At 32.5% G+C, this 72,089-nt stretch overlaps 1 protein-coding gene, 2 long non-coding RNA genes and 2 other non-coding genes across 5 annotated transcripts; all 5 read left to right on the forward strand.

Moving 5' to 3' along the window:
* The first annotated feature begins 5,432 nt into the window (after positions 1 to 5,432).
* LOC120069633 (uncharacterized) lies at positions 5,433 to 7,042 on the forward strand. The gene is made up of 3 exons (XR_005479612.2): positions 5,433 to 5,795; positions 5,890 to 5,943; positions 6,767 to 7,042. It is a non-coding gene; the product is annotated as an uncharacterized LOC120069633 (long non-coding RNA).
* Positions 7,043 to 14,226: 7,184 nt separating this feature from the next.
* On the forward strand, positions 14,227 to 16,524 carry LOC150035818 (uncharacterized). The gene is made up of 2 exons (XM_090313951.1): positions 14,227 to 14,522; positions 16,350 to 16,524. Exons 1-2 carry the CDS (start codon positions 14,227 to 14,229, stop codon positions 16,522 to 16,524), a joined length of 471 nt encoding a protein of 156 aa, XP_090170077.1.
* Positions 16,525 to 24,189: 7,665 nt separating this feature from the next.
* On the forward strand, positions 24,190 to 26,044 carry LOC120069634 (uncharacterized). The gene is made up of 2 exons (XR_016529462.1): positions 24,190 to 24,417; positions 25,788 to 26,044. It is a non-coding gene; the product is annotated as an uncharacterized LOC120069634 (long non-coding RNA).
* A 22,670-nt stretch (positions 26,045 to 48,714) lies between these two features.
* On the forward strand, positions 48,715 to 48,787 carry TRNAA-AGC (transfer RNA alanine (anticodon AGC)). Its single transcript has one exon. It is a non-coding gene; the product is annotated as a tRNA-Ala (tRNA).
* Positions 48,788 to 48,858: 71 nt separating this feature from the next.
* On the forward strand, positions 48,859 to 48,930 carry TRNAD-GUC (transfer RNA aspartic acid (anticodon GUC)). The gene has a single exon. It is a non-coding gene; the product is annotated as a tRNA-Asp (tRNA).
* The last annotated feature ends 23,159 nt before the right edge of the window (positions 48,931 to 72,089 follow it).

Here is a 72,089-nt window from a genome sequence, read left to right on the forward strand (position 1 = left end):
CAATATCAAGTAAACGTCAAGTAAATGGTATATCTGACGCTTATAAAAGCATAGCTTGATTCCGAAAAAACATCAAGACAAATGTTTCTTGATATAATTTTCGTGTCAAGAAAAATAATGCACTTGACATTGGTGGTATGTCAAGTTTATTAATTCTTGACATTGATTACGTATCATATATGATGACTCTTGAAATTTTTTATTTGTCAAGTATATGTCTTTTTTTTTCAAATTAAATGCCCCAATTGATTTTTTCATTTTCTGCCTTGTATTCCAACAATACAATTACATCAACTAAATAAACATTATACAGTTAAGATCAATCAACTCAATATATTCACTAAAAATTCCATATGTTCAACTATGACCTTTCATATGAACACTCCTCACAGATCACAACAATATTTCTTTTTCACATGTACATGCACAAAATAAAATCTCAACTATTGTTTTTATATGCAAAACTCAACTTTCAACAACCACAAAAGTGACAAATTGTTTAATAAGTAACCTCTCAACAAAATACATTATTTAATCTATACACTTTGAAGTCTAAAGATCGCGAACTAGGGTCAGGCAAGTCATATTTAAGCAAGTCAACCTCCAAAATAGAATAAAGGGCGATAACATCAAATTTCAAAAATATAGAAATAAGTGTTAAGATACAACAATAACAAAAAGTCACGCACAAGGAAAAATGTACATGATTGGCTTACTTTATACAATGGAAAAAAATCATACTCGGAACTTAAAAAATATCTACAACTTAAAGTTAGGGACTTACTCACATTTCATTCATTCTCTTTTGACCATATCTAGCCTCATGAGGAACAATTACCTTTCGCTGCAAAACAAAGGAAGATGGGAGAGATTTGAGAAAATATAATAAAGAGGAAGAAAATTATCAACAAATCAAGCATATGCTGAAATTTAAAATAGAAGAATGCAGATACCTTTTCCCCAACTTTCACAACTTTCAAGCAAAAGCGATTTGACACAGTTGTAATCCCTCTATAAAGGCAATCAAAGTGCATCTTTAATAGAAAACTAATACAGGAATCAATGAGTAGAAGAGAATATTGGAAGCCCAATCTTATTACAAGCAATAAAAAATTTCATTCACCAAAATAACCAATTAACTCCAAATAGATTATCCAAAGTGTGGCTTGATTCGAATGACACTTCAAAACTACAACAAAGTAATCCAACCTACAAAAAGTTTAATAATAATGGTTACAAAATGCAAATTCCAGTAACTATGTGTTAACTTTGCTGGACAGTGGCTCCAATCCCTTGAAAATTTTAAATTGAATATCAAAAATTGAAAATAACTCAATTATTATATCAATACATTAATGGGTAACAAAGAACTATTAATACTAACCTCCAAACTTACCAAAACCTTGCCAAGATCGGTTTCAAACCTATTGAATAGCAACTCAACTCCTTTCAACACATCAAAATCAATCTCGTCATGAAACATTCAAACAAGCAAATCATTATAGAAGATACTACAAATTATATTTTATTTCCATGGAAAATCTTTTTCTTTTCATTTTTCTTTCTTTTTAAACAAGTATAAGCATATCTACTACTACATTTTTCTTCTAAATTCTACTTCTTCTATAGTTGATTAATTTTATCCTTTTCCCATAAAAATGATTATAATAAAAATATTCTAATTCTCCCTTATTTATCTTTCTTAATTAAAATACATATTTCTTTTCTCCCTCCTCTTCACCTTCACCTTTCATGTTCTCTTTCATCCTCCTTTGTTTTCTTTTTCTTTCTTTTTTTTTCATTTTTTTTTCCTCAAACAACAACTCTATCTATTCTCAAGCATATTTCTACCTAATTTTAGATTAACATTTCCTCCTTATCTGGCTTTCTTTCAATTTCTTCAATTTATCCTCCATTTAAACCCAAAAAGTAAAAAATAGACTTTAATCCAACTTAATTACTCCAAAATCCTTTTCTCAAACTAAGCAAAAAATCAATAGCTAGTTCTTTACAAAACTTAAAAAAGGGAGAGTTCTAAACTAGTTTATAGTAAACGAGCAAAACTAGAATAGCAAAATATGTAATGATCCTACGAAAATGAATGTTAAGAGATAAATCCAATCGTCAGACTTGAAAAGATTCACGACAGCCATGTCTTCATCATCAACTTGAGCTCTCAGATCCCTAAAAATGGGTTAAATGGAGTAAGATTCACGACAGCCATGTCTTCATCACCAATTTTATTTTTTATATTTTACTTGACACGAAAAATATGTCGAGTAAGAATTTTTTATACTTGACACGAAAAACGTGTCAAGTAAGACCTTATATTACTTGACACGAAAAATGTGTAAGTAATTATTCGCCTAAAAATATCCAAAACATTTCACCAATCTCTGTTTTTTTAACCCTTTTACTTCACATTTTCTTTTCGAAAAGGTCATTACCTGATGTTTTCTCCAAAGAAATGTCAAGTAATTAAAAACTACAAGTGTCAAGTAATGTAGATTTTGTAGTAGTGAGTCCTTGAGTTTGAGTTGACTGTTTGTCGACTAACGAGAGCATGCAACTACTTGCCAATCAGTCTTGATGATTTAGAAAATTATATATATTTTATAGGAATTCTTGTGAGTAATTTAGGTGTAATATGAATAGAAAACCCCCACTTTACTATATTGTCTTTTGTCCATTTAAAAATTTACCCAACTCTAAATGAAGTCGGTTAGCTCAATCGATTCAATAAAAGACACTAATTTGTTGCTATGTAAATAAATAAATAAATAAAAAGATTCATGTTCAAAAATAAATAAATTAACAACAAAGATAAGTGGTAAAATTTGATCAAACCATAAATTAAATCGAAACTCCTAAAACCGATACCAAGCTAAAATTAAGTCTAACATGCAAGGTTCAAATAAAATTTTATGAGCTAAATTTATAATTTAATCAATACAAATACATAAATACATAAAATTTGATAAATGATTAAAAAAAACTTTTATTTCGTTTGAAATAAGAAAATTTTACATTGAAAAGACCTAAATTTTTTTGTTTAAATGTTTCGAGAGAATGAAAAGAAAATTATTGAAATGATGATGGTATTATTTCCTTTGATTCATGAAAACTAAATATGTCAATGCTTCTAAATAGGGGTTCGAATTGACTATTTATTGACTAACTAGACGATGCAGTTTGCTAGCGGTCTTGATGATTTACAAAATTATATGAATTTTATATGAATTTTTATAAGTCAGATCCCTTACTCATTTTTCTTACTTTTTACCTCAATTCAATGACTTTTAACTTAAAAATTATATGAATACACTTAAACTTTCAAAAGAGTTCAAAATTCCACTTATTCACTGTATGGAGATAGAGTTAAAAAAACAATACGTTGAAGTTTTCATCTTACAAAACTAATATCCTTTTTGAAAACTTGTTCAAATAGTTTATCTCAATCAATCTTGGATGAGATTGATCACTAAGATTTAGATTTTAAAAAATTAACTTTTTCTAACTTATTGATTGTTTTGGACTTCTAAGTACATCTCGAAACAAATTTCATTGAGATTCTATTACTTCTTCCAAATATTATCCAAAACTTATATATTCAAACTTTTTCCAAATTCGGTTACTTTTACCAAATACTAATATCAATTTTTTACGTAATTTTTCAAAATTTAGACCAGTTTCTATTTCCACATATTTATATATTCCTCTTTGTTTAAAGTTTGATTTTTTTGTATTGATTAATTTTTGAATTTTTAATATTTTTCTTTTAAAATTGTTATGATATTTGTATTTGTTTAGTTATTAGTTATATGTTATATATAAATTTACATATTTTTCATTAAAAAAAAAAGTTATAACCTGACCAGACAACCCAACCCGAAACTTTATTTAGGTCATTTGGGTTGTCAATCAAACCAACCCGGATTTTCGGGTTGGTCCAAAAAACACTCTCAACCCAACCCAACCCAACTCATCTCTTAGTTATAGAATGTCTATTTGTTTCTAGATATGGAATGAAAGCTCAAAGAGAGTATAGACATATGAATGTGTCAATAACCACAAAGGTAGTGGTTCAAATCTCCTCGTCTTCTATTGTATTCTAGTCTAATTTTTTTTAAATGACACATTTATGCCTAATTATTTATTTTTGTAGTTGAGATTCTAATTAATATTTGGTAAAAGTAATTTAAGATGCACCGAGAAGACCCAAAACAATCGATAATTTTTTTAAAAAAAAATAATTTTTTTAGCTAAATCTTGGTGACTATGGGAACAAGTTTTAGAAAAGGATGCTAGTTTTGTAAGATGAAATCAATAACGAGATTTTATATATTTCCCATATCTTATCTAAATTTTTTGAAAAAAATTTAATCTTCTCCAAAATTTAAAAATCAAAATATAATCATCATCTGAAAAAATCTAATTGGTAAATTCATTTGAAAATTTATAAATTCATATTATATATATACAAAATTTAGGTTAAGTTGGGTTAATCCAATTTTTTTTTAGCCAACCCACAACCCAACCCAACCCAATAAAAATCGAAAAATTCAACCCAATTAACTCAATAACAAAACTAACCCAACCCAATCCTTACATTTTGGGTTGGGTAGTCCGAGTTGTTCGGGTTGTCGGGTTATTTGAATACCCCTATCTATAACATTCATTTAGATGGATCATTTAGTGGTACTATCACTTCCATAATCAAGTCAGTAGAAAAATATTATAAAATTAAAATATTTTAAATTATATTTCACCTTTCTTGTGTATCCTCTATCTTATATGTATAATTATACATTGTTTAAAAAACACTCTTGAACTTTAAAAAGTTTTAAAAATATCCATAAACATCCAAAATGAGTTAAAAAATATCTTTATCATTAGTTTTGGATGGAAACCGTTAGTGTTTTGTATAAAAAAATACTCTTGAACTTTTAAAAGTTTTAAAAATAACATTTAAACTTTAAAAAATTTCTATAATAGAAATTGTTAATACCTTCTTACTTCTCTATTTTCTATCTTTTTTTCTCCCCTCTCTTCCGCAATACTCTCTTACACCCATTCTTGTGTTTAACATTTGTTTATCTCAAAAATAAAATATATAGAAAAAAAAAATAACACTAAACATGTAACATCATTTTATTTAATAATAATGTAATTTTCAATAACTTTATTATTTGAAAATTCAGTAATTGTCCTTAGTTGGAAGGCATTTTTGGAATTTTGGATTTCAAATATAAGTGCGGGAATTTAAGTTTGACGTGAAAATTATTCAATTTTTGAAATTCGATTTGAAAATTAATGGCAGGAATTAATTTTCTTTTGAAAAGGAAAGGAAATAAATAGTATAAAGTGGATTAAGTAAATGATTTAAATGTAATTATAAAATTTTCTTTTTAGTAATTATTATTATTATTATTATTATTATTATATAAAATAAAAAGAAGCCCATCCCTTCTCCCTCACGCACGAAACCTTTCTCCCCCAAACTTTCCTCCTGTCGGTCACGACCTCTCTCGTCGCCGCCTCCCTCACTACCCAAACCCTCTCTTGCTGCCGCCTCTCTCACTACCCAAACCCGACCTCGCACCGCTCGCCCAGCTAGAGAGCCGTCGTCGGAGTCGCGCCGCTCGCCCAGCCGAAGAGTCGTCTAAGTTGCCGCCGCTCCTAGCCACGAATGTCGCCGCCGCTCCAGCCCCCTGACCACCGCACGCCACCGCCGATCCAGCCTCCTGACCACCGCGTGCCGCGTCATCTTCCAGCAGTTGGACTCTTAGATTTTGGTAAGATCTATTTTGGTGGTTGGGTTTCTTGAAATATTTGGATGCCCACTAAGTTGGATTAAGGATTAAATTAGTCGCATTATTTTGATTTTAGATTTGAGCTTGGAAAATCACAACAGCGACTGTCCAGCGGATTCAAGATCGTTCGGTAAGAGTTATAATCCTTATTGTTGGTTTGTGGACACGCTTTGATTACTGAATTAAGTTTGACTTAACCCTTGTATCTTTAAGGTTCTAAGTCGTCATCCATTGGGATTTAAAATCTATTAGGAGGAGATTTTTGAGTCGAAATCTTGGGAGTGGTTGTTGATCAAGTTCTTTGGGTATTGTGGATTTGAATATGAGATTTCACAATTATTGTTAGACTGAAATTTAATGGTTGTATTCGTATATTAGGGTCGTTACTTCAAACCACGGTCATCGTTTGGTTGTCTAATTTTATCTGTGAAATTTTGATTAAGGTAAGTAATCATACTACTGGAATTGCCCATGGGCCAGACTTTAGTTGTATGCTAGTATGATAAGTGTATGTTATAGAAAATGTTAGCATGATAAATTATAGTGTGATCTGAATCAAAGTATGTTCTGGCACGAGATCTGAATTGTTTAAATATACACATAGATACTTGAATGCTAGTATGAGATGGTATGTGTTTCCATATGATTGTATATGATGTTGAGGCATACATGTATGTTGTAGAACTATGATGTTAAAGTATACATGAATATTATAGAACATGCTGTTGAGGTATATGTGTATGTGGTAGAGTCATGGTATTGAGGATTACATGTATGTCATAGATTCGTACGGTGATGATTTTGATGTTGAGACCGTGCGAATGTCCGTACTGATTAGTTAGATGCCCATAAGATTTTGTATTTCCTTCAGGATTCACCAGTTTGTGTTTCCTTCGGGATTCACCAGTTTGTGTCTTCTTCGGGATTACTCATTCTTTCTCATGTTGTTTCAGATAAGGGTAGAGATGCACCGGCGATGGACAAGCGAAATTCGTGATCGAGCCACTAGGACTAGTTTTTACACTTCCGCATAATGAGATTTAAAGTTCTTTTCATACTTCTCTTAATGTTAGTTTTGATGTTTGAAATTATTAGTAAGAATTGTTTTTTTCATATTTATTTATTAACCTTTATGATTTATGGGTACCCTATTCTTGTTTTAACGTTTACATTTAATAAATAACTTTTAAACTTCCTTATCTATCTAGCATTTATTTCAACATAAAGGAGTGTCGTTTTAAGTGTCATGCATGTATTTTAGTAACGGCCTAACTTAAGTCCTAGGGGATCGGGTCGTTACAAAACACTTCAATTAAGGTTTATGATCTATAAGAAGGATAAAGAGAATAATGAAAGCATCGGACATGTCAACCTGGTTAAGAATCTCTATTGGTTTTTGTAGTATGATGAAGGTATTATAGATGTGTCAACCTAATTGAGAGTTCTAGTGATTCTTCTAATTCTTCTAATTTCGTTTTTCACTATTGAAAAAATAGTAACAATAAAATATGAAGCATGCCCATATATTTAGTTTCCGAAGTTCAATAGAAATGACCGTAGAAACTGTGCAAAATATTTATATATATGCCAAACATGAACATATTTTAACTGACATATAGTATGTATTAATGATAAAAAAAAAAAGTCTATCATTCAAGCCATTTATTGTCTTAATTAGATTTTGGAAACTTTCAACCTCAAGATTAAAACGAAAGTTTAATACCAAGATGATATTTGAATCTTTTAAATCGTAGTAAAAAATTTCAAATTATAGAAAGATAAATTTCACATTTTTTTCGAATTATTTTAAAATTTGGCTGGATAGATATCAAATGTGATCTTAGATTGAAATTTTATGAGGTTATTGGTAAATGAACTATATATATATATATATATATATAATAAAATAGATTAAATCATCTTACTTTTAAAATTTTAAATTTGTTCCTTAGGGGACGTTTGGATTGAGGGAATTGAGATGTGAATAAGGGTGAGAATGGATAAGTGATATACATCTCATTGTTTGATACAAGTATTGAAGCTTTAGGCATGAGAATAAGCTATTCTCATGCATTTCTTATACCCATGGATGATATCCATCAAAAAGTGTCCATGATTAATTTTATAAATAAAATACAAAACTAATTTGCTACCATAAAATTATGATAACATTTCCATGTACAACCAAATACGATCATTCTTATTTAAAAGATTACCATCGGTGTGGTACTTTCATTGTAAAAAATTTTCTTATTCCAAACAAAATAAAAGTTTTCAAATCATTTAAAAAACTTTAAGTATTTTGGTATTTTTATTGATTAAATTATAAATTTAGTTCATAAAGTTTTATTTGAACCTTGCATATTAGACTTAATTTTAGCTTAGTAATCATTTTGAGGAGTTTCAATTTAGTTTATGATTTGATCAAATCTTACCACTTATCTTTGTTGTTCATTTATTTATTTTTGAACTAGGATCTCTTTTTTTCTTTTTTTTTTTTTTAAATTTATATAGCAACAAATTAGTGTCTTTTATTCAATTGATTGTGCTAATTGACTTGGACTAGAGATGGGTAAATTTTCAAATGGACAAAAGACAATATAGTAAAAGATTTTTTTTAACACATATAACCTAAATAAATAGACCTAATTATACAATTATCTAAACTATCTTTTTTTTTTTTTTTTTGCCTGAATAGCCTAATTATACAATGCATCGTCCTACGTCGTATATGGCATCAACATTATTGTCGAAATAGATCGATCAGGAGAGCATCTCCTAACACAAAAAAAAAACAGGTGTCAAGAAATCGACTTACTCCTAACAGCGTATGTCGATGTTGAGAGTATTAATGCTTCTGACGTTAGAATATACACATCAAGAAGTCGGTAGTAAGTTGTTCTCCCTTTGTATATTTTAAATACCTAGGTTGTTTTTATTATATATATACTTTAAAAGAAGATTTGAAATATGTGTAAGGGGGTGTAGCTCAGATGGTAGAACGCTCGCTTAGTATGGGAGAGGTATGGGACCCATACAATAGGGTCGTTGAGTGTAGGGAAGGTATTAGTACCTTACAACACCTATTTGAAAATATTTTATTTTTTTGTTATCCAATTTATTTTATTATAAATAGTCTTTATTTGTAAAAAAAAATGTAGAACTATTATTTATAATCAATTTCATTTAAAATTTGTTGTCATACTTTATTTATCTTAGAAATCCAATTTAAAAGCAAACAGTTAATTAATACGTAAATGTCAAACTTTAAGTTCAACAATGTCTCACTAAAGCTCACGCTTACTTCAAGAATAAAATAGAGTTGCATTTTATGAGTGGACAAATATCTATCAATTTATTCTCATGTTAATTATTGAAATCTCTAATTGGAGAAAACATTTACCTCAAGAATTTGGGACATTGTTGACAACCTCAACTTCGTTATAGGATTAACATGATATTTATAAGAAAATGTCTCATTCGGATGAGTGGTGCAATCCCTTAAGAAAGATTGAAATTTATTTTATAAATTAAGGTGAAATCAAATTAAAATTTTATTTAGAAAATTTAAATTTGAATGAAATTGAAATTCATTTAAAAACTTTGGTTATTAAAACCAAGTAAAAGAAATCATTTATGAAAATTTTGAATTTAGATTGAAATAGAAATTGTGATTGTTTTTAGAAATTTTGAATTTGGAATGATTTGAAATTCATTGATTTCAAATTAAATTTTATTTAGTGAATTCAAATGAAAACAAATTTAAAATATTTTGGAAATTAAACTTATGAAAATAAAACTCGATTAACAATTTGAATTAAAACAAAGTCAAAATTCGTTTATGAAAATATTAAATTTAGATTGAAACTGAGATGTTGTATTATAAATTCAAAATTAATTTAAATCCAAATGAATATTACTTAGAGAATTTAAATTCAAAAAATTGAAATATTGTAGAAATTAAATTTGGAATGAAATTGAAACTTGACTAACAATCTTGAATTCAAATCGATTTAAAATTCATTTATGAAAATTGTGAACTCTAGTCGAAATGATTTTTTTTTTTTATAGAAATTTCAAATTGAGAAAATTTGAAAAAAAAAATCATTAAAACAAAATAGGGGCTTGATACCACATTAATATTGGAATTCTCTTAGAACTCCCAATTAAAACGAAATGTAATTTGAAAAATCGAAAATTAAAAAAAAAAAAAATCAACTAAAGTGGAGTTTGTTTAACAAAATTCTCATCAACAAAAAGAAAAAAAAAGTTTAATGGGGAAAATCATTTTAAACATTATTAAAATTCAAATCCATTTGAGATTAAGTTTGACAGAAAAGTTTTGTTAAAAACTATTTGAAACCAAAAGTCAAATCCAATCTAATCATATTGAAATTTGGAGTGAAATAATAATTAAAATAAAAGAAAATAAAAGTGGGTGGGCCCAACCTTTACTTTTACCAATTTTCTTCTTCCTCACTATATATGAAACACATACATAAATACAGCTATACGATACTTATACGTTTGGATACAGTGATTTGTCAATTTTTTAAAAATTAAGATACGGATATGTCTAAGAATGCATCATTTTTTTATATATTTTTTTAATATATATATTTCTAAAAAAATGATGATACTGATACGTTGAAGATACATTTTTTTTCTTTAAAAAAATCTAGGATATAGATAAATTTATCATACAAGTTAATAACAATAGCACAAAATAGAATACAAACACTGAAATACAATACAAAAAAAAAGCAATATCTAAGATGTTGAAGTACAATAGTTAATAAAATGCAATAGAAAAGTGACTCATATTGCAAAGAAGAGAATAAGAATATTAGAGGGAGAAGTATGAAGATAAACGAAGAACTTATTATTGAAGATATCCAAATAGTTTATATTTTGATGGACTTTGTGGGCACTCAAACGTGAAGATGAAGATTAGATGATTCTAGTCTAGGGTTTGACCCGTTATTTTTTTTTTCTTTTAGTTGTGGACTCGAGTAGTGAGCTTTTTAAATAGATTACCTAATTTTAGATTGGGAAAAATTAGACGAGTTACTTGTCTTTTTCCTTAAAAAAAATACACATAGAAATAGATACATCAAATTGCGTATTAGATACGTATCTGAGAAGTATTTGGAAGTATAGATACGTCAAATCGCATGTCAGATACGTATCTGCGAAGTATCTGGAAGTATCGGTATCCGATACGTGTCTGATACTGATTCTTTGCCTCATATGAAGTATCTGTGCTTCATAGCTCACGATTTTCTCTCTTCTTCTCCTTCCTCTTCCCCTTCTTTTTCTTACATTTTTCTTTAGCTTGCTGCAATGGATGGTCACCGCTGGTGTTGGGTTTCGTTCATTGGAGGTCTGGTCATCAAAACCGTTCGTGGGTGTTGAAGACTCATGGGTTGTTGGGTTTTATGCCCTAAAACTCGTAGATAATAAATGTAATTAATTGACCTTCATCAATAAAGATTTATTTATGTTATTTCATCAATAAAGATTTATTTATGTTATTTCATCAATAAAGAGTTATCGATGTTATTTCAATAAATTTTATTAATTATGTTGTATTCTATTTTGTCTTAATAACCTTAAATCCAATAAACTAACATCCTATATTTTCTTATGAGTCTTTAACAATATGTGAAGACATACAGGGCTCAATGTTCAAGATACATTATAAAGGGTCTATAGTATAGGGATAAGAATGGGTACCTTATCCTGGTAACACTATGAATACAATCCACTTTGTATTTGATGCAAATGCAATGATCCAATGCGTTCGTGTAAATGACATGCGAAGGGGGTATCCTATGCAATGGATTTGCATAAGACCAGATTGTGAAATAGTAACTACTGGATGTAACACCATTGACTAGTTAGGTTTTTATTTCAATAGGAAGATCTAAGTAACTTAGTCTTAATCCTTATTATATTATGAGCTCCTGTTCACGAAGGATTGTCCTTTGATTTGTATAGGTGAGAGTTTCCAATTTGCTAACTCAATAAGCCTACCATTTTGGGGATAATACCGAGTGAGGAGCTGGGAATATAACAATATAAGATGGAATTCACTCATTCTCAACTTTAGGGTAAGTAGATGAGTGTTCCCTTAAGTGGTGTCGCTGGAACTTGAACAAAGGGCCCTACCCTCTCGTTGGCCTAAGAGAGGTTTCTGTTTAATGGTTGGACTATAAATAGATTGTTCATTAGAGGAGCACTGATACTTAAGGATACAAAGGAAACCCAAGGGTAAAACGGTAATTTGACCCAGTTGATGTTACGAATACTCATGAAGGACTAACTTACTATTATTGATCTATATCCATAGACATAGAAATATATCTACAGTGGAAGAATTCAGTTATAGGTCTTTAGTGAAATGTATCCACAGTTAACAAATATTGATTAATTTGGTTAATGAATTTAGCCAATTAATCTCATATCATTGGAAAAGTGTAGGTCCATAAGGTCCTGTTGTTAGCTCGCTAAAGGATATTAATGAGGAATGCTTTGAATCGTTTAAATCAATTGACGAAAATGTATATTAATGTGATTAATATATAGTTAATTATAGATGTGATCTATAATTCACATTATGTGAGGGAGAGATATTTGAACGAGATTCCGATATTGATATATGGGAATTAGATTTCTAATGAGATGTATACATATAAATATGTAATATTTATATGTTAATTAACTCTATATTAAATATGATTTAATATAGTTACTTATTGATTAATTAATGGTTAATTAATTGATTAAAATTTTTTATAGAGGGTTGGATGCATATAAGCATGGGATGCGTATATTTATTAATTAACTATATATATATATTAGATTTAATATATATGGTTATTTAATTGATGTGATTATTAATTAAATAAATATTATTTGATTAATTTGGCAAAAGAGTAGAAAAGGAAAGTATTGGAGAAGGAGTTAACCCTTCTCCATATAAATTCCTCCTCATGGCCCTTTTTAGGGTAAGAATTCAATTTGATGATTTAAACCTAGCCACTAAAAGGAAATTCTTTCTATACACTCTCATAAATCCCTCTACCTCTTCCTCTTCCAATTGTTGGATTCCACTTATCCAATTATTTGAACTCCTAAGAGAATAATAATGTTATTCTTATGGTCATGTCCGAGATTGATTAAGAAGACGTTCGTTTGAAAAGCTAGAGAAAATTTCAAGAGGGGTGGGAGTCTATAAAGGTAAGAATGATTCTTCCCCTTTGTTTCTCCTTCGTTAAAGCATGCTTTTATAATGTTCATCCTATTTACTATTCTGTTTTGTTGTTATTTTTGTTTCTTATAAAATGAAAAATCGAATGCAAGACGGTCCTAACACTTTCGCTCGGGATTCGATTCCCAAAATTGATATCAGAATCAATTTCTTGCATTTTGTTTTTTCACATTCTGGAAACAAAATTAGTTTAGAAAGGTGGGATGTAAATCTGCATTTTGAATGTGAGATTTGCGAAATTAGATGAAATTTTGGCAATTCGATTCCTAAAAATTGATATCAGAGTCAATTTCTTCTCAATCGTTGAAAGTGCCTCGACGCAGTGGGAGGATTGTATCATAACGTGACTGTTACTTGGGTTTAACTAAAACTCAGGTTGTCATACCAAATGATGGCATTGAGGATCCATTGTCCTACTTGAAGGGGTTAAACCCATAGGGTATAAATGGATCTATATAAGAAAGAGAGATGTTGCTGGGAAGGTACAAACCTTTAAAGCTAGACTATGAGGAAACTTTTTCCTCTGTTACTAATGAAGCGAGCAAGGACATACCAATCATATTGGGACGACCATTTTTATCCACTGGTTGCGCTCAAATTGATGTGTACAAGGGAGAGATCATGCTAAGTGTGAATGGAAACAAGCTCAGGTTTGACATTATTAAAGCCATGAAGTATTCAGAAGAAGAAGGCCTAATAGATTCCGACAATGAACCCAGTTGTAATAAAGAAGAAGAGTCCGGAGATGAAAATGAAGGAGAGGATGCGACCGCATCCGTAGCAACCTGCAATGCGATCGTGGAAACGAAAAACCAAGAAGAAAAATTGACTTTGAATGAAGAGAGAACAACATAACAACCTTCCTTAAAACAACCACCGACTATGGAATTAAAAAACTTGCCAAACCACCTGAAGTATGTTTTCTTGGGGCAAAACGAAACTCTGTCAGTAATAATTTCCTCTGCATTACAAGAAGATCAAGAGAATGTGCTGATTAGCATCTTGAAGAAGTACATAAAAGCAATAAGATGAACGCTAGCAGACATAAGAGGAATCAGCCCTGCGTATTGCATGCACAGGATACGTCTCGAGAAAAATAAAAAAGGGTCTATCGAACCTCAACGAAGACTAAATTCTGCGATGAAGGAGGTTGTGAAAAAGGAGATAATCAAATGGTTGGACACAGGCATTATCTATCCAATCATCGATAGTACGTGGGTCAACTCCGTGCAATGTATGCCAAAGAAAGGAGGAATGACGGTAGTTCCAAATGTAAACAACGAATTAATACCAATGAGGACCGTCACTGGTTGGCGGATCTGCATGGACTACCGTAAACTCAATGCGGCGACGAAGAAGGAACATTTCCCCTTGCCTTTCATGGACCAGATGCTAGACCGCCTAACAGGAAATGATTACTTCTGCTTTTTGGACGAGTATGCGGGCTATAACCAAATCATGATTGCTCCTGAACACCAAGAGAAAACCACATTCACCTGCCCCTACGAAAAGTTTGCTTTTCGCTGCATGCCGTTCGGATTATGCAATGCACCGAACATGTTCCAGAGGTGCATGATGGCCATCTTTTCTGAGTATCTTAAAGATTCAGTGGAAATTTTTATGGATGACTTCTCGGTGTACGGGTAAACATATGAAGTCTGTCTAAACAATTTGGAAAAGATACTGAGAAGATGTGAAGAGACGAACCTTTTACTGAACTGGGAGAAATGCCACTACATAGTGAATGAAGGTATTGTGCTCGGGCAAAAAGTCTCCAAGGAAGGGCTAGAGGGGGATAAGGCGAAGATTGAGGCCATTGAAAAGCTCCCACCTCCAAAAAAAATTGAAGGTTGTCAGGAGCTTCCTAAGGTATGCAGGATTTTATCGATGCTTTGTGAAGGACTTTTCGAAGATTTCTCGACCATTGAGTGCGTTGCTAGAGGCCGAGAGAACGTTTGACTTTGATGAACAATGTCTCAACGCATTCAAGATATTGAAGAATGCATTAATAACCGCACTTGACTAGACAAAGTCGTTTGAGCTGATGTGCGATGTGAGCGGTTATGCGATGGGGTCAGTGCTAACGCAAAAGAAGAAAACAATGCTACACCCCATCGTATATGCAAGTAGAACCTTGAACCCTACCCAAAAAAATTACACTACCACTGAAAAAAGAACTTCTTGCGGTGATCTTTGCAGTGGAGAAATTTAGAGCTTACTTGCTGGGATCAAAGGTGATCGTTCACACCGACCACTCTGCTATCAAATATTTAATGACAAAGAAAGATGCAAATCCGAGGTTAATTCGATGGGTCCTTCTCCTTCAAGAATTCAACATGGAAATCATTGATCGCAAGGGGACGGAGAACCAAGTTGCGGACCACCTATCAAGATTAGAAAATTTGGAAGTCGACTGCAACCAGTCGGAGGTGAATGCAACCTTCCCAAATGAGTAGCTATTCAAAATTGAAGAATTACCATGGTACGCAGATATGTTCAATTATTTGGTCGGTGAATAATTCCTAGAAAATTACATAGCCCACCAAAATAGGCGGCTTATACACAAATGTAAATCCTATTATTGGGATGAGCCAAATCTTTACAAGAGGGGGTCGGATTAAATCTTGCATCAATGTGTACCAGAGACTGCTTACCAGCGCATACTATCTCAATGCCATGACTCACCGTATGGTGGACATTTTGGAAGTCAATGCACAACAGCAAAGGTGTTACAAAGTGTGGCCAACTTTATTCAAGGATGCAAGAGACTATTCAATGAAATGTGATAGGTGTTAACACACGAGAAGCATTTCATGGAAGAATGTGATGCCAATGAACATTATCTTAGAATTGAAGCTATTCGACATATGAGGCATAGACTTCATGGGGCCATTTTCACCATTAAATGGTCACAAGTACATTCTATTGGCCGTCGATTATGCTTCTAAATGGGTTGAAGTGGTATCGTGTGTCGCAAGCGATGCGGCGATAGTCTCCAAATTCTTGCGAAAAAATATCTTCACTCGTTTTGGCACCCCACATGCCATAATAAGTGATGAAGGTTCCCACTTTGTTAATGGCGTCATCAACAAATTGTTGCTCAAGTATAATATCCACCATAAAGTCGCCACCGCATACCATCCACGGACAAACAGCCAAGCTGAGGTGTCCAATAGGGAAATCAAGTTGTTCCTAGAGAAGGTCGTGAACCCTTCACGCAAAGATTAGGCCATGAAGCTGGACGATGCCTTGTGGGCATACAGGACCACCTATAAAGCACCTATAGGCATGTCCCCGTTTGCGTTGGTGTTTGGGAAGGCATGCCACTTACCGCTTGAACTGGAGCATAAAGCACTGTGGGCAATGAAGAAGCTCAATTTTGATTTGAAGACCGCAAGGGAGGCAAGGAAAATTCAGTTGATCGAGCTAGAAAAATAGAGAATTCAAGCATACGAAAATGCCAAGATCTACAAGGAACACACAAAACACTGGCATGACAAACGACTATGCAAAAGGAATCTCCAGGTTGGACAGAAGGTCTTGTTATATAGTTCTCGGTTATGACTTTTTCCCAGTAAATTAAAGTCACACTTGTCCGGACCCGTTATAATCAAAGAAGTATTCCTGCATGGTGCGGTCAAATTGACTAATGAAGAAGGGACCCGTGCATTCAAGGTCAACGAGCAAAGAGTCAAAATGTATCACGGAGGCGACTTTCATCGCGAAAATACCCCAATGGACCTGGAGAATCCAGACTGAAGAAAAATTGAGCGATCCCTGCGTTGTTATGCGACAGAAACTCATTAGGGACGCAATTTTTTTGGAGTATCCTTTTTATAATTCTCTTTCATGAACTTACCTACTTACTTATCTTTCTTTCTTGAACTTACCTCATTACTTTTTGGAATTTTCAACTCTGTCTTTCATATTTTTTACCCTCTTAATATTCAGCAATGATCATAGTAAATGATTGTGATGGAGCTACATGATAAACGAAAAACGCGACCAGTTTGTTCAGCCCATCGCAATCGAAGAAATCAGCTCGCCGCAAAGGAGGATGCGATCACAGATGATGCTGGCAACAGAGCAAATTTGGGGGTTATATCTTTCTTTGACTTTTTTTATTCCAAACTTTGCAATCTCGCATTTCATTTTTAACATTGAAAATTTTATCATCGAATCCTCTTTAGTTGGCACAATCATTAAATTGATTACTCTAGTTAGTCACTGCAACTTTTTCGTACCAATTATGACTTCAATGATGAAACACATGCCTCTATTTCTCATCGCATGTACTAGAATCAACTTAATTTCAGGATAGTCAATTCATGAAACATTTCTAGAAGTTAGTGGTCCACTAGCTTTCAAACTGACTTTTTTTTTCCCGAAACTTCCTAAGAGCATCGCATGAATTATTTCAGTCTATCAGCAATGAGGACATTACTATGTTTAAATTTGGGGGTGCCGGTATTTATTTTCAACCTTCCTACTTTTAGACATTTAAAAAAAAAATCGTTGAGATCGAATCCTACTCGTGGTTGGATGTCCGCGACACCCATGGGGGCAAGTCAAAACGAAGGTAGGAATCGTGATCAACACATAAATTAAATGATCGCAACTCCACTGCCAAATGGGCATGAGTTTAGACTGAGAAAGAGTGTCTTGTTCGTAGTTGGATGCTTGCACGACACCTATAGGGTGCAAGTCAAAACGAAGGCTAGCACTTGGATCAACACAAGGTCACAAAAAGAATATCTAAACCACGCAAGGATAAAAATCACTTAGAAACACCCCGGTTGAAAAAAGTTTTGAAATAAATCATGCAATATCCTGGAAACAAGTAAAGTCTTTTTGAAGGATAAACTTGTGGTCCCTAAGTTTTAGAAATATTTTAGGAAGAGATCAGGATAGAAAGTAAGAATATTTTGGTTCATAAGATTTGAATAAGGAACCTCGAGAAATCTAGGTAAGGAAAAGGCGACTGACTCTCTAAAGAAAATCTTTAGTTTATGCTTGAGGACAAGCATTGTTTTAAATTTGGGGGTGTGATAACGAGCAGAAATACATGTTATTACAGTGCAAATAAGTAAAACAATGAGAAAATGTGACGGTAAAAATATACAAAATCATGTCCCAAAGCGTTAAACTAAGAATATTGCGATCGCATGCGTCCATCGCATAAAATCAGCTAAATTACTTGTTTTGTGCAGGAAAAATGTGTTGGTGCAAATGAAATTGCGATCGAGGGAATTCAGCGTCCGCACGCGTTGAAATATTGTGACCGCAAAGCCATGTAATCGTATGCGCTCGCGATAAGTAGCTCAAGAAGATGGGCGCATCAAGATGAAAACTTAATAAATTATGATGGGATGGAAAGCTGATGACAGTCGAATCCAAATTTAGTTGACAAGCTGTTAACGACACAGTGTAGCAAGTACACTCAACTTTTCGGTAACCATTAATCGGATCATCAGACATAAGATTTAATGATCTCTCATCATTGCAATCATTAGAGAGAAAAGCTTCTTCACTTTGATCTCTATAAATACCAAAGGCGACCATCGATAAACAAGCTTAGCCATATAGAGCGTTCACGATATATAGAAGATAGTTAGCCGTAGTTATTCATAGTTATTTTTACACTTAGAAAGCGAAGGCGAGCGAAAAGAAGAAGATGCCGAGAGATCATTCTCGGACAGCTCGGAAGACTGCCAAGAAGTGCTACAAAAGGAGAGGGGGCCAACACCTGCGGAAGCAAGGACATTCATCTGAGTAGAGTTTGAAAGAATAGACAGTGTAAAAGGCCAGGAGAAGCAAGACATTGCTACCGGGCTTTTTATCTCTGCATTCTATTGTTATTTTATATTTTGCATTTAATCTATAAACAATGGAAATCTTATTTCAACTTATGTTCAATCTCTCTACTTTTCACATGAGTAGTTAAATTTCTGAATTGGTTGAGAAGTACTTAGCTAGCATGACCTGAGATCTTCACTTTATGCGATCGTCTTGTCTTATGTATGCATCATTCATCCTTTAGAGATGCTCGGGAGGGTGGTCTAAAGATTGAATCTAGGCTTGGGAATGTCAGATTAGAATCTAGGCTCGGGAGAGTTAGATTAGAACCGCATAAGCAAAAGATAGAAACTTAGGAATAAGCTTTGTTTGCACATCGCATGCACCCTATAGATAGGATATGATAGTATGTGGTCACCTTGTGTATGTGCACATCATTCATCATCGCATAGACAAGAATAGAGGCTTAGGAATAAGTCCTATCAATATTATCGTATACATCGCATGCGTCCTAGAATAGGAACTATGGCTTTTGCATTGGAAGATGATTTGTTGTTGTGTGTGTGTAGCATGATCGCATAACTTGAACGCAATCTTAGGAAGTGTTAGCTAAATCCCTCGTCAATCCGTTCCCCGCATACTCATTGTAACCATCGCTGTTATCAACTTATTACTCAATTCCATCGCATAGGATTTATACTTAAACACATCAACCAACTTATTTGTTTTGTCACCACAAAGGAATCAAAATTTACTAATGCAAGTATCTCAGTAGTCCCTGTGTTTGACTCTGGACTTACCAAGAAACCTAGTACGATCTATACTTGGATTTTACTAAGAAAACTTGCATGTGCAACACATAATTCACCACCGCAATTTCATACCATTATTTCATCACATTTACAATGCATCACACGTCGATATAATGTCCAACTTTAAATGTAGCACGAGTGAAACTTTTTTATACAAGAGGTAGAATTCATTTATAATCATATATGAAATGAACATAGATACAAATGCATGATCCTTTTATTTTAGATATGAACTCCTAAATATTCCATAAATGCACGACCCTTATGTCTACACAAGGATACTAAGGACAATCTTATCGTAGAATGTGAAAGATGCTAAAAGATGTTTTGAGTGATTTGGTAACTTTTTATGAATGTCAAAACTAATATTAGGACAAATTCTAATCTTAGAAAGACCAATGTTTCAAATTAGTTTAATGTTCTAAAATGAATTAACTTAAATGAGGATCTCACACATCTGTAATTATGTTCCTTCCAGAACATTACAATACCCCCAAAAATTTTATGTGCGTCCTGATGTGAGTGAGGAACTCGGGATCAAATTGAGAAAAGTGCAAGCACAAAGGGTTTTTTTCAGAAAAAAAAATTGAAAATCCTTCTTTCTTGAATACTATCCTCTTTGGGGAAAAAAGTCTAAATTCAAAACTTTTTATAGAAAACAAATTTAGAACTTCCTGTTTGGGCGTTTTTAGATTTTTTTACAAGACCTTTTTTTTAAAAAAAAAATAAAAATAAATAAATAAACTCTTCTTTCGGTTTGTTTTATTTTTCATTTCAAAAGATCATTGAATTTCTTTTTCTAAATACTCTTGGAAAAAACCCCAAATTTAAAACCTTTTTGTGATTGATTCCTGATTTTTAAAAATACTCTGTATTTAATTTTTTTTTAAGACCATACAAAATCTTTCTTTAGAACAAAATTTACACTATTTTTTAAAAGTTTTTTCGGTTAAAAAATGGAAAATTCTTTTCTTTCTTTCTTTCTTTTTTTTTTCTTTAGCTCTTTTTTGAAAACCATAGAAAAAACTTCATTTTCTAAAGTTCCATCTTAAAAAGAATAAAAAACCTAATTTTAAAAACTTCGATAAAGATATACTTTTTCTTCAAATTTTTGGCTTTTGGAGACTTTTTTTTTTTAAAAAAAAAAACATTTTTTCAAGACCTTTTTCTTTGGAAGGAAAACTCTTCTTTTTGTGTTTTTTTTTTTTTTTTGTTCGTTCGTTTCGTTTTTTTTTTTTTTTTTTTTAATTCATAGGAAAGACTCTCTTCTAGGAAAAAAACAATCAATTTTAAAACCCTTTATGAAATATTTTAAGACTTTTGTTAAGAAGACTTAGGATTTCTTTTTAAATTTTGATTTTAAAATTCTTTTTTGGGGAAAAAAAAGTATATATTACCTTAAAAGAATTTTCTTTTCTGAGGATCCTCTTTTTAAGAAAATTCTAATTATAAAAATTCCTATAGTTTTTTTCTATTTTTTTTCAAAAACCTTAAAAATATCATTTTTTTTCTATAGACTTTATTTTTAATTTTTTTTAAAAAAAATTCTTTATGTGAAAATTTATTTATGATTTTTTGGCTTTTGAGCACGAGACCTTTTGAACACAAACTTTGAATATCACCATGAAAATGAGACTTTGGAAACTGATTCGTAAGAATAAAATAGTCTCCTTACTTAGCTTCACTCGTATGTGTTCCACTTTTTTAATGTTTAGATCAAGGCACCCATATTATGTACACTTTTTTCTCAAGAACAAATTTTGTTTTGTTTTGTTTTGTTTTTTTCTTCTTTTGAAGGTCATTGAACTTTTTTTTTCTAAAAAGAAAATTCCAAATTCAAAATAAATTTTTGGGGTTTTTTTCTTTAGTTTTAAAATTTTTTAAGACATTTCCTAAGGATTTTTTTTTAATCCTTTTGCTTTTTTATTTTTGTTTTTGTGTTTTTTTTAGTTGTTTTTTGAAATTATTTTTCTAAAGACTACTTCTTAGAAAGAAAATTCAATTTCAAAATCTTTACGAAGCAAATGTTACAATTTTTGTAAAAACAAATCCAAAAAACTCTTTTTAAAAAAATTGGAAGACGATAGAAACTCTTTTTCCTAAAGACTGTCATCTAAAAAAAGAAAATCAAAACTTTTTACAAGATAAACTGAATTTTTAAACCTCATTTTATTAGTCTTTTTTTTCGTAACTTACAATATCAAGGATGTTTATATTAAGCAAATCACGAAATAATTAAATGGAAAAAAATGCATGTAATATAAACAAATCTATGTTCTCTAAAATTTAAATTTTGGAAAATCATTTATTGACTCCCAAAATATATGATACTGTAGGTTTGGGCCCTAATAATTTTAGTGTTAAATGGTCCCCAAGTCTTCCAATTGCTTTCATAATATAGTTGACTTGAGTAGAGATTTTTATACACTTACACGAGAACCAAGTTCCATGAAGGTCACATTATTCAGCCTCCAAATCTAATCCTAGAGAATATAGTCCGGGTAGGAGGCTTGTGAATGTATGTGGAATGGATGAAAATGCATAGACTGAGAATAATAAATAAATGTATTCTCAAAATTATTTACAATTATATATATATATATATATATATATATATATATATATAAACGACAAACAAAATAAACCAATAGAAATATATAGATAACAGAAATAAAATATAAAATGGCTTTGACCCTCTAAAGATAGACTCTAGTGGAGTCGCCAAGCTGTCGCAATGTCATCGCGACGTAGAGCGGTCGGCGTTCTTCCCTAAAGGTCTCTTTCGGTGAAAGATTTGGAGTGGCACCAATTATTATGGTGTGATTGGTCACCTACTTTAAGAAAAGAGAAAAAAATGTGGTATACTTAACCGAAGTTAGGTTCGGGGGACATTGAGTGTAGGGAAGATATTAGCATCCTACAACACTCGTTTGAAAATAATTTTTTTTTTGTTATCCAATTTATTTTATTAAAAATGGTCTTTAGTTGTAAAAAAAATGTTGATCTTATTGCTATATGTTTATTAAAAAATGTTAATGAAATTAAATAAAATATGACTATTTAAACATAGAGGTGTTCCCTTACGGTCAATTTAAATATCCAGTCTAGACAAAACTATTATTATGGTTAATTTTATTTAAAATTCATTGTCAAACTTTATTTTATTTTATAAATCCAATTTAAAAACAAACAGTTAATTAATACTTAAATGTCAAAATTTAAGTTGAACAATGTCTCACTAAAGCTCACTCTTCCTTAATAAAATAAAGCTGCATTTTGTGGGCGGACAAATGTTCATCAATTTATTATCATGTTAATGTTTGAAATCTCTAATTGGAGAAAACATTTACCTCAAGAATTCGAGACATTATTGACATTGACAACCTCAACCCTATCATAGGATTTAACATAATATTTATAAGAAAATATCTCATTCGGATAAATCACATTTTAGAAATAAAATATAAACTAAATCCCTATGAGTGGTATAAACCCTTAAGAAATATTGAAATTTATATTATAAATCAAGGTGAAATCAAATTAAAATCTTATTTAGAAAATTCAAATTTGAATGAAATTGAAATACATTTGAAAACTTTGAATTAAAGCCAAGTAAAAAAATTCATTTATGAAAATTTTGAATTTAGATTGAAATAGAAATTGGGATTGTTTTTAGAAATTCTAAAATTGAAATTATTTGAAATTCATTGAAATGAAATGAAATTTTATTTAATAATTCAAATTAAAATAATTTTAAAACTTTTTGAAAATTAAACCTATGAAAATAAAATTCGATTAACAATTTGAATTAAAACAAAATCAAAATTCTTTTGTGAAAATATTAAATTAAGATTGAAATTGAGATGTATTATAAATTCAAAATTGATATGATTCGAATTTAATTTAAATCATGTTAAATGCTATTTAGAGAATTAAAATTAAAACAAAATTGAAATATTTTAGAAACTCAACTGAAATTGAAATTCGACTAACAATCTTGAATTAAAATCAATTTAAAATTATTTATGAAAATTGTGAACTAAAGTCGAAATGAAAATGTTTTTTTTTTTTAGAAATTTCAAATTGAGCAAATTTGAAAAAAAATTCATTAAAACAAAATAGGGTTTGACATTGCATTAATATTAGAATTATCTTAGAACTCTCAATTAAAGTCATATTAAAATGTAATTCAAAGAATCGGAAATTAAAGACAAATCAACTAAAGTGGAGTTTGTTTAACAAAATTCTCATCAACAAAAAGAAAAAAAAAGGTTTAATAGGGAAAATCATTTTAAACATTATTAAAATTCAAATCCATTTGAGATTTAATTTGGAAGAAGAGTTTAGTTAAAAACTATTTGAAATGAAAAGTAAAATCCAATCAAATCATATTGAAATTTGGAGTGAAATAATAATTAAAATAAAAAGAAAATAAAAGTGGGTGGGGCCCAACCTTTACTTTTACCAATTTTTTCTCTCTCTCTCTATTCTCCTTCCACTTCCCCTTCCTTTTCTTTCTTTTTTTTAGCTTGTTGCATATGGATGGTCGTCGTCGGAGTTAGTTCCGTTCGTCGGAGGTTTGGCCGTCAGAACCGTTCGTGGGTGTTGAAGGCTCGTGGGTTTCATCTGGAGTCAAGCTTTGTCGGCCGAAATGGTCGCACTTCGATGGAGATCTCATTGGAGGTTATACTGTGATGAACATCTCCAGAATGTTGGAAATTTAGTATGATTTTTCTTCTACTTTTTATCTAAAATGTCTCCACTTAATCTCTACTCTCTTCTCATCTTCAATTTCTTTCTTAAATCTCCTTATTAGAGAAGAAATTAGAAATGGAAAAGGCAAAGCTAAGGTGAGGACAAAGGAGATACTCACCAAGGTAGTTAAAGAATTTGTTTATCACTCACCAACATGTAGTGTCACTTGTAATATTCTTATTCTTTTGTATCATTACTATTGTAACAACTAGAACAAAACTTGTATAAAAAAATAGTGTTGTGGCATTTAATATTATCATTGGAAATACAATACAAAAAAGGAGAAAAAGGAAAGTCCAAATGACGTTGCAATTCCCAGCTAATATTCAATCTTCAACTTCCATCATGATCCCCTTCTATAAGCCATAATTATGGATTAAATTAGGTATAAGATGGTTGAGAATCAAAGGGAGTGACGTGGGGAAGAAGAAAACGGGAAAGGGGTTTAAGAAGAACGAAGGAAAGAGATGAAGAAGACCAAAAACTTTTTTTTTACACTTTATTGTCTTTCATTCTTTTTCTCTTTATATACTTTTATTTTACTTTTACTTTTTTAATACTAAAAAAATTCCCATTTTTTTCAAACTCCATTAAATTTAAATTTTCATTAATAAGTCAAAATTATCAAACAATATAAATAAAATAAAATATAATTGAACAAGAACAAATATGGTGTCTACAATTATATTTCTCATTTCTCATTTAATTGATAAATATACATTTTTGTAATATGGTGTCTACAATTATATTTATTTTATTTACACATAATTAGTGTTTTTTATTTAATTGATTGAACTAATTGACTTTGACTAGAGTTCTAGGATTTAATTTTATTATATATATACCTAAAGTATAGTTCTAGCTCTTTTTTTGTTTTATTATTAGTAGTAGTATATAATAATAGAAGATGAGAGATTCGAACCACAGACTTTATAGTCAATTACAGTTACAAATATCAATTGAGCGACACTCTCTTTGACATTCTAGCTTGAGTTAAGACTGAAAAAAAAAAAAAAAAGAAGATAGATTTTCAAATCGACAGCAGACAATATAGTAAAAATTTAAAAGATTTAACCATATCATACAAACTAAATTGAAATCGACTCCAAACTAATACCTTAAGATATTAAAATTTTAATTAACAAATTTGAAATTTAAAAACCTATAGCAGAAGCAAGATGATTTAACTTTTTTTATTCATATATAGATATATATAATAAGTTGATTTATCAATAACCTCCTAAAATTTCAAAAAAAATGTGAAATTTATCTTTCTAATTGAAAATTTTGACTACAGTTTGAATCTTGGTATTAATTTGAAAAAAAATATCAATGCAGGGGTTGCCTGTGGAGCCAGCCGCCAAATGATGCTTAAAGATTCATCTATGTGAGAGATGGCAAAGTAATTCCAGTTAAAGTTATTGGGAATTTTAGATTACATTTAAAAATTGGTTGTTATTTGGATCTGAATGAGACTTTTATTGTATTATCATTTAGACGAAATTTAGTTTCTATTTTGAGTTTGGACAAATTTGGTTTTTCTTGTTCTTTTGAAAATAATAAAATTAGTCTTTTTCAAGATTATAAGCTTATTGGTACTGGTTCTTTAATTGATAGTCTATATATGCTTGATTTTTTTGCTTCATTTAAAAAGATCTTGTGATCTAATTCATGTGGTACAAAGCGTAAATTAAATGAGAATTCTGCTATGTTATGGCATAAGCGTTTAGATCATATCTCTAAACAAGGAATTCATAGACTTGTATCAGATGGAATTCTTGATTCTCTTGATTTAAATAACTTCAACGTTTGTGTGGAATGTATTAAGAAAAAACAGACAAACATAAGAAAATTAGGTGCCAACAGATGCTCATACGTCTTAGAACTAATACATACAAACATTTATGGTCCATTCCCTACGACCTCTTGGAATGGACAACAATATTTTATTACGTTCATAGACGACTATTTAAGATATGGGTACCTATATTTAATTCATCAAAAGTCTCAATCTTTGAACATTTTCAAGTCTTTCAAAGCTGAAGTTGAACTTCAACTTGGAAAGAAAATTAAAGTTGTCAAATATGATCGTGGTGGTAAATATTACGGTAGATATGATGGACCAGATGAATAACGTCTAAAGCCCTTTGCCAAATGCCTAGAGGGATGTGGAATCGTCCCGCAATACACTATGTCGGGCAAACCCAACATGAATGGTGTAGCGGAAAGGCGGAATAGAACACTTAAGGATATGGTAAGAAGTATCATTAGTCATTCTTCTGTACCAGAATCCTTCTAGGGTGAGGTACTAAAGACTGCAATATATATCCTTAATAGAGTACCTAATAAAGCAGTAACTAAAACTCCTTATGAGCTATGGACAGAAAAGAAGCCTAGTATTAGGCATCTTTACATCTGGGGTTGTCCAACTGAGGCTAGGCCTTACAGACCTAATGAAAGAAAATTGGACTCAAGAACTATTAGCTACTATTTTGTTTAGTATTCTAAGCGCTCTCGGGGTTTTAAGTTTTATGATGCCACCTCTATATCATTGTTTGAGATAGGAAATGCTAGATTCCTTGAGGATGTTGAGTTTGGTGGGAAAGATAACATAAGGAAAGTTATCTTTGAAGAGGAATTAGTTTCTTTTCCTCATGTGGTTATAAATGATGTTCACACTCCAATTCTTACTTCACTATTGAACCAATTATAGAACAAGACAACATTGAAATCCCCGTTGTTGAACCTGAAGTTCCAACTCAACAACCTCGAAAAGTGCCACTAAGAAGATCTACTAGAGAGTGAAGAAGTGCATTTCTAGATGATTATATTTTGTTTCTTCAAGAATATTAGGATCATGTGGGCATAATGGAAGATGATCCAATCAACTTCCAACAAGCTTTACAAAGTTCTAACTCTCAAAGTGGATGAGTGCTATGGAAGAGGAAATAAAATCTATGAAAGAGAATGGCGTTTGGAAACTTGTCGAGCTGCCATCAGAAGTAAAACCCATAAGTTGTAAATGGATATTTAAAACCAAAAGGGATTTACGTGGTAATATCGAAAGATATAAGACTCGTCTTGTTGCAAAAGGTTTTACTCAAAAGGAAGGCATTGATACAAAGAGACTTTCTCTCTGGTTTCATCGAAAGACTTTTTTAGGGTAATCATGGCACTGGTAGCTCACTTTGATTTAGAGCTACACCATATGGATGTAAAAACTGTGTTTCTCAATGGGAACATCGATGAGACGATTTATGTGGTATAACTCGAAAACTTTGTATCTGGTAATTCAAAGTCTATGGTGTGCAAATTAAAGAAATCCATCTATGGTCCCAAGCAAGCTTCTCGTCAATGGTATTACAAATTCCATGAAGTGATAACCTCATTTGGTTTTGAGGTGAATATAGTAGAAGATTGTGTATATCACAAGTTCAGTGGGAGTAAATCAATCTTTCTAGTGTTATATGTCGATGACATACTTATAGCAAGTAATGATGTACGTTTATTGCATGACACTAAGTGATTTCTCAAAAGGAATTTTGAGATGAAGAATCTTGGTGATGCTTCTTTTGTATTAGGAATTTAAATACTACGAGATCATTCTTTAGGTATTTTGAGATTATCACAAAAGAACTACATTGAAAATTTTTTGAGTAAATTTGGCACGAAAGTTTGTGCACCAAGAGATATCCCGATCGCTACAGGTGATAAATTTTATTCAGGTCAATGCCCCAAGACCACACCCGAGACTAAGGAGATGCAGAAGGTGTAGGAATTATCAGCAACAGTGGAAGTACAAGGATCATTTAAGCACTCTAATTCACTAATTTTGGCAAAATATAAAGCATGCTCTAGTAGAAAACAAGTGAGTTTCAAGACATATCTCTTGTAGAACTTCTTCAAAGCTCCTTCAACAGCTTCTATTTTCTTCAAATCTTGTTGCAGATCACCTCAAGATCTTCTCCACTATTCTCTTGGTACTTTAGATTGAGTTGTGGGACTCAAAACAAGCTTGAATCAAGAGATGAAGGAAAAAAGCTCACAACAACAATCTTGTTGAAGAACCCTTTCTTCAACCCAAATTTTCTCTAAAATTCTCTCTTGATTGCATGCCCAAAATTTACTCCAAACTCTTCATTATATTGCAGATCAACATGCAAGGGAAAGAGTTATATGAGTTGCAGCTCATGCTTGGAGAAAAACAAGGCAAAGTGAATGCTGTTTGTGTGAGCAACTTAAATGATGGATAATGGAAAAACGATTTTTCCATTTTGTGTTTTGTTTTTCTCAATTTAATTTCAAAAATTAAACCTTGATTTTAAAATCCATTTTGATTTAAAACTGAAAAATAAAATTAATGTCATAATTAATTTAATATCAAATATTAAATTAATTTTTATGCATATCCATCTTTATATATTTAAATCATATTTAAATATATAAATTCTCCTATTCCATTTAATTCTCAAATTAAGCATGTAATTATATCTCATATAATTACTAATTCCCTTAATTCTAATTTGAACGTTTCAAAATAACTTATCATGCTATTTTAGAGCTAGTCTGTTACGAGCTAGTAGAGGGACCTCGCGGACCTACAGATCATGGGCTCCAACGATCCTAGATTAATCGTCACACCCCCTCTCAGATTACCCTTTTAATCTAGATGAGGATATGACTGTGGTAGTTACTAACCCTATTGCCAGTACCTACCACCAAAGCCTTCTAATCTAAATACCAACCTGTTTAACACATTAGTAGTATACGCATACAACAACCCTCCCTTAATCCCTTAAGGTTCTACAAAGATACATAAACACATGCATACAGCCATGACATAACATCTACGGAAAAATATTCACAAATGACCCAAAACATTCCTAACAAAGTGTACATAAACAAGCCATCAACCTAAGTTCTTCTGAATAAGCCGGGCTTTTCAGTGGCAAACAGCAGCAGAATCAACCTTGAGGAACCTGACCGCTACCTGAAAAGGAAAACATTTGAAAACATGAGCTAGAAGCCTAGTGAGTGACTTAATAAAAACATAAATCTCGTGTTTAACGGAAAGCTTGAAAACATAATACTAGAACTAAAATGTACCAAGGAAACGTGTACAAAAAACCTTTAAAACTACCATTAAACATCATTATTCCTTAGTTGAGAACAAACATACATCACTCTAACTCCCAACATCTGTTACCAGCCAAGAGACCCATACTTCGGCCTCCCTTTGCTGGTATATAGCCTAGGAGACCCATACTTCGACTTCCCTTTATCCTTAGTTGAGAGTGAACTACTAGATCTAACTCTCAACGTCAACCTTAGTCGGGGAGAACCCTTTTATTCAATCCCTCAATGTCAACCTTAGTCGGGAAGAACCCTTTTTCTCAATCCCTCAACGTCAACCTTAGTCAGGGAGAACCCTTTTTCTCAATCCATCGATGTTATATTACCAACGTGCACGTGGTATTTTCTATATACCGTCAACACCTTCGGTACATTTATTCAGATACCTTCTTTACCTTCAGTATTCGGCTCACTTAAGCTATCAAGTTCTCAAAGAGCATTAAAAGAATAGTTTTCAAATATAACATAGAAAACTCCTTAGGATACCTTCCTTACCTTTAGTATCCCTCTTCATTATGTTTAGAAATACCAAAGTATGTACTTTGACAACCTTAGGCATTTAAAGCATAGTACATTAGTACTGTCGTACCTTAGATACTTAGCTAGGATACTTTCTCATTGTCTTTCAGTATCCGTCATATAACTAGTCACAAACATTTAGTTGAACACTAAGGCTTAGTGCTCAAATCATCATACTAGTTCATCATGAAAACGGAGTTACTAAAACATGTTGAAAGTATTTGGACAAGATAACATATTTAAATCGTGTCAATTTCCATGGAAAACATGCTTTGCTTAGTATGAGAAATAACTTCAAACATATGTTGCTTGGCACCTCATTTAAAACACTTAGTGTGAAAAATAACTTCAAATAAATCATAGTTCCAAATCATTAAAACATTAAATTATCACATAGTCACTCACAGCTCGTTGTCCTCTTAACAGGTTATACGCCTCTTCTAGCTCTTCTTGGCTTGAAAGGACATAATTCCCAGTTAACTACTTAGAATTCTTAGCAAAATACATCAAATAGTTCATTTACCAATGGAACTTTCATCATCAAAGACAGCTTTACTAGCGAGATACTCATCATGAGTGAATTCTTCCTCATGAGCGAGATCCTCCTCATGAGCGAAATCAAGCTTTTCCTGGCAAACTTTCATCCTAGCGATACTAACCTTACCAGCGATATTCAGCCCAATTTCTAGCGAGATTTCCTTCTAGATCGAGATCCTCAGCGTAAAATTAGCAAGATTTCCTTCATAAACGAGATCCTCATTCTCCATATCTCGCTATAACTCTCCATGGTGAGTTGTTTGCTTGTTCTTCTCAAACAGTTCTCTGCTTATGCACAGATTCTCTATTACAACTTCAAAAATTCTATCTCAAAATCCAGACCTCTTTTGAAGAAAAATATCCTTCTACAAACTTGTTTAGAATTGAGTTAATTTCTTACCTTAAAATTTCAGCCAAAAATTCCTTATAGTTTGGCCTAGAGCTTCCAATCTTCACCTCGGGCCCTGATTAATCCGTGATTCTACCTCGTCTTCACTTTCTTCACTTCTTGTTCTTCTCCTCCTGAAATATTTCTCTGGCAAGATAACCTTGAAAACTAGATTCTCCCAGCTTTCAAATGGCATCGATTTTACTAAATTTGCTCATGTAGATTGCCGAAACTAAGCTTTCGAAGTTCCTCTTCCTTTTAATCTTCCTGCCGCCTCCCGAATTCAAGGATTAACCGCCACGTGCCAAACCAATAAGTGAGCTTTCTTATTTTGTTTTTTTCTTTTCCTTTCTTTACAACTCCTATAAATAACATAGACTTTCACTTATTAGATATTTAATATATCATTCCTTTGGCTAAACATGCTTGTTTAGGAAACTTAGAATTCGGGGTTTACACTTAGCTACACAAGAGCTTATTTCTTCTTGCTTCCATCCTCTATCCCTCCTTAAACATGGCTTCATTTAACTCATTAGAAGACATCATATTACTTACTCTTACTTAAACTAATTAGGGTTCCAGTTTTACATTAATTGACTAAACTCACTAGACCAAATTAATCCACATTCGTTAACTAAGGGGTCACTCCACTAAAGCCCATAGTTGCATTTCCCTCATTGTAGATATATTATGTCCACATGATTTAAGCATAATTAGCAAGTCGACCATTCACAGGTTGTTCGTAATTACTACTGGGTCAAATATCTGTTTTACCCCCGAGATTACGTATTATTTCTCAAGTTCTTACTGATCCTCTAATGAACAACTGGTTTGTGATCCAATCACTAAACCTAACTCTGTCAGCCCAGTGAGAAGGTGGGGCCCCTTGTTCAAGATCTGGATTTAGTACTTGAGAGAACAATTTTCCTCCTATCCCTAAATCGAGTAGGCGTGAACTTCATCTTGCACCCTATGTCCCCAGCCATCTATTCGGTCTTACCCCTAAAATGGGAGTCTTATTGAGCCGACACTGTTGAGCCAACCCTCACCTATACAAATATAAGGGCAATCCTGAATAAACAGGAGTTCATAGTTAGCTCAGGAATAAGATAGAGTTACCAAGGTCATTTAGTGAAATAATCAGTCTTATACAGTAAACAACGTTATAAAGTAAGAGTGACTTATTTCTTGGTCCGATCTTATGCAAACTCATTGCATATGACACCCCCACTCCTCATGTCATAACATGTATGAATTTGAATCACATCGTATGTAGCACTTTACAACTTTTTGTAACAACTATAGAGTAGGTTGCATCCAATGGTGTTACCAGAATAAGGTACCCAACCTTTTTCATGTACCATAGATCATTTTGACAATTTACTCAAACCTGATCCACTCTTATGTCCCCAAATAAAGTTCAAGTATTCATACAATAGTCATGAGTCTTAGTTTATTGGATTTAGACTTTCATACAATTTATGAAATCAATAATAAGTGTATTGATTATAGAAAATGTTTATCATTTTACAAACTGCTAGTTTTAGGACATAAGACCCAACAATACTCCCATTTGGACTAAAACTTCAGTGGATAAATATATACAAGTATATACAATATTGAGTTTACATGGAGAGAACAAAATGTACAAATACAATAAACTAGGGCATTACAATACCCATAAATTCTCCCACTTGCCCTAGTGATACAAAACTCGTAAACCTAGTCCTACTAGGTGACCCTTGAACACTTTAACCAAGAGGGCCTTTGTGAATGGATCAAATAAGTTATCTTGGAAAGCAATCTGGGTGACGATTATGTCTCCTCTGTGTACAATCTCCCTGATGAGATGGTACTTTCGCTTGATATGCTTTCCTCTTTTATGGCTTCGTGGTTCCTTTGAATTTGCAACTACTCCATTGTTGTCACAATAGAGAGTGACAGACAGGTGCATATTAGGAACTACTTCTAGATTTGTCAGGAATTTTCTGAGCCATAATGCTTCTTTTGCTGCTTCACTTGTAGCTACATACTCAGCTTCCATTGTGGAGTCGACAATATAACTCTGCTTGATGCTTCTCCACATAATTGTTCCTCTATTTTAAGTGAATATTAAACTCGAAGTTCATTTCCTCGAATCAATATCGGTATGAAAGTCAGAATTAGTGTATCCAGTAAAGATTAGATCCTTATCACCATACACGATCATATAATCTCTCGTTCTCTGAAGATACTTAAGAATGTTTTTAATAGTAGACCAATGATCATGACCAATATTGGACTGAAATCTGCTGACAATTCCAATGGCATAGCATATATCGGGACGAGTACAAAACATTGCATACATTAAACTCCAAACTACTGATGCATATGGAATTAAATTCATCTCCTTAACCTCTAGAGGTGTCTTAGAACTCTATTCCTTAGATAAGTGAATTCCATGTCTGAAAGGTAAAAATCCTTTCTTGGAATTTTGCATTGTATACCTAGACAACATCTTGTCTATATAAGATGCTTGAGATAAAGCTAATGTTCTATTCTTGCGATTCTGAACTATTTGGATTCCAAGAACATGCTGTGCTTCTCCCAAATCTTTCTTTTGGAATTGTAAAGCCAGTCATCTTTTAACGTCAGCAAGATATTCTACCTCATTCCCAATGAGTAGAATATCATCAACATACAACACCAGAAAAGCGACAATTTTGTTAACGATTTTCTTGTATATACAGGGTTCGTCAACATTTTGTTCAAAGCCATAAGATTTGATCGTAGCATCAAATCTCATATTCCAGGATCTAGAAGCTTGTTTTAATTTATAAATGGATCGATTAAGCTTGCAAACCTATTGCTCTTGACTCTGCTGTATAAACCCTTCTGGTTGAGACATATAGATACTCTCTTCAAGATAACCATTCAAAAAAGCTGTTTTGACATCCATTTGTCATATTTCAAATCATAAAATATGGCTATGGACAAAAGTATTCTAATAGAAATCCATTTGAGAAGGATGTGATGTATCGGTTTCGTCAACAACTCTTGTTGATGGACCTGCGTTATCAACAAATTTTGTTGAAGGACCTACTCTATCAATAACTCTTGTTGATACATCTGTCGTTTCTCTAGGCATTTCTTTTATTACTAGCTTACTACGAGGTTGATGATTCTTTACATTGTCTTCCTTCAGGAAGGTTGCATTTGTCGATACAAATACCTTATTTTTCCAAGGATCACGACAGAGCTCCAATTATATGGCAATATCAAAAGAGAATAAAAGAGAATAAAAGGGAAAAGGGGAAATCAGTGGTTGGATCGATTGAGAGTTGTTGTCAAGGTTGTTCGGAGAGGTTGAGGTTTAAAAAGAAGGAAGCAAACAGAAGAAGGGGGATTCGAAAGATTGAGGAGTAAAGAAGAGAATCTCTCGAGAGTGGGAGTTCGGAAGACGTTGTCGTGGAGAAGCCATTGCAATGTAATGTTCATCGTCTACGTCGATTAGGCGATCATGTAGTAAAGCTCAGCGATCGTGTAACATTGGGTAGATGATCATATAGTAAAAGCTAGATGATCGTAGAGTAACTGAGAAGGTGATCATGTAATAGTAATAGTTCAATGACCATGTAGGAGTTTGTGAACGATCGCGGAGGATCTAGTAAGCGATCATTTAGTAATACTGGATGATCAAGTAGAAATTGTAAATGATCGTTTAGCATTTTGTAAGTGATCGAGTGATCATTTATAAGCGACCGTGCGGTCCCATTGACTCCAATCGTTTAATAAAGAAGTTGTTCATAGTTTAACCACTTTCTTGGAGATTATACCTATCTGTTACGTTAATAAAGAACTTCAAGAATCAGTTTCCTAACAGATCATAAAAGAAACACCTTTTGTTTCTTTTGGGTAGCCTACAAATAGACATACTTTTGAACGGTGTTCCAACTTTTTAGGATTTTGCACCAACACATGTGCTGGAAAACTCCAAATCCAGAAATGACGTAAATTTTCTTTACGTCCTATCCAGAGCTCGTAAGGCATTTCAGAAACACTTTTCGAGGGAACTATGTTCAAAATATATACCGCAGTCTCAACTACATGTCCCCAAAAAGAATTTGGTAACTGAGCGTAACTCATCATGGAACAAACCATGTCTAACAAGGTTCTATTTCTCCTCTCTGCCACACCGTTCTGCTGAGGTGTGCCAAGGGCTATGAGTTGAGACTGAATTCCATGTTCTATCAAATAGTTCTGGAATTCCATGTCCATATACTCACCACCACGATCTAATCGAAGTGTTTTAATCTTTTTTCCTAATTGGTTTTCAACCTCGGCCGAATACTTTTTGAACTTTTCAAAAGTTTCAGACTTTTGGTGCATTAGGTAAACCTGCCCATACCTAGAATAATCATTTATAAAACTGATGAAATATTCATACCCTTCTCTTGCTCTAACATTTGGAGACCCACAAAGGTCTGAGTGAATCAGCTCTAGGGGTTCTTTGGCTCTAAGATCTTTTTTCAGAAAAAGATCTTTTTGTCATTTTACCCTCAAGACAGGACTCACAATCATGTTGTAATGAACTGTCTTCCAACTTATTTAGATGACCATTCTTAGCCAATCTCTCAATCATGTTGAGATTTATGTGACCTAGTCTCAAGTGTTAAAGATAGGCATTTGGAGAAATCTTCCTCTTCTTATGAGTCCCAACAGTTTTAAACATCTCTATGTTCAAAACATCTTTGACCTCAGTTGGTTTTAACATGTACAAGTTATTTTCTAATTTTGCAGAGTAAATCTATTTATTTCCTATATTGATGTACACTTCATTATTTTTGAAATAAACTTTATAATTTTGTTCTAGCAAACAAGAGACAGATATTATATTCATTTTCATAGAAGGAATATAATATACATTTTCCAAATAAATGTACTTATCTCCTATAAATAACTTCATATCTCCCACTACTTTGGACGAAACAATCTCCCCGGTCCCTATCTTAAAGATTGTTTCACCTTCTGTCAACTATCTCCAAGAACTTGTTTCCTGTGAGATAGTACAAACATGATTAGCGGCACCTGAATCAATTATCCAGATTTTATCGTTTTCCACTAAACATGTTTCAATAACAAGTAAATTATATTTATCTTGTTGTTCGAATTCTGCACTCTCATCTACATAATTCATAATTTCAGATAAGTTGGGAGATAGAGGACAATCCTCTGTTAATAACATCGGAAGTGAGTATTCTAGAAGAATTTGACATGCTGATAAAATTAAAACAAATTATAATTAGTAAATTATAACTAAAACAAACTATTTTGAGTCAGAATATGTGCTACCGTGGGGTAGTCAGATACTCCTTCACTAAAACAAATTATTTTGACCAAGCACTATCTCTGGAATAACTCTTATTTCTATTGTCTCAGGAATAACTCTTATTCCTATAGCCGTTTAGTTATCGTTTTCGGTCAAGATCTTTACTAACAACTTAGTAATTCTTATAAGTGTGACCGGCCATTTTCAGATTTTATAGAACGGTATGAACTTGCCTCCGAAATAGAAGACAATATCCAAGACAGAACTATAAAACTCTATTCATTTTACTGAAGCCTAGGTTGTTTCGAATCCTATGTTACAACCCTTCGTAGGGATAGCCGTCGCTAAACGACTAGCAAAGGATCGCTTAAAGCTAACCAGCAGGCACAACATAGAAATCTCACGGTTCAGACTAATGAAGGAGACCGTAGGATATATTGAAACATATCATTCACCCACTTACTATGAACTACTTTCTCTGTTTACCTTGATATTGACTCATAAAAAATACTTTCCGTAGGGAGGTCACTCCCATGGTGACACAAAGCATCATATGAATCTCACGGTGTAAACTATGTGGAGATGTGACAGTTGAAATCTATATATCGAATAATTGATTTATGTTTAAACAACTTCCCTTTATTCACCGAAATCTAGATTTAAGCTAAAAAATACTTTCTGTATTGAGGTCACTCCCAGAGTGACATGAAGTACTGTTTAAATCTGGATTGTGAACTTTTAGAGACGTGAGAGCTAAAAACAACATATCGTATATGTATTTAATCTCCCATTGAAGTTTTATAATAACTTTATCATATAGAAATTATTAAACTGCCACTGAAGTGTTCTATTGGGTAGATTTATACTTAGATTCTTTTCGGCTAATAAAACAACCCTAAGTCTATGTGATTTATCCAAGTATAACTCTTATAATTGGATTTTAACCTACGATGTCTAGGTGATAAACCATTTTATTACCTTACATCACTTACGTATGCTCATAAAACTGGTTACCAACGGTCAATAATTCGGCCATAATCCCCAGGTAAGAGGTGTACCGTAAACCGTCAACTTAAGTACCCCCAACCTTAGAAAAGATATATGCCGGTTGAGTTTGTAACCCGGGTTTTATAAGTTTTAACTATTAAAACAGATGGTCAACCTACGTGAGCATGCAACTGTTGTTTATAGAGTTTAAATGTCTAACCAAAATTTATAACAACTTATAAAACTTTAGACATGCTAAACATCCATAACATACATAAGGCATTCAATATTTAATATAACATTTATTTTAAATACAAGAAACCCTAAAATGCATACTATATATTATAACAGATTATAACATACTTTCAATGCATGTAACATGCTTCCTATGGTGGGATTTTAAATCCAAGTGTCATACTATATGCACATCCAAGATTTATTTAATTATAACATACATCAAATGCATAAATAATTAAACATAAACTGATATGGTTTTATTATTGGCATAAACAAGCAAACAGAAGCCTAACTATTACAATCAGCTTCAAAACCATATTTGAACTGCTCGAACCGCTCCGAATTGAACCCAAGCATCTTAAACCGGACTGGATAAGTCTGAACCGGACTAGCCAAAAATACTTTGAGGCTGAACTGGTTTGGACCTTAAGAAAACTGGTCGATCCGGCTGCTCTCGGTCCAACCTCAAAGTCTTCCTAAGGCCGATCATGTAGCGCTGAAGGTAATCGTCTAGTGTTGAGAAGAGGTACATGATCGCTTAATGTCTGTTGTAGCTAAAAGATCGCTTAGCTTTATCGTATAGAACTATACGATCGCTTAACACCATCGCCTAGCTATCGCTTAGCTCTATCGCATAAAACTACACTATCACTTAGTATCTGTCGCAGCTAAACGGTCGTTTAGCTCTATCGTATAGAACTACACGATCGCTTAACACCATCGCTTAGCGCTTCATGTCATCGTTTAGTATCCGTTGTAGCTAAACGATCGCTTAGTTCTATCGTATAGAACATCATCGCATCACTTAGCTCCTCGTCTACACGATCTCTTAGCTTGCGTCTAAACGGTCGCTCAGCGCTATCGCGTAGCACTTCATCGCATCGCTTAGCGCGCACAACAGCTACACGATCGTGTAGGTCATCATATAGTAAATTCAACGTACCGTTTAGTTCCCACACCAAAGCTAAACGATCGCTTGGTGCTATCGTATAGCAAATTGAACGCATCGTTTAGCTCCTGCAAGTACACGATCATCTAGCGTTCAACATCACAACAACCAGTGCCCATTGCTATACGATCGTCGAGCTTTTCTTCACATCTTGTAGTGCTTGGAACTAGACGATTGTTGAGCAACTAAACATCAACAACGATTTTGAGCAGAAGCTTAAAAATTAGAACAGCAGCTCAGCCTCCTCCACTTGTTTCTTCAAATACATCTTAATTTCAACTCTAATGATTCCAAATAAATTATAGACTCTTGCTACACATAAAAGTTCATCAAACAAGAACCAATGAAAAATTTAAATGAGAATTAAAGAGACTTAAAAAGCCAAACTCAGAAAATCATATCAGTGCATCAGTTTCATATTTCTCGTATAAAACACCCACCAAACCAAAATTAAACCGAATTGAATGCTTATATGATGCTCTGATACCAATTGTAGGAATGTACCAGCAACAGCGGAAGCACAAGGATCATTTAAGCACTCTAATACACTAATTTTGGCAAAATATAAAGCATGCTCTTATAGAAAACAAGTTAGTTTCAAGACATACCTCTTGTAGAACTTCTTCAAAGCTCATTCTCCAGCTGCTATCTTCTCCAAATCTTGTTGCACACTACCTCAAGATCTTCCCTTCTATTCTCTTAGTGCTCTAGATTGAGTTGTGGGACTCAAAACAAGCATGAATCAAAGGATGAAGGGGAAAAGCTCACAACAGCAATCTTGTTGAAGAACCATTTCTTCCACCCGAATTTTCTCTAGAATTTTCTCTTGATTGCATGCCCAAAATTTACTCCAAATTCTTCATTATATTTCAGATCAACATGCAAGGGAAAGAGTTGCATGAGTTGCAGCTCACGCTTGGAGAAAGACAAGGCAAAGTGAATGTTATTTGTGTGAGCAACTTAAATGATGGATAATGGAAAAACGAATTTTCCATTTTATGTTTTGTTTTTCTATTTCTCAATTTTATTTCAAAAATCAAAACTTGATTTAAAAATCCATTTTAATTTAAAAACTGAAATATAAAATTAATTTCATAAATTAATTTTTAAATAAAACTAATTAATTTAATATCAAATATTAAATTAATTTTTACACATATCCATCTTTATATATTTAAGTCATATTTAAATATATAAATTCTCCTATTCCGTTTAATTTTCAAATTAAACATGTAATTATATCTCATATAATTATTAATTTCCTTAATTATAATTTGAACGTTTCAAATTAACTTATCACGCTATTCTAGAGCTAATCCGTTACGAGTTTGTAGGGGGACCTGGCGGACCTACAGATCATGGGCTCCAACGATCCGAGATTAATTGGCTAAACTCATTAGACCAAATTAATCCACATTCGTTAACTAATAGGACACTCCACTAAAGCCCATAGTTGCATTCCTCTCATTATAAATATATTATGTCCACATGATTTAACCATAATCAGCAAGTCGACCGTTCACAGATTGTGCGTAATTACGGCTAGATCAATTATTTGTTTTACCCCCGAGATTACGTCTTATTCCTCAATTTCCTACCGATCATTTAATGAACAACTGGTTTGTGATCCAATCACTAAACCAAACTCTCTCAGCCCAGTGAGAGGGTGGGTCCCTCGTTCAAGACCTGGATACAGTACTTGAGAGAACTGTTGGATCGATATGGCAACCCTAGAAAAGGCTGAGTTGGTTTTAATTAAACTTTTTTTTTTCCTAAATTAACCCAATTCAACTAATTAATACATTTTTTATAAATAATAAGAAAAATTCAATTTATGCAATAAATAAGATGACAAATAGTGTGATAATTTAATTCTATCAAATTTTAGTAAATAAATAAGAACAAACTAAAACATACAATAAATTGCTTAAATTAATTGCAAAAATAAAAAGGAAAGAGTTAGAGAAGAAGACACCGTAATTTTTATAGTGGTTCGGTCAAACTCGACCTACTCCACTCTCCAAGCGCCTCTTGGGAATTTGAATAAAATCTTTCCGACTCTTTCCACGGATTAGAGCTCAATCGTTACACCACCACTCCTTTTACGGGTGCAAGAGCAAACCCGTTCCTTTCCACGGTTTAGGATTAAACCGTTACAAATGTTGGAATTTTTGAAGAACACAATACAACTCTCACTATAGTGGATTTACAAGTTTAAGCACTCAACAAATTTATCCTCACAATATAATAACACTCTCTCAAGAATAAGATGAAAAGAGAAAAAAATTGGGAGCTTAGAGAGAGCAACAATGGGAACTTTTGAGTTTTAGAGGATTATGAAATGTAAAATTTATTTGTACAAAATTTGGAGAGGAAGATGGTTTATATAGAGATGGAAAAATTTTTAGAAACCACAATTAATTTGGACTATTGAATTTTGGAAAAGAAAAATCAATGGTGGAGATTTTAAACTAAACTAGTCGTTAGATACAAACAAAATATAACATTAAATTTCTTTTCTTTTGAAATTCATTTTCTTTTTAAAATTACTCCAAAAAATAAAAAAACATACCATGTGTCAAAAACTAGCCGTTAGACACAAACATAAAATAATATTAAATTCATTTTCCTTTTAATTCATTTTTTTTAAATTCATTCTTTTTAAAGTCAATCCAATATATATATATATATATATATACCATGTGTAAAAATAAAAAAACATACCATGTGTAAAAAACTAGTCGTTAGACATAAAATAACATTAAATTTATTTTCCTTTTCAATTTCTTTTTAATTTCATTCTTTTTAAATCAATCCAAAAATCAAAAAGTCCATCATATGTTAATCTCTTAATGATCCACCATTCAACCAATATACTGCCACAAGTCTACATGCAAATGGTCTGGTTATGCCACGTCATCCACCCGGTATTTTTTCTATAGACTCGTTTCGGTCATATCGTCTTCGTTTTAGCTCCGATTTGAGTGATTCAAGAGATGTTGGAATCGTTGCTCTACACTAGGATTATATTAAAACACTAAAGTTTTCATTAATTAAAAAATTGAGTTTGTTATCATCAAAACATCGATTAATTAATTAATTAATTAAAATTAATTAATTTGAGATTAAGTGCCAAAAAGCCAACAATCTCCCCCTTCTTGATGATGACAAACCATTTAAGAAAAATAGCTTGAAATACATGTAAACCATATGTTGCACGTAATAAAATTCAACATATCACCATAAAAATCATTCTTGAAATCCATTCAAAAAAATAAATTCTCCCCCTAATTAATACATTCAAAATCATAACAAATTTATAGCATATTTTTCTTAAACTTCTCCCCCTTTGGAATCATCAAAAAGAATAATTAAGAAAAATTTAGAACTACATAAATGTTTCCCTTAAAAACATGAATAGCACAACTCCCCCTAAGAATATTAACACATGCTTTCCATATCTCCCCCTATCAAAATGCCTTCTAAAAGATTTAACAAGTAAAATTATAAAATCAAGAGGCATCACAACTAATAATACCGAGCTCAAGCCTATTTTTGCAAAAGTTTATTCATTCAAAGACTTGGTAAAAATATCCGCTAATTGATTATTAGAGCCTACAAATTCAAGAGTAATATTATCATTTTTCACATGCACTCTAATAAAGTGATGTCTAATATGAATATGCTTAGTCCTAGAATGGTGTATAGATTTTTTAGTCAAATTAATAGCACTAGTATTATCACAAAATATAGGCACATTATCAAACTTTAATCCAAAATCACAAAGAGTTTGTTTCATCCAAAAAATTTGTGCACAACAACTAGCAACTACAAGTGGATAAAACAACCAAATTTTGCTTTTTACTAAACCAAGAAACTAAGGAACTACCAAGAAATTGACAAGTCCCACTAGTACTCTTACGGTCAAGTAAAATACCCACAAAATTCACATCGAAATATCCTACCAAATTAAATTCAACATTTCTAGGATACCATAAGCCTAAATCAATTGTACCAAGCAAATATTTAAGAATTCTTGTAATAGCATGTAAATGTGATTCCTTAGGACAAGATTGAAATCTAGCACAAAGACATACACTAAACATAATATCGGGTCTACTAGCGGTTAAATAAAGTAAAGATCCAATCATACCTCTATAAGTTTTTATATCCACACACTTACCTTTTTCATCCTCGTCAAGCTTAGTGGATGTACTCATAGAAGTTTTTGCAATTTTACCTTCATTGAATTTGAACCTTTTGAGCAAATCCCTTGTGTATTTTTCTTGACTTATGAAAATACCATCCTTGAGTTTAGTTGTTTGATTTCTCCCATCATACTCATCTCAAATTCACTATGCATACACTTAGAAAATTCTTCACACAAAGATGGATTAGTAGAACCAAAAATAATATCATCCACATCTTTTTAGGATTAAACCGTTACAAATGTTGGAATTTTTGAAGAACACAATACAACTCTCACTAGAGTGGATTTACAAGTTTAAGCACTCAACAAATTTATCCTCACAATACAATAACACTCTCTCAAGAATAAGATGAAAAGAGAAAAAAAAATTGGGAGCTTAGAGAGAGCAACAATGGGAACTTTTGAGTTTTAGAGGATTATGAAATGTAAAATTTATTTGTACAAAATTTGGAGAGGAAGATGGTTTATATAGAGATGGAAAAATTTTTAGAAACGACAATTAATTTGGACCATTAGATTTTGGAAAAAAAAAATCAATGGTGGAGATTTTAAACTAAACTAGTCGTTAGATATAAACAAAATATAATATTAAATTTCTTTTCTTTTGATATTCATTTTCTTTTTAAAATTACTCTAAAAAATAAAAAAACATACCATGTGTCAAAAACTAGCCGTTAGACACAAACATAAAATAATATTAAATTCATTTTCATTTTAATTCATTTTCTTTTTAAATTAATTTTTTTTAAAGTCAATCCGAAATATATATATATATATATATATATATATATATATATATATATATATATATATATATATATCATGTGTAAAAAACTAGTCATTAGACAGAAACATAAAATAATATTAAATTCATTTTCTTTTTAAAGTCAATCCAAAAATAAAAAAACATACCATGTGTAAAAAACTAGTCGTTAGACATAAAATAACATTAAATTTATTTTCCTTTTCAATTTCTTTTTAATTTCATTCTTTTTAAATCAATCCAAAAATCAAAAAGTTCATCATATGTTAATCTCTTAATGATCCACCATTCAACCAATATACTGCCACATGTCTACATGCAAATGGTCTGGTTATACCACGTCATCCACCCGGTATTTTTTCTATAGACTCGTTTCGGTCATATCGTCTTCGTTTTAGCTCCGATTTGAGTGATTCAAGAGATGTTGGAATCGTTGCTCTACGCTAGGGATATATTAAAACACCAAATTTTGCTTTTTACTAAACCAAGAAACTAAGGAACTACCAAGAAATTGACAAGTCCCACTAGTACTCTTACGGTCAAGTAAAATACCCACAAAATTCACATCGAAATATCCTACCAAATTAAATTCAACATTTCTAGGATACCATAAGCCTAAATCAATTGTACCAAGCAAATATTTAAAAATTCTTTTAATGGCATGTAAATGTGATTCCTTAGGACAAGATTGAAATCTAGCACAAAGACATACACTAAACATAATATCGGGTCTACTAACGGTTAAATAAAGTAAAGATCCAATCATACCTCTATAAGTTTTTATATCCACACACTTACCTTTTTCATCCTTGTCAAGCTTAGTGGATGTACTCATAGAAGTTTTTGTAATTTTACCTTCATTGAATTTGAACCTTTTGAGCAAATCCCTTGTGTATTTTTCTTGACTTATGAAAATACCATCCTTGAGTTTAGTTGTTTGATTTCTCCCATCATACTCATCTCAAATTCACTATGCATACACTTAGAAAATTCTTCACACAAAGATGGATTAGTAGAACCAAAAATAATATCATCCACATATATTTGTACCAAAAGAATATCATTCTCTTTAGTCTTAATAAAAAGAGTAGTATCAATTTTACCCATTTAAAATCTATTCTCAAGCAAGAAATTACTAAGTCTATCATGCCAAGCTCTTGAAGCTTGTTTTAAGCCATAAAGAGCCTTTTTCAACTTATAGACATGATTAGGAAAATCAAAACTTTCAAACCTCGGAGATTGTTCTATATAAACTTCCTCCATGATATAACCATTTAAAAATGTACTTTTCACATCCATTTGATACAAAATGAAATTCTTATAAGAAGCAAAAGCAAGCAACATTCTAATAGCTTCTAATCGAGCAACGGATGCAAAAGTTTCTTCATAATCTATTCCTTCCTCTTGACAATAACCTTGAGCTACAAGTCTTGCTTTATTTCTAATGACATTTCCATTTTCATCCATTTTATTTCTAAAGACCCATTTAGCTCCAATTATAGAAGCATGAGAGGGCCTAGGGACTAACTCCCAAACTTTATTCCTTTCAAATTGATTTAATTCTTCTTGCATAGTTAAAATCCAAAATTCATCATTTTCGGCATCTTTAAAACTTTTTGGTTCAATTTGAGAAACAAAAGCAAGATTATTAAACATATTAAGTGAGGAACGAGTTTTCATACCTTGTTCGGGATCACCAAGAATTAATTCTTTGGGATGGGAAGGAGCATACCTCCACTCTTTAGGCATGGATGAAGAACCAACTTCGTTCTTTTCGATTAAACTCACCTCTTGCTTACTTGAAACAAATTCCTTGCCTTTTTCACTAACAAGTAAATCTCCAAAATTTCCTTCTAAAACATCACTATAAATAGGCTCATTAGAAATAACATTGCAAGATTCATCAAATACTACATGCATAGATTCCTCAATTACTAAAGTTCTTTTATTGAAAATTCTATAAGCTTTACTAGTAGAAGAATAGCCAAGGAAAATACCAATATCTGTCTTAGAGTCAAATTTTCCAAGTTTTTCTTTGTTATTCAAAATAAAACATTTGCAACCAAAAACTTTGAAATACCCAATATTTGGAGTTTTGTTATGCCAAAGTTCATAAGGAGTTTTATTCAAAGGTGGTCTGATTAAAACTCTATTTAAAACATAACAAGCAGTGTTAATGGCTTCCGCCCAAAAGTATGTAGGTAAACCATACTCTGATCTAGCAAATTCTTGCAAAGTACGATTTTTCCTTTCAACTATACCATTTTGTTGAGGAGTCCTTGGAGCGGAGAAATTATGAGAAAAACCATTTTCTTCGCAAAAATTTTCAAAAGCATTGCTATCAAATTCTCCTCCATGATCACCCCTAATTTTAGAAATCAAAAAACCTTTTTCATTTTGAACTCTTTTTGCAAAACTAGAAAAGCTTTTCAAAGCATCATCCTTATGTTTTAGCATCAAAACCCAAGTAAATCTTGAAAAATCCTCAACTATCACAAAGGCATAATAGTTCCCTCCAAAACTAGCAATTCTAGAAGGGCCAAATAAGTCCATGTGTAATAGTCGAAGGGGTCTAGTTGTAGAGATCACATTTTTAGATTTGAAAGAGGACTTAGTTTACTTACCCATTTGACAAGCATCACAAACTTTGTCTTTTTCAAATTTAAATTTGGGAAGATCTCTAACCAAAGAATTCTTGGAAATATTTGAAATTAAGTGCATGCTAGCATGTCCTAGTCTTCTAGGCCATAACCAAGAATCATTATGCAAAGCCGATAAACATTTATTATTAATAGGACAATCATTCAAATCAATAGTATAAACATTTTCATCTCTATTTCCAACAAATATAACTTTTCTATCACTAGCATTTTCGACGATGCAATTCTTTTTATCAAACACGACTCTAAAGCCTTTATCACACAATTGACTAATAATAAGTAAATCATGATTCAAACCATCAACCAATAGTACATTTTCAATTAAAATAGAAGATTCATTACCTATACTACCTTTACCAATTATTTTACCTTTCTTGTTGTCACCAAAAGTTACAAGACCTCCATCCCTTTTGGAGAGAGAGACAAACACGGATGGGTCTCCCGTCATGTGCCTCGAGCAACCACTATCCAAGTACCACTTGTTTTTCTTAGAGGCTTTCAAACAAACCTACAAACACAAATGTTCAAGTTTGATTCTTTGGTACCCACACTTATTTGGGTCCTAGATGGTTAGCATTGACAAACTTGGGAATCCATTTCATTTTTGCATAGACATTTAAGGCATTGGATTTAGACAAGTAACAAGAATAAGTTGTATGTCCAAACTTGCCACATGAGAAACAAACAACATTATACAAAGCTTTATCTCTTACAACAAATTTATGCACTCTACTTTTCTTGGAGAAATTATTCCTTGGCGAAATTATTCCTTGGAGCATTGTGAAACTTTGCCCTTTGAGAAAAATTTCTTCTTGGAGAAGTAGTATGAGCATATTTCAATTTAAAACACTTAAGTTTGATATGGCCTTCAACACCACAATAATGACATATAGGCACAAAGTTAGATTTAACATGCTTAGACACAACCTTAGGCATATTAAGCTTGGGCATATTATGAGATGTTTTAACAAAGATAGTTTTAGAACTTGAAGGAGTAGAATATTCATCAATATAACCTAAACCTCTTTTATCACCAAAAGGCTTGCCTACTTCAATTATCTTGTCTAATCTTTGAGCACCTATTGTCAACTTTTTAATAAATTCTTTAGCCTTATCAAGTTCTTACAAAGCACTAAATTCCTTTTCTTTGAGTAATTTAATCAAATTATCTTTTTCACAACTATCATGCTCAAGAAATTTAACTTTGTCAAGCAAGGCATTTTTCTCATTACAATCAAAAGCATGCTTGTCACAAGAGATATTCATTTCATCAATATGCATAGCATCATGCTCATTCTCTTTTAAGCAAGAAATTTCTTCAAGTAAAGACTTATTTTTACTAGATAAAATATTGTATTCCTTTTTAAGCACAACATACTTAGAACTAAGTTTTTCTAAATCATTTTGCATATTTTCAAAAGCTTCAAACAATTCATTATAAGAACGAGGTTCTAGAGTTACCTCATCATTTTGTTCATCCTCTTTGTCACTATGAGCCATGAAGCAAAAATTGGCCACTTCTTCATTATCACTCTCACTTTCGCTTTCATCACTATCATCCGAAGTAGCTTTCATTGTTTTCTTCTTGGGTTTCTTGGATGATTTGAGAAGAGGGCAATCGGTTCTAATATGACCCGGCTTCTTGCATTCATAGCATATTACCTCATCCTTTTTTCTCTTTTCACCTTTTGACTCTTTTTGGTTGGAAAGATGCTTCTTGAATTGCTTCTTTCTCTTGATGAAGTTCTTATACTTACGTGAAAGATAGGCTACATCATCTTCATCAAGGTCATCTTCATATTGGGAGTCAACTTCTAAAGAGATGGTCTTTAAAGCTATACTCTTTTCTTTCTTTTTCTTCTCATCCTCCATATTTTTCTTGATCTCTTATCTCATGCGTCAACAACGAGCCCATGAGTTCATCAATGGAGAGAGATTTGAGATCCTTTGCCTCTTGAATGGCGGTGACTTTAGGCTCCCATTGTTTAGGCAAAGACCACAATAGCTTCTTTATCTTCTCAAGATTTGAGTACTTTTTCCCAAGTCCTTCTAAAGCATTGACAATGTTAGTAAACCTAAAAAACATATCGGAAATAGCTTCATTTTCATCAATTTTAAACATTTCATATTGATGAACTAACATGTCAATCTTTGATTCTTTTACTTGACTAGTTCCTTCATGAGTAATTTGAGATTCTAATCTTGATTGCATCTCTTCGATGATCACAAGCTAAAGTGACTTTTTGAATAACTTTATATTTATCGGTTTTTTGTATGGATAAGAAAGAAACTATTTTTTTTTGCAAATAGTTTAACAATTTTCCTCATCTTTACCAATTTTTTTTTTTTTTTTTATAAAGCTCTAACTGAGAATTTAATAATTTTGCATATCGAGCAAAACCATATATTTTCATCCAACTTTGTGGGGTACTCCTTGGTCGTCTTGAGAGAAATTTGGATGGTGTCTGTGGATATTATAATAAGGTTTATTTATCATCTATAATAAAAATAAATAATTTTACTTGATTCATATATATTATATATAAATTATAATTGTCCTGTTCAACGTTGCCAGGGGATGTAGCTCAGATGGTAGAGCGCTCGCTTAGCATGCGAGAGGTACGGGGATCGATACCCCGCATCTCCATTCTCTTTACTTACCTTTTAGTCTATATATTTATATATAATTCAAAACTGTTTTTCTCTTCTAACATGCAAGTCGTTGTAGTATAGTGGTAAGTATTCCCGCCTGTCACGCGGGTGACCCGGGTTCGATCCCCGGCAACGGCGTTTTTATCGTTTTTTTCATTTTATTCGATTCGACTATCAAGGAAGAACTAAACTGTCCTAAGGGCCTTCTTTAATTATATTTAAATAAAAATATATGATAAAGGAGATAATATTTAGTTTTATTTATATATATATATATATATTTGACAAAGATAATGTTAATTTTTATATTTATATTTATATATAATTATAAGGATATATTTTTTGAATTTAGAAATATTGTTGTTTTTTTACCATAAAGATGACATTTGAGTTTTAATTGAATAAAATGTTTTTGTATTTCACATTTGTTATTTCATGTAAAATATTTTTTAATTATTTACTTCTCGAAAAGGATTGAAGAGTTAAAAATTTATGTTGATGTCAAAATTCAAACAGGAGAAATACATTCGACTTATAAGAGAATACCATCGATGTGGTACTTGCCACCCACATTCCGATACTTAAGTCAATTTAAAAGAGTTAGAGAATGTGAAAGGTAGAGAGTTTGAGTGTAGAATTTATGTATTATAGAGGGAGTTGACCTTAGACTTCTCCTATTTAATCTTGAAATTTAATTATCTAATAATTTAATCAGATTTTCCGTGATTTCAAATCAACTCGGTTCACAAATAAAAATATAAAATATATATTTTTTAATTTCAAATCTTGAATTTTGAAATTATTTTCGTCGAAATCCTAATGACCTTAGGGTTAGTGTGTCCTTTAGATATAAAAACTATACTCTTAAAAGGGTTCTAAATGGTTTATAAACCCAAATTGTTTTTCTTTTCTTTTCCGCAAACATTTGAACAAAATAATTTAGTTGCGTTGCATCATCTTGATAATTTCTTTTCATTTTCTGCAAACCTTTCAACAAAATTTTTTTTGTTCCTTTCCTTGTAAACAAGATATAAACGTTTCAAATCATTTCTCAAATTTTAAGCATTCTTAGTATTTGTATTTAGTTCTAAAGTTTGATTTGAAACATGCATATTTGACTTAATTTTAGTTTGATATCAGTCTGAAGAGTTTCAATTTAATTACTTTATGGTTTGATCAAATATTACTATTTATTTGCTGTTTTTTTAATGTATTTTTGAACGGGGATTTTTTTTATTTACACAGAATTAGTGTTTTTTATTTAATTGATTGAACTAATTGACTTTGACTAGAGTTCTAGGATTTAATTTTATTATATATATACCTAGAGTATAGTTCTAGCTCTTTTTTTGTTTTATTATTAGTAGTAGTATAATAATAGGAGATGAGAGATTCGAACCACAGACTTTATAGTCAATCACAGTTACAAATATCAATTGAGCGACACTCTCTTTGACATTCTAGCTTGAGTTAAGATCGAAAAAAAAAAAAAGAAGATAAATTTTCAAATCGACAGCAGACAATATAGTAAAAAATTAAAAGATTTAACCATATCATACAAACTAAATTGAAATCGACTCCAAACTAATACCTTAAGATATTAAAATTTTAATTAACAAATTTGAAATTTAAAAACCTATAGCAGAAGCAAGATGATTTAACTTTTTTTTATTTTGATCTCATATATAGATATATATAATAAGTTGATTTATCAATAACCTCCTAAAATTTCAAAAAAAATGTGAAATTTATCTTTCTAATTGAAAATTTTGACTACAGTTTGAATCTTGGTATTAATTTGAAAAAAAATATCAATGCAGGGGTTGACTGTGGAGCCGGCCGCCAAATGATGCTGAAAGATTCATCTATGTGGGAGATGGCAAAGTAATTCCCAGTTAAAGTTATTGGGAATTTTAGATTACATTTAAAAATTGGTTGTTATTTGGATCTGAATGAGACTTTTATTGTATTATCATTTAGACGAAATTTAGTTTTTATTTTGAGTTTGGACAAATTTGGTTTTTCTTGTTCTTTTGAAAACAATAAAATTAGTCTTTTTCAAGATTATAAGCTTATTGGTACTGGTTCTTTAATTGATAGTCTATATATGCTTGATTTTTTTGCTTCATTTAACAAGATCTTGTGATCTAATTCATGTGGTACAAAGCGTAAATTAAATGAGAATTCTGCTATGTTATGGCATAAGCGTTTAGGTCATATCTCTAAACAAGGAATTCATAGACTTGTGTCAGATGGAATTCTTGATTCTCTTGATTTAAATAACTTCAACGTTTGTGTGGAATGTATTAAGGAAAAACAGACAAACATAAGAAAATTAGGTGCCAACAGATGCTCATACGTCTTAAAACTAATACATACAAACATTTATGGTCCATTCCCTACGACCTCTTGGAATGAACAACAATATTTTATTACGTTCATAGACGACTATTCAAGATATGGGTACCTATATTTAATTCATCAAAAGTCTCAATCTTTGGACATTTTCAAGTCTTTCAAAGCTGAAGTTGAACTTCAACTTGGAAAGAAAATTAAAGTTGTCAAATCTGATCGTGGTGGTAAATATTACGGTAGATATGATGGATCAGATGAATAACGTCTAAAGCCCTTTGCCAAATGCCTAGAGGGATGTGGAATCGTCCCGCAATACACTATGTCGGGCAAACCCAACATGAATGGTGTAGCGGAAAGGCGGAATAGAACACTTAAGGATATGGTAAGAAGTATCATTAGTCATTCTTCTGTACCAGAATCCTTCTAGGGTGAGGTACTAAAGACTGCAATATATATCCTTAATAGGGTACCTAATAAAGCAGTAACTAAAACTCCTTATGAGCTATGAACAGGAAAGAAGCCTAGTATTAGGCATCTTTACATCTGGGGTTGTCCAGCTGAGGCTAGGCCTTACAGACCTAATGAAAGAAAATTGGACTCAAGAACTATTAGCTACTATTTTGTTCGGCATTCTGAGCGCTCTCGGGATTTTATGTTTTATGATGCCACCTCTATATCATTGTTTGAGATAGGAAATGCTAGATTCCTTGAGGATGTTGAGTTTGGTGGGAAAGATAACATAAGGAAAGTTATCTTTGAAGAGGAATTAGTTTCTTTTCCTCATGTGGTTATAAATGATGTTCACACTCCAATTCCTACTTCACTATTGAACCAATTATTGAACAAGACAACATTAAAATCCCCGTTGTTGAACCTGAAGTTCCAACTCAACAACCTCGAAAAGTGCCACTAAGAAGATCTACTAGAGAGTGAAGAAGTGCATTTCTAGATGATTATATTTTGTTTCTTCAAGAACATTAGGATCATGTGGGCATAATGGAAGATGATCCAATCAACTTCCAACAAGCTTTTCAAAGTTCTAACTCTCAAAGTGGATGAGTGCTATGGAAGAGGAAATAAAATCTATGAAAGAGAATGGCGTTTGGAAACTTGTCGAACTGCCATCAGAAGTGAAACCCATAGGTTGTAAATGGATATTTAAAACCAAAAGGGATTTACATGGTAAAATCGAAAGATATAATACTCGTCTTGTTGCAAAGGGTTTTACTCAAAAGGAAGGCATTGATACAAAGAGACTTTCTCTCTGGTTTCATCGAAAGACTTTTTTAGGGTAATCATGGCACTGGTAGCTCACTTTGATTTAGAGCTACACCATATGGATGTAAAAACTGTGTTTCTCAATGGGAACATTGATGAGACGATTTATGTGGTACAACTCGAAAACTTTGTGTCTGGTAATTCAAAGTCTATGGTGTGCAAATTAAAGAAATCCATCTACGGTCCCAAGCAAGCTTCTCGTCAATGGTATTACAAATTTCATGAAGTGATAACCTCATTTGGTTTTGAGGTGAATATAGTGGAAGATTGTGTATATCACAAGTTCAGTGGGAGTAAATCAATCTTTCTGGTGTTATATGTCGATGACATACTTATAGCAAGTAATGATGTACGTTTATTGCATGACACTAAGAGATTTCTCAAAAGGAATTTTGAGATGAAGAATCTTGGTGATGCTTCTTTTGTATTAGGAATTGAAATACTACGAGATCATTCTTTAGGTATTTTGAGATTATCACAAAAGAACTACATTGAAAATTTTTTGAGTAAATTTGGCACGAAAGTTTGTGCACCAAGAGATATCCCGATCGCTAAAGGTGATAAATTTTATTTAGGTCAATGCCCCAAGACCACACCCGAGACTAAGGAGATGCAGAAGGTGTAGGAATTATCAGCAACAGTGGAAGTACAAGGATCATTTAAGCACTCTAATTCACTAATTTATGCAAAATATAAAGCATGCTCTTGTAGAAAACAAGTGAGTTTCAAGACATACCTCTTGTAGAACTTCTTCAAAGCTCCTTCAACAGCTTCTATCTTCTCTAAATCTTGTTGCAGATCACCTCAAGATCTTCTCCACTATTCTCTTGGTACTTTAGATTGAGTTGTGGGACTCAAAACAAGCTTGAATCAAGAAATGAAAGAAAAAATCTCACAGCAACAATCTTGTTGAAGAACCCTTTCTTCAACCCAAATTTTCTCTAAGATTCTCTCTTGATTGCATGCCCGAAATTTACTCCAAACTCTTCATTATATTGCAGATCAACATGCAAGGGAAAGAGTTATATGAGTTGCAGCTCATGCTTGAAGAAAAACAAGGCAAAGTGAATGCTGTTTGTGTGAGCAACTTAAATGATGGATAATGGAAAAACGATTTTTCCATTTTTTGTTTTGTTTTTCTATTTCTCAATTTAATTTCAAAAATCAAACCTTGATTTTAAAATCCATTTTGATTTAAAAACTGAAAAATAAAATTAATTTCATAAATTAATTTTTAAATAAAACTAATTAATTTAATATCAAATATTAAATTAATTTTTATACATATCCATCTTTATATATTTAAATCATATTTAAATATATAAATTCTCCTATTCCATTTAATTCTCAAATTAAGCATGTAATTATATCTCATATAATTACTAATTCCCTTAATTCTAATTTGAACGTTTCAAAATAACTTATCACGCTATTTTAGAGCTAGTCTGTTACGAGTTAAAATGGAAAGCTTAAACAGAAAGCTTGAAAACATAATACTGGAACTAAAATGTACCAAGCAAACGTGTACACAAAACCTTTAAAACTACCATTAAACATCATTATTCCTTAGTTGAGAACAAGCATACATCACTTTAACTCTCAGCATCTGTTACTAGCCATGAGACCCATACTTCGGACTCCCTTTTCTGGTATATAGCCTAGAAGACCCATACTTCGACTTCCCTTTATCCTTAGTTGAGAGTGAACTACTAGATCTAACTCTCAACGTCAACCTTAGTCGGGGAGAACCCTTTTACTCAATCCCTCAATGTCAACCTTAGTCGGGAAGAACCCTTTTGCTCAATCCCTCAACGTCAACCTTAGTCAGGGAGAACCCTTTTTCTCAATCCATCGATGTCCTATTACCAACGTGCACGTGGTATTTTCTATGTACCGTCAACACCTTCGGTACATTTATTCAGATACCTTCTTTACCTTCAGTGTTCGGCACACTTAAGCTATCAAGTTCTCAAAGAGCATTAAAAGAATAGTTTTCAAATATAACATAGAAAACTCTTTAGGATACCTTCCCTACCTTTAGTATCCCTCTTCATTATGTTTAGAAATACCAACGTATGTACTTTGACAACCTTAGGCATTTAAAGCATAGTACATTAGTACTGTCGTACCTTAGATACTTAGCTAGGATATTTTCTCATTGTCTTTCAATATCCGTCATATAACTAGTCACAAACATTTAGTTGAACACTAAGGCTTAGTGCTCAAATCATCATACTAGTTCATCATGAAAACGGAGTTACTAAAACATGTTGAAAGTATTTGGACAAGATAACATATTTAAATCGTGTCAATTTCCATGGAAAACATGCTTTGCTTAGTATGATAAATAACTTCAAACATATGTTTCTTGGCACCTCATTTAAAACACTTAGTATGAAAAATAACTTCAAATAAATCATAGTTTCAAATCATTAAAACATTAAATTATCACATAGCCACTCACAGCTCGTTGTCCTCTTAACAGGTTATACGCCTCTTCTAGCTCTTCTTGGCTTGAAAGGACATAATTCCCAGTTAACTACTTAGAATTCTTAGCAAAATACATCAAATAGTTCATTTACCAATGGAACTTTCATCATCAAAGACAGCTTTACTAGCGAGATACTCATCATGAGTGAATTCTTCCTCATGAGCGAGATCCTCCTCATGAGTGAAATCAAGCTTTTCCTGGCAAACTTTCATCCTAGCGATACTAACCTTACCAGCGATATTCAACCCAATTTCTAGCGAGATTTCCTTCTAGATCGAGATCCTCAGCATAAAATTAGCAAGATTTCCTTCATAAGCGAGATCCTCATTCTCCATATCTCGCTATAACTCTCCATGGTGAGTTGTTTGCTTGTTCTTCTCAAACAGTTCTCTGCTTATGCACAGATTCTCTATTACAACTTCAAAAATTCTATCTCAAAACCCAGACCTCTTTTGAAGAAAAATATCCTTCTACAAACTTGTTTAGAATTGAGTTAATTTCTTACCTTAAAATTTCAGCCAAAAATTCCTTATAGTTTGGCCTAGAGCTTCCAATCTTCACCTCGGGCCCTGATTAATCCGTGATTCTACCTCGTCTGCACTTTCTTCACTTCTTGTTCTTCTCCTCCTGAAATATTTCTCTGGCAAGATAACCTTGAAAACTAGATTCTCCCAGCTTTCAAATGGCATCGATTTTACTAAATTTGCTCATGTAGATTGCCGAAACTAAGCTTTCGAAGTTCCTCTTCCTTTTAATCTTCCTGCCCCCTCCCGAATTCAAGGATTAACCGCCACGTGCCAAACCAATAAGTGAGCTTTCTTAGTTTTTTTTTTCTTTTCATTTCTCTACAACTACTATAAATAACATAGACTTTCACTTATTAGATATTTAATATATCATTCCTTTGGCTAAACATGCTTGTTTAGGAAACTTAGAATTCGGGGTTTACACTTAACTACACAAGAGCTTATTTCTTCTTGCTTCCATCCTCTATCCCTCCTTAAACATGACTTCATTTAATTCATTAGAAGACATCATATTACTTACTCTTACTTAAACTAATTAGGGTTCCAGTTTTACATTAATTGACTAAACTCACTAGACCAAATTAATCCACATTCGTTAAGTAAGGGGTCACTCCACTAAAGCCCATAGTTGCACTCCCCTCATTGTAGATATATTATGTCCACATGATTTAAGCATAATTAGCAAGTCAACCATTCACAGGTTGTTCGTAATTACAACTGGGTCAAATATCTGTTTTACCCCCGAGATTACGTATTATTCCTCAAGTTCCTACTAATTCTCTAATGAACAACTTGGTTTGTGATCCAATCACTAAACCTAACTCTATCAGCCCAGTGAGAAGGTGGGGCCCATTGTTCAAGATCTGGATTCAGTACTTGAGAGAACAATTTTCCTCTTAATCCCTAAATCGAGTAGGTGTGAACTTCATCTTGCACCCTATGTCCCCAGCCATCTATTCGGTCTTACCCCTAAAATGGGAGTCTTATTGAGCCGACACTGTTGAGCCAACCCTCACCTATACAAATATAAGGGCCATCCTGAATAAACAGGAGTTCATAGTTAGCTCAGGAATAAGATAGAGTTACCAAGGTCATTTAGTGAAATAATCAGTCTTATACAGTAAACAACGTTATAAAGTAAGAGTGATTTATTTCTTGGAGAGTGATTTATTTCTTGGTCCGATCTTATGCAAACTCATTGCATATGACACCCCCACTTCTCATGTCATAACATGTATGAATTTGAATCATATCATATGTAGCACTTTACAACTTTTTGTAACAAATATAGAGTAGGCTGCATCCAATGGTGTTAGCAGAATAAGGTACCCAACATTTTTCATGTACCATAGATCATTTTGACTATTTACTCAAACCTGATCCACTCTTATGTCCCTAAATAAAGTTCAAGTATTCATACAATAGTCATGAGTCTTAGTTTATTGGATTTAGACTTTCATACAATTTATGAAATCAATAATAAGTGTATTGATTATAGAAAATGTTTATCATTTTACAAACTGCTAGTTTTAGGACATAAGACCCAACAATACTCCTATTTGGACTAAAACTTCAGTGGATCAATATATACAAGTATATACAATGTTGAGTTTACATGGAGGGAACAAAATGTACAAATACAATAAACTAAGGCATTACAATACCCATAAATTCTCCCACTTGCCCTAGTGATACAAAACTCGTAAACCTAGTCCTACTAGGTGACCCTCGAACACTTTAGCCAAGAGGGCCTTTGTGAATGGATCAAATAAGTTATCTTGGAAAGCAATCTGGGTGACGATTACGTCTCCTCTGTGTACAATCTCCCTGATGAGATGGTACTTTCGCTCGATATGCTTTCCTCTTTTATGGCTTCGTGGTTCCTTTGAATTTGCAACTGCTCCACTGTTGTCACAATAGAGAGTGACAGACAGGTGCATATTAGGAACTACTTCTAGATTTGTCAGGAACTTTCTGAGCCATAATGCTTCTTTTGCTACTTCACTTGCAGCTACATACTCAGCTTCAATTGTGGAGTCGGCAATACAACTCTGCTTGATGCTTCTCCACATAACTGCTTCTCTATTTAAAGTGAATATTAACCTCGAAGTTGATTTCCTCGAATCAATATCGGTATGAAAGTCAGAATTAGTGTATCCAGTAAAGATCAGATCCTTATCACCATACACGATCATATAATCTCTCGTTCTCTGAAGATACTTAAGAATGTTTTTAATAGCAGACCAATGATCATGACCAATATTGGACTGAAATCTGCTGACAATTCCAATGGCATAGCATATATCGGGACGAGTACAAAACATTGCATACATTAAACTCCAAACTATTGATGCATATGGAATTAGATTCATCTCCTCAACCTCTAGAGGTGTCTTAGAACTCTATTCCTTAGACAAGTGAATTCCATGTCTGAAAGGTAAAAATCCTTTCTTGGAATTTTGAATTTTATACCTAGACAACATCTTGTCTATATAAGATGCTTGAGATAAAGCTAATGTTCTGTTCTTGCGATTCCGAACTATTTGGATTCCAAGAACATGTTGTGCTTCTCCCAAATCTTTCATTTGGAATTGTGAAGCCAGTCATCTTTTAACGTCAGCAAGATATTCTACCTCATTCCCAATGAGTAGAATATCATCAACATACAACACCAGAAAAGCGACAATTTTGTTAACGATTTTCTTGTATATACAGGGTTCGTCAACATTTTGTTCAAAGCCATAAGATTTGATCGTAGCATCAAATCTCATATTCTAGTATCTAGAAGCTTGTTTTAATCTATAAATGGATCGATTAAGCTTGCAAACCTATTGCTCTTGACTCTGCTGTATAAAACCTTCTGGTTGAGACATATAGATACTCTCTTCAAGATAACCATTCAAAAAAGCTATTTTGACATCCATTTGTCATATTTCAAATCATAAAATATGGCTATGGACAAAAGTATTCTTCAAATCATAGACTTTATCATGACAATTGGAGAGAAGGTTTCTTCAAAATCTACCCCTTCTCTTTGGGTAAACCATTTTGCCACATGTCAAGCTTTGTAGATCTGTACCTTACCATCTTGGTCTCGTTTTCTCTTGTAGATCCATTTGCAACGGATGAGTTTTACCCCTTCAGATTGATCTACAAGATCCTAGAAAGAATTGAAATACATAGATTTCATTTCAAGGTCCATGGCTTTGATCCATTGGTCTTTATCCACATCATTGATTTCTTGGTTAAAAGACAATGGATCCTCTAAATCATCATCTGGTATGATGACTTGAGTTTCAGTTAAACTCATGTACTGGTCAGGCTGTTGCACAACCCTCCCACTACGACGAGGCATTCTCAACTCTTGAGAAGGATGTGATGTATCGGTTTCATCAACAACTCTTGTTGATGGACCTGCGTTATCAACAAATTTTGTTGAAGGACCTACTCTATCAATAACTCTTGTTGATACATCTGTCGTTTCTCTAGACATTCCTTTTATTACTAGCTTACTGCGAGGTTGATGATTCTTTACATAGTCTTCCTTCAGGAAGGTTGCATTTGTCGATACAAATACCTTATTTTTCTAAGGATCACGACAGAGCTCCAATTATATGGCAATATCAAAAGAGAATAAAAGAGAATAAAAGGGAAAAGGGGAAATCAGCGGTTGGATCGATTGAGAGTTGTTGTCAAGGTTGTTGGGAGAGGTTGAGGTTTAAAAAGAAGGAAGCAAACAGAAGAAGGGGGATTCGAAAGATTGAGGAGTAAAGAAGAGAATCTCTCGAGAGTGGGAGTTCGGAAGACATTGTCATGGAGAAGCCATCGCAATGTAATGTTCATCGTCTACGTCGATTAGGCGATCGTGTAGTAAAGCTCAGCGATCATGTAGCATTGGGTAGATGATCATATAGTAAAAGCTAGATGATCGTAGAGTAACTGATAAGATGATCATGTAATAGTAATAGTTCAACGACCATGTAGGAGTTTGTGAACGATCGCCTAGGATCTAGTAAGCGATCATTTAGTAATACTGGACGATCAAGTAGAAATTGTAAATGATCGTTTAGCATTTTGTAAGCGATCGAGTGATCATTTATAAGCGACCGTTCGGTCCCATTGACTCCAATCGTTTAATAAAGAAGTTGTTCATAGTTTAACCACTTTCTTGGAGATTATACCTATCTGTTACGTTAATAAAGAACTTCAAGAATCAGTTTCCTAACAGATCATAAAAGAAACACCTTTTGTTTCTTTTGGGTAGCCTACAAATAGACATACTTTTGAACGGTGTTCCAACTTTTTAGGATTTTGCACCAACACATGTGCTGGAAAACTCCAAATCCAGAAATGACATAAATTTTCTTTACGTCCTATCCAGAGCTCGTAAGGTGTTTCAGAAACACTTTTCGAGGGAACTATGTTCAAAATATATACCGCAGTCTCAACTACATGTCCCCAAAAAGAATTTGGTAACTGAACGTAACTCATCATGGAACGAACCATGTCTAACAAGGTTCTGTTTCTCCTCTCTGCCACACCGTTCTGCTGAGGTGTGCCAAGGGCTATGAGTTGAGACTGAATTCCATGTTCTATCAAATAGTTCTGGAATTCCATGTCCATATACTCACCACCACGATCTGATCGAAGTGTTTTAATCTTTTTTCCTAATTGGTTTTCAACCTCGGCCGAATACTTTTTGAACTTTTCAAAAGTTTCAGACTTTTGGTACATTAGGTAAACCTGCCCATACCTAGAATAATCATTTATAAAACTGATGAAATATTCATACCCTTCTCTTGCTCTAACATTTGTAGACCCACAAAGGTCTGAGTGAATCAGCTCTAGGGTTTCTTTGGCTCTAAGACCTTTTTTCAGAAAAAGATCTTTTTGTCATTTTACCCTCAAGACAGGACTCACATGGTGGTAATGAACTGTCTTCCAACTTATTTAGATGACCATTCTTAGCCAATCTCTCAATCATGTTGAGATTTATGTGACCCAGTCTCAAGTGCCAAAGATAGGCATTTGGAGAAATCTTCCTCTTCTTATGAGTCCCAACAGTTTTAAACATCTCTATGTTCAAAACATCTTTGACCTCAGTTGGTTTTAACATGTACAAGTTATTTTCTAATTTTGCAGAGTAAATCTATTTATTTCCTATATTGATGTACACTTCATCATTTTTGAAATAAACTTTATAATTTTGTTCTAGCAAACAAGAGACAGATATTAGATTCATTTTCATAGAAGGAATATAATATACATTTTCCAAATAAATGTACTTATCTCCTATAAATAACTTCATATCTCCCACTACTTTGGACGAAACAATCTCCTCGGTCTCTACCTTAAAGATTGTTTCACCTTCTGTCAACTATCTCCAAGAACTTGTTTCCTGTGAGATAGTACAAACATGATTAGCAGCACTTGAATCAATTATCCAGATTTTATCGTTTTCCACTAAACATGTTTCAATAACAAGTAAATCATATTTATCTTGTTGTTCGAATTCTGCACTCTCATCTACATAATTCATAATTTCAGATAAGTTGGGAGATAGAGGACAATCCTCTGTTAATAACATCGGAAGTGAGTATTCTAGAAGAATTTGACATGCTGATAAAATTAAAACAAATTATAATTAGTAAATTATAACTAAATCCAAAATCAAGTTTTAGCAAAAAGTAATAATGTACCTATAACCATTATTTATTTGCATTGATACTTTAGTGAGTCAGAATATGTGCTACCGTGGGGCAGTCAGATACTCCTTCATTAAAACAAACTATTTTGACCAAGCACTATCTCTAGAATAACTCTTATTCCTATTGTCTCAGGAATAACTCTTATTCCTATAGTCGTTTAGTTATCGTTTTCGGTCAAGATCTTTACTAACAACTTAGAAATTCTTGTAAGTGTGACCTGCCATTTTTAGATCTTATAGAACGGTATGAACTTGCTTCCGAAATAGAAGACAATATCCAAGACAGAACTATAAAACCTTATTCATTTTACTGAAGCCTAGGTTGTTTCGAATCCTATGTTACAACCCTTCGTAGGGATAGCCGTCGCTAAACGACTAGCAAAGGGTCGCTTAAAGCTAACCAGCAGGCACAACATAGGAATCTCACGGTTCAAACTAATGAAGGAGACCGTAGGATATATTGACACATAACATCCACCCACTTACTATGAACTACTTCCTCTGTTTACCTTGATATTGGCTTATAAAAAATACTTTCCGTAGGGAGGTCACTCCCAGGGTGACACAAAGCGTCATATGAATCTCATGGTGTAAACTATGTGGAGATGTGACAGTTGAAATCTATATATCGAATAATTGATTTATGTTTAAACAACTTCCCTTTATTCACCGAAATCTAGATTTAAGCTAAAAAATACTTTCTGTATGGAGGTCACTCCCAGAGTGACATGAAATACTGTTTAAATCTGGATTGTGAACTTTTAGAGACGTGAGAGCTAAAAACAACGTATCGTATATGTATTTAATCTCTCATTGAAGTTTTATAATAACTTTATCATATAGAAGTTATTAAACTGCCACTGAAGTGTTCTATTGGGTAGATTTATACTTAGATTCTTTTCGGCTAATAAAACAACCCTAAGCATATGTGATTTATCCAAGTATAACTCTTATAATTGGATTTTAACCTACGATGTCTAGGTGATAAACCATTTTATTACCTTACATCACTTACGTATGCTCAAAAAACTGGTTACCAACGGTCAATAATTCGGCCATAATCCCCAGGTAAGAGGTGTACCGTAAACCGTCAACTTAAGTATCCCCAACCTTAGAAAAGATTATATGCCGGTTGAGTTTGTAACCTGGATTTTATAAGTTTAAATGTCTAACCAAAATTTATAACAACTTATAAAACTTTAGACATGCTAAACATCCATAACATACATAAGGCATTCAATATTTAATATAACACTTATTTTAAATACAAGAAACCCTAAAATGCATACTATATATTATAACAGATTATAACATACTTTCAATGCATGTAACATGCTTCCTATGGTGAGATTTTAAATCCAAGTGTCATACTATATGCACATCCAAGATTTATTTAATTATAACATACATCAAATGCATAAATAATTAAACATAGATTGATATGGTTTTATTATTGGCATAAACAAGCAAACAGAAGCCTAACTATTACAATCAGCTTCAAAACCATCTTTGAACTGCTCGAACCGCTCCAAATTGAACCCAAGCATCTTGAACCGGACTGGATAAGTCTGAACCGGACTAGCCAAAAATACTTTGAGGTTGAACTGGTTTGGACCTTAAGAAAACTGGTCGATCCGGCTGCTCTCGGTTCAACCTCAAAGTCTTTCTAAGGCCGATCATGTAGCGCTGAAGGTAATCGTCTAGTGTTGAGAAGAGGTACATGATCGCTTAATGTCTGTTGTAGCTAAAAGATCACTTAGCTTTATCGTATAGAACTATACGATCGCTTAACACCATCGTCTAGCTATCGCTTAGCTCTATCGCATAAAACTACACTATCACTTAGTATCTGTCGCAGCTAAACGGTCGCTTAGCTCTATCGTATAGAACTACACCATCGCTTAACACCATCGCTTAGCGCTTCATGTCATCGTTTAGTATCCATCGTAGCTAAACGATCGCTTAGTTCTATCGTATAGAACATCATCGCGTCACTTAGCTCCTCGTCTACATGATCTCTTAGCTTGCGTCTAAACGGTCGCTCAGCGCTATCGCGTAGCACTTCATCGCATCGCTTAACGCGCACAACAGCTACACGATCGTGTAGTGCCATCATATAGTAAATTCAACGTACCGTTTAGTTCCCACACCAAAGCTAAACGATCGCTTGGTGCTATCGTATAGCAAATTGAACGCATCGTTTAGCTCTTGCAGGTACACGATCGTCTAGCGTTCAACATCACAACAACCAGTGCCCATTGCTATACGATCGTCGAGCTTTTCTTCACATCGTGTAGTGCTTGGAACTAGACGATTGTTGAGCAACTGAACCTCAACAACGATTTTGAGCAGAAGCTGAAAAATTAGAACAGCAGCTCGGCCTCCTCCACTTGTTTCTTCAATTACATCTTAATTTCAACTCTAATGATTCCAAATAAATTATAGACTCTTGCTAACACATAAAAGTTCATCAAACAAGAACCAATTACAAATTTAAATGAGAAATTAAAGAGACTTAAAAAGCCAAACTCAGAAAATCATATCAGTGCATCAGTTTCATATTTCTAGTATAAAACACCCACCAAACCAAAATTAAACCGAATTGAATGCTTATATGATGCTCTGATACCAATTGTAGGAATGTACCAGCAACAGCGGAAGCACAAGGATCATTTAAGCACTCTAATACACTAATTTTGGCAAAATATAAAGCATGCTCTTATAGAAAACAAGTGAGTTTCAAGACATACCTCTTGTAGAACTTCTTCAAAGCTCATTCTCCAGCTGCTATCTTCTCCAAATCTTGTTGCACACTACCTCAAGATCTTCCCTTCTATTCTCTTAGTGCTCTAGATTGAGTTGTGGGACTCAAAACAAGCATGAATCAAAGGATGAAGGGGAAAAGCTCACAACAGCAATCTTGTTGAAGAACCATTTCTTCAACCCGAATTTTCTCTAGAATTCTCTCTTGATTGCATGCCCAAAATTTACTCCAAATTCTTCATTATATTTCAGATCAACATGCAAGGGAAAGAGTTGCATGAGTTGCAGCTCACGCTTGGAGAAAGACAAAGCAAAGTGAATGTTATTTGTGTGAGCAACTTAAATGATGGATAATACCATTTTGTGTTTTGTTTTTCTATTTCTCAATTTTATTTCAAAAATCAAAACTTGATTTAAAAATCCATTTTAATTTAAAAACTGAAATATAAAATTAATTTCATAAATTAATTTTTAAATAAAACTAATTAATTTAATATCAAATATTAAATTAATTTTTACACATATCCATCTTTATATATTTAAGTCATATTTAAATATATAAATTCTCCTATTCCGTTTAATTTTCAAATTAAACATGTAATTATATCTCATATAATTATTAATTTTCTTAATTCTAATTTGAACGTTTCAAATTAACTTATCACGCTATTCTAGAGCTAATCCGTTACGAGTTTGTAGGGGGACCTTGCGAACCTACAGATCATGGACTCCAACGATCCAAGATTAATTGGCTAAACTCATTAGACCAAATTAATCCACATTCGTTAACTAATAGGACACTCCACTAAAGCCCATAGTTGCATTCCTCTCATTATAAATATATTATGTCCACATGATTTAACCATAATCAGCAAGTCGACCGTTCACAGATTGTGCGTAATTACGGCTAGATCAAATATTTGTTTTACCCCCGAGATTACGTCTTATTCCTCAATTTCCTACCGATCATTTAATGAACAACTGGTTTGTGATCCAATCACTAAACCAAACTCTCTCAGCCCAGTGAGAGGGTGGGTCCCTCGTTCAAGACCTGGATACAGTACTTGAGAGAACTGTTGGATCGATATGGCAACCCTAGAAAAGGCTGAGTTGGTTTTAATTAAACTTTTTTTTTTCCTAAATTAACCCAATTCAACTAATTAATACATTTTTTATAAATAATAAGAAAAATTCAATTTATGCAATAAATAAGATGACAAATAGTGTGATAATTTAATTCTATCAAATTTTAGTAAATAAATAAGAACAAACTAAAACATACAATAAATTGCTTAAATTAATTGCAAAAATAAAAAGGAAAGAGTTAGAGAAGAAGACACCGTAATTTTTATAGTGGTTCGGTCAAACTCGACCTACTCCACTCTCCAAGCGCCTCTTGGGAATTTGAATAAAATCTTTCCGACTCTTTAAACGGATTAGAGCTCAACCGTTACACCACCACTCCTTTTACGGGTGCAAGAGCAAACCCGTTCCTTTCCACAGTTTAGGATTAAACCATTACAAATGTTGGAATTTTTGAAGAACACAATACAACTCTCACTAGAGTGGATTTACAAGTTTAAGCACTCAACAAATTTATCCTCACAATACAATAACACTCTCTCAAGAATAAGATGAAAAGAGAAAAAAAAATTGGGAGCTTAGAGAGAGCAACAATGGGAACTTTTGAGTTTTAGAGGATTATGAAATGTAAAATTTATTTGTACAAAATTTGGAGAGGAAGATGGTTTATATAGAGATGGAAAAATTTTTAGAAACCACAATTAATTTGGACTATTGAATTTTGGAAAAGAAAAATCAATGGTGGAGATTTTAAACTAAACTAGTCGTTAGATACAAACAAAATATAACATTAAATTTCTTTTCTTTTGAAATTCATTTTCTTTTTAAAATTACTCCAAAAAATAAAAAAACATACCATGTGTCAAAAACTAGCCGTTAGACACAAACATAAAATAATATTAAATTCATTTTCCTTTTAATTCATTTTCTTTTTAAATTCATTCTTTTTAAAGTCAATCCAAAAATAAAAAACATACCATGTGTAAAAAACTAGCCGTTAGACACAAACATAAAATAATATTAAATTATTTTCCTTTTAATTCATTTTCTTTTTAAATTCATTCTTTTTAAAGTCAATCCAAAAATAAAAAACATACCATGTGTAAAAAACTAGCCGTTAGACACAAACATAAAATAATATTAAATTTATTTTCCTTTTAAATTTCTTTTTAATTTCAATTTTTTTATTTTAAATCAATCCAAAAATCAAAAGTCCATCATATGTTAATCTCTTAATGATCCACCATTCAACCAATATGCTGCCACATGTCTACATGCAAATGGTCTGGTTATGCCACGTCATCCACCACGGTATTTTCTCTATAGACTTGTTTCGGTCATATCGTCTTCGTTTTAGCTCCGATTTGAGTGATTCAAGAGGTGTTGGAATCGTTGTTCCGAGCTCTACGCTATGGACATATTAAAACACTAAGATTTTCAGTAATTAAAAATTGAGTTTGTTATCATCAAAACATTGATTAATTAATTAATTAAAATTAATTAATTTGAGATTAAGGGCCAAAAAGCCAACAATCTCCCCTTTTTGATGATGACAAACCATTCAAGAAAAATAGCTTGAAATACATGTAAACCATATGTAGCACATAATAAAATTCAACATATCACCATAAAGATCATTCTTGAAATTCACTCAAAAAAATAAATTCTCCCCCTAATTAATACAATCAAAATCATAACAAATTTATAGCATATTTTTCTTAAACTTCTCCCCCTTTGGAATCATCAAAAAGAATAATTAAGAAAAATTTAGAACTACATAAATGTTTCCCTTAAAAACATGAACATAAATTTAGCACAACTCCCCCTAAGAATATTAACACATGCTTTCCATATCTCCCCCTATCAAAATGCCTTCTAAAAGATTTAACAAGTAAAATTATAAAATCAAGAGGCATCACAACTAATAATACCGAGCTCAAGCCTATTTTTGCAAAAGTTTATTCATTCAAAGGCTTGGTAAAAATATCCGCTAATTGATTATTAGAGCCTACAAATTCAAGAGTAATATTATCATTTTTCACATGCACTCTAATAAAGTGATGTCTAATATCAATATGCTTAGTCCTAGAATGATGTATAGATTTTTTAGTCAAATTAATAGCACTAGTATTATCACAAAATATAGGCACATTATCAAACTTTAATCCAAAATCACAAAGAGTTTGATTCATCCAAAAAATTTGAGCACAACAACTAGCAACTACAAGTGGATAAGACAACCAAATTTTGCTTTTTACTAAACCAAGAAACTAAGGAACTACCAAGAAATTGACAAGTCTCACTAGTACTCTTACGGTCAAGTAAAATACCCGCAAAATTCACATCGAAATATCCTACCAAATTAAATTCAACATTTCTAGGATACCATTAGCCTAAATCAATTGTATCAAGCAAATATTTAAAAATTCTTTTAATGGCATGTAAATGTGATTCCTTAGGACAAGATTGAAATCTAGCACAAAGACATACACTAAACATAATATCGGGTCTACTAGCGGTTAATTAAAGTAAAGATCCAATCATACCTCTATAAGTTTTTATATTCACACACTTACCTTTTTCATCCTTGTCAAGCTTAGTGGATGTACTCATAGAAGTTTTTGCAATTTTACCTTCATTGAATTTGAACCTTTTAAGCAAATCCCTTGTGTATTTTTCTTGACTTATGAAAATATCATCCTTGAGTTTAGTTGTTTGATTTCTCCCATCATACTCATCTCAAATTCACTATGCATACACTTAGAAAATTCTTCACACAAAGATGGATTAGTAGAACCAAAAATAATATTATCCACATATATTTGTACCAAAAGAATATCATTCTCTTTAGTCTTAATAAAAAGAGTAGTATCAATTTTACCCATTTAAAATCCATTCTCAAGCAAGAAATTACTAAGTCTATCATATCAAGCTCTTGAAGCTTGTTTTAAGCCATAAAGAGCCTTTTTCAACTTATAGACATGATTAGGAAAATCAAAACTTTCAAACCCCGGAGATTGTTCTATATAAACTTCCTCCATGATATAACCATTTAAAAATGCACTTTTCACATCCATTTGATACAAAATGAAATTCTTATAAGAAGCAAAAGCAAGCAACATTCTAATAGTTTCTAATCGAGCAACGGATGCAAAAGTTTCTTCATAATCTGTTCCTTCCTCTTGACAATAACCTTGAGCTACAAGTCTAGATTTATTTCTAATGACATTTCCAGTTTCATCCATTTTATTTCTAAAGACTCATTTAGTTCCAATTATAGAAGCATGAGAGGGCCTAGAGACTAACTCCTAAACTTTATTCCTTTCAAATTGATTTAATTCTTCTTGCATAGCTAAAATCCAAAATTCATCATTTTCGGCATCTTTAAAACTTTTTGGTTCAATTTGAGAAACAAAAGCAAGATTATTAAACATATTAAGAGAGGAACGAGTTTTCACACCTTGTTCGGGATCACCAAGAATTAATTCTTTGGGATGGGAAGGAGCATACCTCCACTTTTTAGGCATGGATGAAGAACCAACTTCGTTCTTTTCGATTAAGCTCACCTCTTGCTTACTTGAAACAATTTCCTTGCCTTTGTCACTAACAAGTAAATCTCCAAAATTTTCTTCTAAAACATCAGTATAAATAGGCTCATTAGAAATAACATTGCAATATTCATCAAATACTACATGCATAGATTCCTCAATTACTAAAGTTCTTTTATTGAAAATTCTTTAAGCTTTACTAGTAGAAGAATAGCCAAGGAAAATACCAATATCTGTCTTAGAATCAAATTTTCCAAGTTTTCCTTTGTTATTCAAAATAAAACATTTGCAACCAAAAACTTTGAAATACCCAATATTTGGAATTTTGTTATGCCAAAGTTCATAAGGAGTTTTATCCAAAGGAGGTCTGATTAAAACTCTATTTAAAACATAACAAGCAGTGTTAATGGCTTCCGCCCAAAAGTATGTAGGTAAACCATACTCTGATCTAGCAAATTCTTGCAAAGTACGATTTTTCCTTTCAAATTCACCATTTTGTTGAGGAGTCCTTGGAGCGGAGAAATTATGAGAAAAACCATTTTCTTCACAAAAAGTTTCAAAAGCATTGCTATCAAATTCTCCTCCATGATCACCCCTAATTTTAGAAATCAAAAAACCTTTTTCATTTTGAACTCTTTTGCAAAATTAGAAAAGCTTTTCAAAGCATCATCCTTATATTTTAGCATCAAAACCCAAGTAAATCTTGAAAAATCCTCAACTATCACAAAGGCATAATAGTTCCCTCCAAAACTAGCAATTCTAGAAGGGCCAAATAAGTCCATGTGTAATAGTCGAAGGGGTCTAGTTGTAGAGATCACATTTTTAGATTTGAAAGAGGACTTAGTTTGCTTACCCATTTGACAAGCATCACAAACTTTGTCTTTTTCAAATTTAAATTTGGGAAGATCTCTAACCAAAGAATTCTTGGAAATATTTGAAATTAAGTGCATGCTAGCATGTCCTAGTCTTCTAGGCCATAACCAAGAATCATTATGCAAAGCCGATAAACATTTATTATTAATAGGACAATCATTCAAATCAATAGTATAAACATTTTCATCTCTATTTCCAACAAATATAACTTTTCTATCACTAGCATTTTCGACGATGCAATTCTTTTTATCAAACACGACTCTAAAGCCTTTATCACACAATTGACTAATAATAAGTAAATCATGATTCAAACCATCAACCAATAGTACATTTTCAATTAAAATAGAAGATTCATTACCTATACTACCTTTACCAATTATTTTACCTTTCTTGTTGTCACCAAAAGTTACAAGACCTCCATCCCTTTTGGAGAGAGAGACAAACACGGATGGGTCTCCCGTCATGTGCCTCGAGCAACCACTATCCAAGTACCACCTGTTTTTCTTAGAGGCTTTCAAACAAACCTACAAACACAAATGTTCAAGTTTGATTCTTTGGTACCCACACTTATTTGGGTCCTAGATGGTTAGCATTGACAAACTTGGGAATCCATTTCATTTTTGCATAGACATTTAAGGCATTGGATTTAGACAAGTAACAAGAATAAGTTGTATGTCCAAACTTGCCACATGAGAAACAAACAACATTATACAAAGATTTACCTCTTACAACAAATTTATGCACTCTACTTTTCTTGGAGAAATTATTCCTTGGAGCATTGTGAAACTTTGCCCTTTGAGAAAAATTTCTTCTTGGAGAAGTAGTATGAGCATATTTCAATTTAAAACACTTAGGTCTAATATGGCCTTCAACACCACAATAATGACATATAGGCACAAAGTTAGATTTAACATGCTTAGACACAGCCTTAGGTATATTAAGCGTACGCATATTATGAGATGCTTTAACAAAGATAGTTTTAGAACTTGAAGGAGTAGAATATTCATCGATATAACCTAAACCTCTTTTATCACCAAAAGGCTTGCCTACTTCAATTATCTTGTCTAATCTTTGAGCACCCATTGTCAACTTTTTAATAGATTCTTTAGCCTTATCAAGTTCTTACAAAGCACTAAATTCCTTTTCTTTGAGTAATTTAATCAAATTATCTTTTTCACAACTATCATGCTCAAGAAATTTAACTTTGTCAAGCAAGGCATTTTTCTCATTACAATCAAAAGCATGCTTATCACAAGAGATATTCATTTCATCAATATGCATAGCATCATGCTCATTCTCTTTTATGCAAGAAATTTCTTCAAGTAAAGACTTATTTTTACTAGATAAAACATTGTATTCCTTTTTAAGCACAACATACTTAGAACTAAGTTTTTCTAAATCATTTTGCATATTTTCAAAAGCTTCAAACAATTCATTATAAGAAAGAGGTTCTAGAGTTACCTCATCATTTTGTTCATCCTCTTTGTCACTATGAGCCATGAAGCAAAAATTGGCCACTTCTTCATTATCACTCTCACTTTCGCTTTCATCACTATCATCCGAAGTAGCTTTCATTGTTTTCTTCTTGGGTTTCTTGGATGATTTGAGAAGAGGGCAATCGGTTCTAATATGACCCGGCTTCTTGCATTCATAGCATATTACCTCATCCTTTTTTCTCTTTTCACCTTTTGACTCTTTTTGGTTGGAAAGATGCTTCTTGAATTGCTTCTTTCTCTTGATGAAGTTCTTATACTTACGTGAAAGATAGGCAACATCATCTTCATCAAGGTCATCTTCATATTGGGAGTCAACTTCTAAAGAGATGGTCTTTAAAGCTATACTCTTTTCTTTCTTTTTCTTCTCATCCTCCATATTTTTCTTGATCTTTTATCTCATGCGTCAACAACGAGCCCATGAGTTCATCAATGGAGAGAGATTTGAGATCCTTTGCCTCTTGAATGGCGGTGACTTTAGGCTCCCATTGTTTAGGCAAAGACCACAATAGCTTCTTTATCTTCTCAAGATTTGAGTATTTTTTCCCAAGTCCTTCTAAAGCATTGACAATGTTAGTAAACCTAAAAAACATATCGAAAATAGCTTCATTTTCATCAATTTTAAACATTTCATATTGATGAACTAACATGTCAATCTTTGATTCTTTTACTTGACTAGTTCCTTCATGGGTAATTTGAGATTCTAATCTTGATTGCATCTCTTCGATGATCACAAGCTAAAGTGACTTTTTGAATAACTTTATATTTATCGGTTTTTGTATGGATAAGAAAGAAACTATTTTTTTTTTTTGCAAATAGTTTAACAATTTTCCTCATCTTTACCAATTTTTTTTTTTTATATAAAGCTCTAACTGAGAATTTAATAATTTTGCATATCGAGCAAAACCATATATTTTCATCCAACTTTGTGGGGTACTCCTTGGTCGTCTTGAGAGAAATTTGGATGGTGTCTGTGGATATTATAATAAGGTTTATTTATCATCTATAATAAAAATAAATAATTTTACTTGATTCATATATATTATATATAAATTATAATTGTCATGCTGAATGTTGTCAGGGGATGTAGCTCAGATGGTAGAGCGCTCGCTTAGCATGCGAGAGGTACGGGGATCGATACCCCGCATCTCGATTCTTTTTACTTACCTTTTAGTCTAT

Source organism: Benincasa hispida, chromosome 5, assembly GCF_027475165.1.
Source record: "Benincasa hispida cultivar pf3 chromosome 5, pf3_genome.v1.1, whole genome shotgun sequence".
Classification (NCBI taxonomy): Eukaryota; Viridiplantae; Streptophyta; class Magnoliopsida; order Cucurbitales; family Cucurbitaceae; genus Benincasa; species Benincasa hispida.

Bases quoted from the DNA above. Each gene is read 5' to 3' on its own strand.
- LOC150035818 (XM_090313951.1), top strand. From the start codon at position 14,227: ATGAAGGAGGTTGTGAAAAAGGAGATAATCAAATGGTTGGACACAGGC. The intron at 14,523-16,349 runs GTATGCGGGCTA...GTGGGCATACAG, and splicing joins TACTTCTGCTTTTTGGACGA to GACCACCTATAAAGCACCTA.